This window comes from Balaenoptera acutorostrata, chromosome 6 (assembly GCF_949987535.1).
Source record: "Balaenoptera acutorostrata chromosome 6, mBalAcu1.1, whole genome shotgun sequence".
Lineage (NCBI taxonomy): Eukaryota > Metazoa > Chordata > Mammalia > Artiodactyla > Balaenopteridae > Balaenoptera > Balaenoptera acutorostrata.
In genome coordinates, this window is record NC_080069.1 from 73,891,794 (window position 1) to 73,963,882 (window position 72,089).

The window sequence follows — 72,089 nt, forward strand, 5'->3', positions numbered from 1 at the left end:
CAGCCAGCCATTAGCTTTTAAGGCTAAAGGCGCACACAGAGACGGCGTCAGGTCTGGGCCCAGCAAGTCCGCCTCGCTCGGGTCCGGTTCAGAGAACACGCCCCAGGGACCTGCCCAGTTCCCCTGGGGGCGTGTCTAAGAGGGGAGGCGGCCCTTAGCCGGAGACCAGGTAATAACCGTGGGCGGCATCAGGAGGCGCCACGCGTCGCGGAGTGATGACGTCAAGCACGCGCCGCGCGCTTAGCGTGCGCAGCTGCGGGCCGGCGTCTTGATCCCAGGTGTTTGCTCTTAGGTGGAGGTGTGCTGTGCTGTTTGCCAGGATGTTTCGTGCTATTGGCTCTGCGGATGATGAAGAGGAGCAGGCGGAGGAGGCTTGTCCTGAATTGGTCCCCATTAAGACGAAGCAAAGAGAGGAGAAGGAGGAAACGTCTGGCCCCGGCGCTAAGATCCCAGTCACAATTATCACCGGGTATTTAGGTAACTAACAGTCCCGGTCAGAAAATGCAGTGAACGCTGTTGTCCTGTGAGTTTGAGGCTGATGGTGCCTGTTCTCCTTAGGCATCGGGGCCTTCTGGCCGACAGCAAATGTCTCTGAGGTAGGGGCTGGGTCACTTGCTCCCCGGCTGGGTTGCTTTTCATCTCAGAGGTTATGCTCAGACCCCTCTAAGTTAGGGTCACATTTATCAAGTGAGATTGAAAATTAGCCTCGCATTTTTGAAACTAGTTCTGGCTTTGCAGTGTGAAGCACGGACCCGCCCCTCATTATGCATGTGACCTCTAACAAGTTACTTTGTATTTCTAAAGTTCACCTGCCTCACTTGAAAACGGAAATAGTTCCAGTCACCTGTCTGCCTTTGCTTTTCTCTTCTGCTTGGTGGGGTAAGAAATACCTACCGTATAACTCTGTTCCAATTAGAGTGTGACCTTTCTGAAAATGCCCGACACCCGAGGACCATTACTCAGTATATTCCTCTTCCTCACGAGCCAGTCTCTAACAGACTTTCGTGTAAAGTACTAATATCTCAAACATTTTTTTTTGAGGTCTGTTTGTAAAGTACTGTAGGAGAAAGAGTAAGAATAAAATTACTGTGCCCTCAAAGGCTATATTTCTCAAACTGAGGACTTTCAGGAGTTCATGGGATCACTTGAATTCATAGCTTTATAAACAGTACAATTTCCTGAAGGACAGTTTACACGCTTACACTCGAGGTACTTTACTGGAAAAGTTTGAGAAGTATTATTTTAAAACTTTACAGTTAACTAGAAGGGCTAGAATAAATACCATATTAAAAGTGTGGAAAAAGTTAAGAAATGTAGATAAAGTGAAACGATCTGGGAAAATAATACCACTCCTAGATGCTGCAGGAGACAAGTACAAACTTGGTGCACCTGAGGGCCTTTTACATAAAAATAGGAATTAAATCACTGGCATTTCTCTTTTGTTGCTTTGTAGACTAAGTTTATTTTCATTTTTACTCAGGATTAATTTTATAAAGGAGTTTATTTATTATTAAAGGAATTTCCCACTGTTATTCAGAGGCTGCTCTACTGCGAAGTTGAGCACATTTCTTGTCTGAAACAGTATAGTTTAGACTTGCCCTCCTGTCTTTCCCCATTTTGCTCACTGTTAGATCAGAAGAGCATTGGAGATAATGGTCTGAAGCTTAGGAGTGAGGACTAATGCCAGCAACTTTGTTGCTGAATCTAGGGGATAGTTTCCTTACTTATTCTTGACCATTTTCTCTTTCTTGAACTCTTGTTCCCTTGGTTTCCATCACATTTTTCATCAGATTTTCCACTTGCTTTTCTGGCTTCTTTAAAATTTATTTTTTTCCCTCTCTGTCCATCCTTTTAACTTCATACCCAGCTGGTTTCTATTTTGATGTCCGGCAGACATGTCAAACTCAGCATGTATAAAACTTCATCTTACCATCCCATCATGAATGATGGTTGCTTCTGTGAGCCCAACCATCTGGAATATTCTAAAAGCTTCCTAACTGGTCTTGAGTCATGGTGCCCTTTAATATAGTCTCTGTATTTGAGCCTTAATGATCTTTATGAATGTCAATCTGATTTTGCCACACCCTTCAGTGGTTTCTATTTGGGTTAAAGTTCAGATTCCTTAACATGAATTACAAGAGCTTTACAATCTGGCTCTTGGCAACCTCTTCAGCCTGCGAAACTGTGGCCCAGCCACACTGAACGACTTTTACTTCTACAATGTGCCAAGTGTTTTGGCCCCAGGAATACTTTCTTCTGTTAGTCCTCTGGCTAGATGTCCCTCTTAGGTGCTCCCTGACATCTTGTACATCTATTGAATGTGTCATCCCGTGACATAATTGCCTCTTTATTGCTCTGAATTCCCCTCCTTCTCCCACTTCCTTTAATGTTTCTAAGCTTCCTGAAGGTAGAGAGAGTTTGTCTGTGTTTTGTGCATTTTTCACCAAGGCTCAGTATAAAATCTGGTCCATAGGAGACTTTTGACTGACTGAACTGTGTCTCAACGTCTTTTGCTTCATAATATGGTTAATTATGAAGCCCTAGTAATTCTATTAGGTCTCCTACATCCACCCCTTCCTTTCCATTTTCACTGCCACTGCTTAGGGCAGCACTCATGCTCAGGGCACCTGTCTCACACTTGGACTGGTTTTAAGAATTTTCTCATTGCCATGTGTCCTTAAGTTCTGTCCCTTCCATTCTAAATGTCAACCTTTAGTGATATTGAGCTTCCTAAAGCCCGCTAAATACAAGCCTTCCATCCCTTTGATAGCTTTATACGAATGTGACCCCAAAAAGTTGAAGATATTAATACTCTATTACTCAGTAAATCCCTCCTAGTTATACCCTAGAAATCTTGTAAATGTCCTTCAGAAGATGTGTACAAGCTTACCTGTAAAAGTTCTTAGCAGCACTATTTGTAATAGCAAAACACTAGAAACAACCCAAATGCGCACCAGCAGAAAAATAGGTAAATAAATGACATATTTATACAGTTGAACTACACTAGTATGTGCATGCAGTTAGGGTTTGTTTGTTTTCTTGTTTGTTTGTTTGTTTTCCCCTCCATGGACTTTGGTATGTATGGTTCACAAGACAAAAGTTTTTCTTCTGCTTGAGCTGAATCTATTAGGTGTAATATGCCACCTACTGGATAGAGTTAGCGTAGCTTTATGAACTTTTCTTTCCTAATACTGATTATTGTGTCTTTTGTTAACATTTCCTAGGTCCATTCTCCATTGTATGTGTGTGTGTGTAATCAATTTTATAGATTGCTTTAAGCATACTAAAAGTAGCCATATAGACATTCTGAATTTGTGTCTGGTTAATGATGAATGTTAAAATAAAAGAAAGGTCTTTATGTGTAAATTCTGGGGAAGTAAACCATATATTCTTTTTTTTTTTTTTTTTTTTTTTTTTAATGAGGATCTTGAATCAGATGCGTATGTTTGATTGATTGATTGATTGATTGATTTTGGCTGTGTTGGGTCTTCGTTTCTGTGCGAGGGCTTTCTCCAGTTGTGGCAAGCGGGGACCACTCTTCATCGCGATGCGCGGGCCTCTCTCGTTGCGGAGCACAGGCTCCAGACGCGCAGGCTCAGCAGTTGTGGCTCACGGGCCCAGCCGCTCTGCGGCATGTGGGATCTTCCCAGGCCAGGGCTCGAACCCGTGTCCCCCGCACTAGCAGGCAGACTCCCAACCACTGCGCCACCAGGGAAGCCCCAAAACCATATATTCTTGACTAAGAAACATTGTCATCATGTGAAGGGATTTAAATATTTTATGTTTTATAAACTACACAAGTACTTTATTCCTTAGGAGCCATTACTTCAATAATTCCTTATTTAATAGAAAATTTAGATGCCCTTACATTAATTGTGTAAGTTATATAAAAGGCATATTTTTTTTGTCATATGAGGTCAAAGAAATCTATGTGACCCACCTTGTTGGAGTATTTGTAAATATTTATAAAATTTTATGTTAGCATAAAGCATTTTTAATAGTTTTCAAAGGATACTTTAATCTTTTCCTCTAGAATCTTCTCTTACCATTGTTAAATAATATTTGAATAGCATGCAGATTTTAAAGAGTGTTGGGACTCTTTATATCTTTTTTTTAAGACTTTAATTTATTAATTTATTTTGGCTGCATCGGGTCTTAGTTGTGGCATGTGGGATCTTTGTTGAGGCACGCGGCATCTTTAGTTGCGGTGCGTGGGCTCTTCATTGCGGCGCTCGGGCTTCTCTCTAGTTGTGGTGTGCAGGTTTCCTCTCTCTAGTTGTGGCGCGCGGCCTCCAGGGCGCGTGGGCTCTGTAGTTTGCAGCACGCAGGCTCTTTAGTTGAGGCCCGCAAGCTCAGTAGTTGTGGCACTCGGGCTTAGTTGCCCCGCGGCATGTGGGTCAGTTCCCTGACCAGGGATCAAACCTGCGTCCCCTGCATTGTAAGGCGGATTCTTTACCACTGGACCACCAGGGAAGTCCCTTTATATCTTTTTTTGTGTCTTTAAAAGTAGTCTTTGAATTTTGTTATTAAAACCAACATATTTTATAGGTGCTGGGAAGACAACACTTCTGAACTATATTTTGACAGAGCAACACAGTAAAAGAATAGCAGTGATTTTAAATGAATTTGGGGAAGGTAAGTAAAGTTCAGTAAATGCCATGCTGCAAGAATTTATTGGACAGTTAATTCAACTGGTGAATTGATATTCCATGTTTTAAAATGAAAATGCAAGATATTATAATGTGAACACATTGCTGTAGATAGTTTTGGAAAAATTAGATTCATTTATGTCAAGCTTTATTTTGTATAGATTCGAGATATTGAAATCAGATAATTTCTATAAAATTTTATTTTGTTTAACTTTAGAATTCATACCAACAGAATTAAATTAGATTTTTGCATAAAATAAATATCTCCAGAAATAAAAATCTAAGGATATGAAAGAAAATCTTTCAGGAAGATTTTTGTACCAACTAGGAAGTTCCTTTTGTACTGACTGTATTGTATAATTGCAACTTTCGAAAAATATTTGAAAATGCTTCAGGCTTATAAGTTTATCTTGTTGAACGTTTATTATTCTGCAACGCAGTTAAAACAGAAGATTTAAAAAATAAGTTAAACATGTGGTCTCCATCCTCAAGCAACTTCATTTATCTGTGAAAATATGTACATTTAACATTCCAGTTTTTTTGTCTTTAATATTGAACTGTGTTTAAAAAAATGTATACAGCAGTGTTAGACACAATTCTCTGATTTCTTTTGTAAGCTTTTCTTCTCAAGTGTGAATTTTAATAAAACTCATGTTTAGCCAAAAACTATAACTTCAGTTGGGGTATTTCTTAAATTATACTTTTTTTTCAGTTACAAATTGGTAAAGGAGCTAGGTTTATTAACAGGATGGGAGGCCTGTTAGTTGAACTTCATTTCTGGTTTTAGTAAACTGAAGGTAGTTTCAATAAACTAAAGAGTCCTGTTAGACAAAAATAAAAATCCTAAGATTTTTTAATCATAGTTTTAAATTCTAACTTCTTATTAACTGATCTTCTGTCGGACACTGATTACATTTATTATTATTTCTTACTATCTTCATTCTTTCTGGACCTTTTTTACAACTTTGTCCTTTACAACATTTGTTATACTTTCCTTTTCATTTTATTAATGTTCTCTACACCCTGAATTCTGTAGCAGCCCCTTTCAAAACTCTTTTATCATTGTCTAACTGAAGTATAAACAAAAAATATATGTAAGTGAAAAATTATTCAGGTTTTTTTTGTTGTTGTTGTTGGTCATTTGCTTTACTGGACATTTAGAACTCTTTCCTGGCTTGGGTATGTTTCTTTACTGGAGGAAAAGTAAGACTTTTAAATCATTCTTATTTGATAACAAGCATCTCAGGCTCTCAAATATACTTTATCCTTTCTCAAGTAAGCATTGCTAGGAAATGTATGTGTATTTGATTAAAATTTAATTTTTAAGTGAGCACATTGGTACCCTGGCCAAGCAAAGCTTCCTCAAAATGAACTAAGGGTATAACTCATACGGGGAATACTGAACAGTCTGTCTAGTAGACACAGAAACAATTTAGAGGAAGAATGAAAACATAGGTAAGAGATTGAAGGGCATATAAAAACCAATATATAAACATATTGGTCTATCTAGAGAGTTGGCCATGGACAAGAAAGAACGCCTTTAAAATAGCTACTTTATTAGGAAATGGGAGCAGGCTAGTAAGAGGCCTAAAGAGGAAGTAGATTTTACATTTGCCTCTTAAGGGGCTTAAATTCTCTTAAAGAAAGGAAAGCTAAAATAATCTAGAGTAGTATAGTTTAAAATATTGAGGCAGCCTGAATAGAATGAAAGAATAAAAGTTACGAAATGTATTGTCTGCTTTGAAATCTGCTCCATTATTGAGTATACTCATCTTTGTTTTTGGCTGACTAGTGGACATAATCTAAAGAGTGCTTCTTGTTAATCATTCTAGGAAGTGCATTGGAGAAATCCTTAGCTGTCAGCCAAGGTGGAGAACTCTACGAAGAATGGCTGGAACTTAGAAACGGTTGCCTCTGCTGTTCCGTAAAGTGAGGAATGTTTTTACTGTGTGCTTGTTGGCTTCTGGAAATGTTTATTGGTTATATTTCTAGCTTTGATTTCCTTATGTAAATTAACTGAATCTACATAATCTTCTTCACTGTATTTTCAAGTAAATGACTTATTAGGATGCATTTTCTTAAAGCATTTCTTGATGCCTTGTTTTTCTGTCTGCTCTAATGCTGTGGTCCTTTTATTGAGTTTTTTGTTGTTATTTTTGATGTCAGGGTTTAATTAATAATCCCTGTGGTGCATGAAAGTCTCATTTAATGTATAAAAAATGATTATTCTGAATTTAATAAGTCATTGGTCTTATTTCCAAGAATTCAACCTCTAAAAACAAAAATAAATGACCATGAAAAAAGAGAAAAACCTCACATCCTGTTCCACCAGTTATAGTTGTTTCCAAGGACAGTGTTTTATTCACCAATATAACAGCTCTTTGAAAAGGAGTGACACATAGTAGTCACTCAAGTGTTTGTTGAGCAAATTAGGAAAATTAATACCCATACGGTTGATTTTGTATATTCTAGTGAATTAAATTTCTTCTACATCATTTACTATCTTAGGTGTTTGAGTCAAGTGTATTAACAAGGCTAAAACATAACAGATTTTCTTAGACAATTAAAATTAAGTATTTTCTTGCACTTTTGATATTATTAAGAAAAAAAGGAAATTAAAGCCTGCTACCCTAATTCAGAACAGAATTGAAAGGTATTTAATTGTAGTGTCCCTTTAGCTGTTATATTAAGCTACTGTAATTCCTAAATTTTGTCATTTTCTATATTGATTTTTTTCTTTCATAAAGCTATAAAAATAACAGGTTCTGACTTACTTTAGTCAGGTATATTAAAATTCCCTCTGCTTTTAATTTTTTTTTTTTTTTTTTGCTTTTAATTTTAATAAAATTAAAGTATTAACTCATCAAGTATCTGATTTCTTGTTACCTGTCAGCATATATGCATCCATTTCCCTCCCCTCCCCTAAACTGGTAAATACTGGATGGACATGTTAGAAGCTTGGGACTGAGGTAAATTTCCACATGCCTAAAGATATCTTTATCCCTGGTTGCTAAATATATTTTTAAATGTTTGTGATGATCACTTTAAAATATTCAGGCAATCAACGTATATCATGTTTTGGCATTCTCCAGGGACAGTGGCCTTAGAGCTATTGAAAATTTGATGCAGAAGAAAGGGAAATTTGATTACATACTGTTAGAGACCACTGGATTAGCAGATCCTGGTAAGAAATGTTATTATTAATAACCAGAATATAGTTCTTAAACATTTAAAAATAAATGGACTAGAGAAATATCTAAAATGAGTATTAAAGCTTTACTCTAAATTAAAAATTTTTTATTTTGCTTTAAAGGAGAAAAAATACTGAGTCGCATGTTTCTTTGGCAGATGAATGATGATCAAAGTGTTTGGTACTTTTAACATGCTAATAAAATTTGAAGTTCTATCGATTAGGGTTATTGGCATGAACAAAAGTTGTTAAAAATATTAGAAAAATCTAATAAAATGTAGGGAAAAAGGAGACATTCTACTTCTAGTATATATTTGGTTGGTTCTGCTCTACAGAGATCTTAATTCTGATTGCTTTTTAATCCAGTTTTCGTAGAGGGTCATTTAGAGATATCTAAGGACTTTTGGAGTTAAATCCGAGAAATACTTATTCCCTTTAAATTAATTGTTAGCATTTTGTTTTTCTACTATTAAACTTGAAATAATTTTATTTGTAAATATTGTCATAAGGTAGAGAGTTACATCAAGGCTTTTTTTCTGGTGTGCAATTAATAATGATTATCTATGAAATTTTTACCTCTGAATGGAATTACATCCAAACTTCCCTGTTGAAAGCTACACAAAGTCTACCTGTTTCTAACAATGGGTTTCTGTGCCTTAACATCTTTATTCCAAGTATGCAGAACATTTAGTTTTGTAAGGCTGACCCATACCATTATTTCTTTTTTGATCTGGGTCTATGACATTGCGCCATAAAACCGTATTAAAGAACTGTTTGGGAATAATTTATTGAAGGGGTCATAATTGTTTAAAAGAAATATTGGAGTGTACTGAAGGTTCAAATGTAATCAATTGTTACTTTATTTTGAAGTATTATGTAATAACATTGTCCCTATGTTTTCAAATTAGGATTGAGTTAGGCTCTTTTGGTCCTTATAGTAGGCATGGATTTTTCATACATTTTCATACATTTCCAAGAGGTCTGACTGATGATAGGACTTGGACCATTACATTGATGTTAAATATTAATTTAAATCTGGTAAGATGGGAAAGTATATTGTGTGCCTCTTTTTGAAATAGAAAATATCAGTTTCTTTCATTGTAGCCACTGCATAGAGAAAAATTCTTGTAATTTTGAGAGTAGGTGAATTTACTAAAACACAGTTTAGCTTTTCAGAGGAAGTAAAAATTAAATAAAAATCTCAGAGAAAGCTTTTGTACAAATTGTAGGTATAAACAGTTTGATGTTTCTTCTTTCTTTAGAATAATGATTTTTATTGTTTGGGTGAAAATGAAACATTGATCATTAAAAAAAAATTTAAACAGTAACTAAGAAAATACAAAGAAGAAAGTTAAAAAAAATATTGCCCTATATCTCACTACTGTAAAATACAAGTAGGTAAATTTTATTCCAAGGATTTCTCCGTGCCAGGGCTACTTGCTGTGGTATGTTGAATGACAGCATCAGCCTCAGCTGGTAGCTTGGGAAAAATACAGATTCTTGGGCCTCATCTGAGCTCTATGGAATCAGAATCTCTAAGGGTGGGACCCAGCAATCTGGTTTTTTTTGTTTTTTGTTTTAGAAAGAAATAAAATATGTCAACTTTTAGTTCAGAGATAACCACTATACAGTTAGAGGTTGTATACTTTACAACAATACTATATGTGCTGTATTGTAAGCCAGCAATCTGTTTTAATAAGCCCCCCAGGTGATTCTTACACATGCATAAGTTTGGGAAACCCCGCTCCATGTGTAAATATGCAGAAGTAATTTTATAAAATAGGATCACATTCTTTGTGCTATTCTAAATAATTATTAATGCAGTTCTACTTGAACCTAAAAGAAGAGAACTTGAAAGAAGTGAAAGAATTGCTGAATGTCAGATAAATGCTTCTTCACTGTAAGAGATATGAGATAAGAGATAAGAAAAAAAGGAAAAAATTATAAAGAACATAAATTGGACAAGTTATTTTTTAAACTACATGTTTAAATTTTCAGGGTTGTACCTATTGACTCTCTGGCATAAAGGATGAGGGAATTAAAACACTTCCACCTTCTGCCATTTGGTTTTGGTTCATTGTATTCTTTGCTATGTTGTCAAGGTTTCTAACATTTATATTCTGTCATACTTTGTTTAGTCCTGTGTTTAAACTGTTTTACCAGCACTATGGCTCCTCCATTCCTGAGTTGATCAATCTCTTGATTGACTGAATTTCATGGTCAGGTAATCTTTTCAAGTTTCAGTGCTGTATTCCTTTAGATCTTGCATACTTCATTGCTTGAGAATGCTCGTCTTTTTTTTTTTTTTATACTTGAAGGATTACTTGGCTAGGTATAAAATTTTCGTATCACAATTTCTTTCCTTCAGAACTTTGAAAATGTTGCATCATGATCTCTTAGTATTTTTGATTGGCTGGATTTCCTCGTGCAGTATTTTTCTCTTTTCATCGGGAAGGATTTGTGAGTGCTGTATTCTTTGAGTTTCAGTGCTGTTGTTTCCTTTAATGTTTGAGAATGTCTGCCTGTGGTTTTCAGTCTTGAAAAACAAGTTGGCAGGAGGTAATATCCTCAGAACACTTTTGTTAGAACTTTGTGGTTATTATTTTATTATATTGGAGCAATGAATTTTACTGTAGAAAAATCTGATTTTTTTCCTGCCTCCTTGAAAGTGACTCGCTTTTTCATCTAAAATGCCTGAAAAAAATTTTCTTTATTTTTAAAGTTCAGTAATATAACCAAGATACATCTAGGTGTCATTCATAATCATATTTTCCTGGATTACAATATACTCTTTAGTCTGTAGGGTTAGTGCTTCATTTAGGGATATTTTCCTTATTTATTACCATGAAGAATTTTTCTGTCAAATTATTGTGTTCTCTTCTTTATGACACGAATTTTTCGTATGTTGAATTTTCTTTTGTTCTCCATGTTTATTATCTTCTAATTGTTTTGATATGTCTTTTGCCTCTGCATTTACTGTAATCATCTCAAATCTTCATTTTTGTCCGTAATTGTTTCCACCAATGTCTGTTGATGTTTTAAATGAATTAATTGATTAAGTAATGGTACATTGGCCCTAAGTTTTATTTCTTTAGCATTATAAACTACCTTTTCATATTATTCTGTTTTATTTTGCTTTAGAGCCTTTTTTTTCTTTTTTTTTAAGCTCTTCTCTTTTTTTAAAAAAATAGTTTTACTTGTTTCTTTTTGATCTTTTAAAAAAATTATTTATTTATTTATTGGCCATGTCGTGCGGGATCTTAGTTCCCCAGCCAGGGATTGAACCTGGGCCACGGCAGTGAAAGCGCCAAGTCCTAACCACTGGACTGCCAGGGAATTACCTAGAGCTTGTTTTTAATTAAGATTATATTGTTTTTATCTTTCTTATTATAAAGAAGCCCTTAGGAATTTTCTTTGGTTTCTTCAGTTATGTTTCCTTCCAGAGCAGGTTCTTTGCCATCTATATTCCCCATTCATTTGTTCATTTTTTTCTTTCCCTCCTTTTATCTGCTTTTTGCTTCTTTTAATCTGTAGTAACATGTGCATAGTTTTTTCACCGTGTTTATGCTTGATATAGGAGGCTCAGAGAACTGTCTACTTAGATGTGGTGTTCATGAATTTTTTAAATACCCTACCCATGTTACCTAAACTTGTTTTTCTCTTGAGCCATAGTTTGAAAGCTGGGTATTGCTGGGAGCGGGGATGGGGAAGCAGAGAGAAAAGAAGTGATTGAGAGAGCCAGATGGGCAATATGATTTTTAGGCTCTGTTCTCCTACAATACCAAGTGTTCCCCTCCTGTATTAGTTCAAACTACTCATGAATAGATTTCCCGTATCTTTTGCAGGGACATCCTTGAGCTTCAGACGTCTCGCTTCATTTTGCTCTGAGCCCTAGAAAGTGACTCCTGCCACTAAAAGTGTGGAGACGGTTAGAAAATTTTACCCTTGAAGTTTCTTTGTTGGCTTTTTCCTGTATTGCTTATTTCTCCCTCAGTTCTACTTCTCACCATTTTGAAAGCTATTTCTGATAAATATTAGGATTTTGTAAACTACTTATCTATAACCTCTTGTTGAGTATTGGGGTAGAATTAACGACTATCATACATCACATAGAACTTTCTGTTTTTTATTTTTACTATCACCCAAAAATTATGGCAGGAAGTTGTATATTTGGTTGCTGCTGATAAAATTTGGCTCTCAAAATTTTATTTTGTTTATTTTTATTTTTTGTTTTGTTAGGTTTTGAAGAAGGGAGATTCTATAATTTAGCTGAGGGTTTTTTAACCTTGGTACAAATGACATTTTGGGTTGAATAATTCTTTATTTTAGGAGGCTGTCTTGTGTGTTGTAGGATGTTTAACAGAATCCCTGGCTTCTACCTACTACATGCCAGTAGCATTCGTGTAGTTGAGATGACCAAAAATTTCTCCAGGCATTGCCAAATATTCCCTGGGGAGAAAAACTACCCTGGGTTTAGAATCACTAATTAACTTCATTCTCTCATCTTTACTCCCCCTGTTAAACACCTGCATCCAAATTTTAAGTAGTTCTTTCTTTTGTAGTCTGGTAAGTATTAAGCCAAAGATACACATCAGATTTAGAATAAAAGCTCTAATACACTCTTACAGTTCAACTTAATACTAGGCAAATGTTAACTATCGGACTTATAAGCTCTCTGAATAGAAATCAATGAATTTAAAAAAAGATTTATGTACAATGCTGGGAATTTTACTGAGTGAAAAAAATTAATACTTTTAAAAAAATAACTTATTGTTTGGAGTAATTGTACTCACAATAGATTTACTTTTCTCCTTCATTAATTAAAATCATGTTGTTAGCCAAGTAAGTGAAGAAAATTCTTATTGACAATTCAGTTGTTTCCTGTTTAAAAGACTGACACTCTCCAGTTCTAAGCTAAATAATTGTCATGGTAAAGTAATTTCCTTGAAAAGGACAGGCATTGATTCAGCCCCTGTTACTCACAAATCCTATTTCAGTCAAATTGGAAAACTATTAAGTTTTTGGGAAAAAATCAATAGATATCAGGAAACCATTAGATCTTGTGGCCCTTGCTATATCCTGCATGAGTAATCACTGTAAACTGCTGACAGGTATTTCATTGTTGACACAGAGTGATGCTTGGGAGACCACATCTCGTCAGGGTAGGTGGACGGCTTTAGACATTGGAATGAGTTCAGTTATCCTTGTTTTTCCCCAGGACTCATCCTTTTAGACAGCTCTGTCACTAACTGGACCTGTGATGCTTTGAAAAATCAAATTCTTTCTTTACTGTCAGTTTTCTTTTTTCTTGTGTTGTGGCATACTAATCAGGGTGTGTGGTTTGGTATTGAACCAGTTTCTGTCAAAAACAAGTTTTAATTTCTTATTTAGAAATTATTTTTTCTCAATTAAAAAAAATTTCTAAATTTTATATCAGTACTAATAAATAGTGTAAGGATTTATTAGTAAGGCCATAGAGTGTATAATTTTACTTTTATTCTTCTGTAAAACTTACAAGTAAATTTTAAAAAATTAAAAAAAAATTTTAGACAAGTGATTTTGGATTTATCTATGTTTTGCTTTGCTTTCCTTTAGGGAGATAATTATTTGTGAACTGTATGATTATTATATTCAGGAGAGAGAAAATAAAAATAAGACCTGTGTGCACATAGCCATTCTGCCCAAATTATTTGATATTATTTATTGGTAAATTATTATGGCATTGGTAAAAGCTTGATATTGGGTTTGTATGTAATAAGAGTTGGGTTTTTTTTGTTTATTGAAGTAGAGAGAGGGGAAGAAATGGGTATAAAATAGTAAATGGTTCTATCACTGTGATTTCCTTAAGAAGATTGAAAACCCATATTTAATTCATATATGTGTTTGTCTGCTAATTCCATTGGGGCAAATTAAAAAATTATGGATAGAATTTTGTTTCCTAGTTTGAAGAAATATTTTTATTTGATGAATATTATATATTTTCAGGTGCTGTAGCTTCTATGTTTTGGGTTGATGCTGAATTAGGGGTTGATATTTATCTTGATGGTAAGTTTAGAAATGAATTTTTTTAAAAATTTTCAAGTAAAATGTTAATGTTATGGTTAAGATCATTTTTGTGTATTCATATTATACTTTAAATTCCTTGTATTGGTACTCTTTTTAAGCTTGTTTAGTTTGATGATGAAATAAGTCTTTGTTCATACTGATTCTAAAGCCCCAGACAGTAGTAGAACTAGATATCAATCATAATCTCAACTACCAGTTTAGTGCTTCCATTAAGGTTTTCCTTTTTAATACTATGTAGATTTTCTATATTCCCTGTTGTTTAATTTATGCACTTAGTATATATTAGAGCTTTTTATTTTAAATAACATATATAGTATGAGGATCAAATTTCTGCTTTCATTTTCCCTTAAAGATAAGAATGAAACAAAGCCCCCTACCCCTTGCTCTCTTTACCATAACACTTTTGGGCAATCTTATTCATAGACTTCATTTAAGACATATTAGAAACTTTCTGGATTAGGCAAATATGTTCCCTGCAACACCCCACACCTGATTCTTCACCTTTCTGTAGACCATATTTTTCATAGACTAAGGGGTGAACTTTAAGAATTTTTGAAGCTGGGCCTCATCATTTGGCCCTAATATATATGGAATGTAGCTGGTTAAATTCCTTAGGCGTCATCAAACTCATTCTGCTGTTGTCCTTCGAAAAAATTATTTAGCATATAAATTCAGAGACTGCCAAACTAATTGATCATTTGGAAACTTAGGTACATCTTAGATAAAACAGTTGTGAGTTAGATTGGTGAGAGATATTCTAAGATGCCTCAGATTTGTTAAGCAATAATTTAAATAAGAAAAGTCTCGATTTTGATTATGTGAAAATAAAGATAAGCTGTCTTGTGTAATTTATCACATTCCACTTTATATTATGAAATTTGTCTCATGTTTTGGATTGTAAGCTTTTTAAAGGCCAGAGAAATCTTATCTTCCTTTTTATTTGTTTGTTTAATTTTAAATATTTGTTTTTATTATGTCCCATCTAGTGCCTTAAAATAGTGCTAGGTTCATGTTTGAAATGCATCTGCTTACTAATGGAATTGAATTAAATTGCTGTGCTGGCAAGAGAAAAAACAGTATTTTATTGAGTGACATTTGTGAACTGAAATAGACTAGTTTTAATTTTAATTCTTAAGTTAAAGATGATTAAAAGATTTATTCCTTTGTAGGTATCATAACTGTTGTGGATTCAAAATATGGATTAAATGTAAGTTGAAAGATTGCTGTGAGTTACTAATTATTTGTTAAGAGCTGATTATATGGGGATTGATTATATTATTTTTTCTATGTTTGTGTCTGTTTGAAATATCCTTAACAAAAATATTTTTCTACTGTAAATATAAAAGATGGTACTTTTTAAAATGGCAGTAATATTATCAGAAACTGTGTGTGTTAAGCCAGTGAGTTACATTTTTAATTTAATATATCATATTTTGGAAGTTTAAAAAGCATGAAGAATAATAAAGCAAATACTTATGGTAAAAAAAAAAATAGTATTTTTTAAAGTATCCTGAACAGTAGATGAAATTTGTGTGTGTCTTTTAATTATTATTTTGTGTTTCTAGGTTAAATGTTTATTTTCTGCTTCTCTGGCTTGATGTGATAAAAGTTTGAAGTGTAATATTTTGTAATAAGGATAATACAGGATAAAGTTTGGGTATGTGTAACCCCTCACTAGGATTCAGCCCCAATGTTGATGAGTTTTTCTGTTTGATAGAGGAAATTGAGCTTGATAAAGCATATGAGAGCTTATTTTTCTTGTTAAACTGCTGTCAGACACAAGCTGCAGATGATTGAGTTTTTAAAAAATATATTGCTTTCCCATATTTTGAGGAAATCAGGATTTATGCCTAGGTTTAGGGAGGAGAAACTCTCCTTTAAAAGGCATCTTGCTGTGAATGTTTTGCGACTGGCAAGGTCTGGAAATGCATTTAAATGAATTTCAGTTCACAAAATGCACTTAGTAAGATTTTAAAATGCATTTTGCCGCATAAAGTAAAGTGGTGTTTCTCAACTTTCCAAGTGAAAAATTACTAGAGGCAGAAGAGAGTGAAATTATCCTCCATCTCCTGACCCAGTCTGGCGATATGAATAGTGCCCAAAGTAATCATTTCTTAGAAGTTTAAATTTAATGTTTAAAAATTCATGTCCATTTTGTATTCTACCCGACAATATATCTGAATTTCTTAATTTGAACAAGTTTGTTTTTCTTCCAAACCTTTAATTAGGATGGCAGGCTTGTCAAATGGTTACCAATACCCCTTCCTTGGCCCTTCAGTTCCCTCAGGGATAGAGCACCCTAATTTGAGAAGTTTGGGAGATGAATCCTTTTTAGATTTTTAAGTCAAAATTTATTAATAGTCTTAAGAACCAAAGAAAGACCCCAGATATTACAGTTTTTACTCAGAAATATTCCAGCTGTTCTGAAATCATGATATTTCTAGCAAAATGTTTACAGAGGAAGCAAAAAAAAAAAAAGTCAAATTCTTCACTCTGAATGTTTATTAAAGGGCATGTTTGAATCCATCTCCTATATAGATTTATTGCCAAATTTGGGATATCTTCAGGATGGATAGTAGGATTTATTTTTTTTGATAGACTTACAGTACCAGACCCAAAATCAAACTCTTTATGTATTTATGATTATGGGAATAATTTTATATGTATATTTGGATGTGGAAAGGAGTTAAATAGAATCTACCATGAGTGTGATAGAGACCAAAAAAAAAACAAAGCAACATTCTGAATAATGCAGACACAGCAAACGTTTAACCCCCTCCCACCTTGATAAAACATCTTAAATTATTAAATCAATATACCTACACAAAACTGACATACTGTCAGGATAATGGAAACTTTAGATTTTCTACATCAGGTGCCAAATAAATAACTTTTCCTTTATATAAAGGATTTGCCAACTTGTCTAATTCCTCTGGTTGCAAAGCTTGACCTCAGTAGCTGCTTGTGATTCAGAGAATTCTGAGGCAGTACAAGTAATGACACTTGGATAATGGGCAGCAATTTAAGGGTGTCATGCTTCACAGAGCCAGCCCATCAGAAGTAAAGCTGAGAAATGGTACCTTGTGGCCAGCCAGCCAAATTGAAACTGAAGTGGTAATTGATATCATGGGCTATCACTCTAATGGGATTGTCACCCATTGATCTGAAATATTCATTTTTTAATCATGGGCAAAGAATTGGACAACTTCAAATGACAGCTCTCTATTCTCAGGACTTGACACCCAGGCTACTGACATTGTCCTTTTCAGTTCTGCAAAAGTGACAGCATTTAATGCAATAGAATCAGTGAATGAAGTTACACAGAAAAGGTCAAGTCAGAGGTTTCTTTTTGGTTCTTCTGTTATATTGCACAAGCTGTTGAAACAATTCAGTCAGAAAACAGTTTGGCTTGGAAAAGACCAGAAAAATAAATAGACTGACATTATGCAATAATCTTCTCTTAAAAGCTAAAATAGTGTTAGATCTATAACCAATCCATTGGAAAGAAATAGCTGCTGCTTCTTTTTTTTAAAATGTCACTGACATCTTTGACACTAGATTTCTTTCCACTTTGGTCAACAACAGTGTTTTTTTTTCTTTCTTTCTTTCTTTTTATCGGTCCAGCTTGTTTCTATTTCTACATAAAAGCCCTTAATGAAGTTGTGTCATACGATGGTGTTATTTCAAAGGATTCCTTTCTTTCTTATGCTGTGCTAAGTTAGAGGGTGGAACCTTAACCTTTTTGATATGTTGGATTAATTAGTAGCAAAATTTTTCTGGTCTTTTTCTTGATATATAAGCAAAAGCCACAGTCTCTAAGCAGAGATGAGGAATCTGTTGGGGATACACACACACACACACACACACACACACACACACACACACACAATATTTTGAAAAAAATTTTGCAAAAATTTTTCCTTCCTTGCCTGTACAGGTAAAATAGAATGTCACAATTTCCATTTTTTCACTTTGTAAATGGGAGTCATCTGACTTAATGACTAATGGTGTATTATGTGCTACTGGAGAATGTCCTTTGGAATAGCAGACATTGGTTTTAGTCTTTTTGCAAAGTTTGACTTGGGAAGGTAAGAAGTTGCATAAGGGAAATGGGCTGATAGCCAGAGAAAATAAATGTTAGTGTGCATTTATTATTTGTTTATGTTTGTATAGCCTTCATATGTGCATAGAACAGGGACATTTATCTCTTCTGCTTTTTTATATGTTTTATTACATATCATATTCTTAATAGAGTTGTACCTATTGGCAGGTTTTTATTTTGGGGAATTTTAACATGTTTTTATATTTGATACTTCTTGACTTCCTAGAGGTCATGAAATGTTAGTCCATCCCCGTTAGCTTTGAGTGAAAATTTCTAATCTTCTGGAGATTAGATTAGATGCATTAAAAACATGAGTTACTTTGTGAAAATATTAATACTATTTTATTAGTTACATTTAGGTATGGATAGTCAAAAAAAAATCTCTGATTTTCTTACCATATCTTTTTTATACACCTCCAGCTCACAGCCAGAAAGCCCCAAATTCATATATAAATAAATCTTCCAAAAGGTCAAAAATACAATATTTTGCTAATATTTCAAAAATTTAAAAGAACTTATTATAGGATCATTCAGAGACAGATACCTTGCTAAAAATACATCTTTACTAAACAGATTTACTGCTGAAAAGAAAGGGAGTTGTTGCTTCACGTTATGTAGAATTTTTCAGATAACAACATCCATGTATCTGTGTCAACAAATAGGAGGTGTTAACTAGAATTCATTCAATAAGTATTTGTTGAACCTGGGTGCCAGGTACTATTCCCGGGATGGTAATAGCCCTTATTCTCTAGAGGACGTAATGAAAGGATTTGTTATAGCCTCAGGCCAACAATAATTAGCAAAAATAGTAAACTTGGTCTTTTGACAGGAAACAATTTTTGATACAATATTCTTCAAGTTCTGTGATTTCCATAATTTCAGAGTGGGTCTGCAGTTGAATTTATAAGATTGTACCTAAAGTGGAGATCAGTACATCATTACTCTAGTTTTAGTTTAGGCTAGCTTCCCTAAAAATAGAATTTGGCAAACTTTTAGAAGAAAAAAAGTTTTTCTCTATGGATTTTACCAAGACTATTAAATAAAATGATTACCAACTTGTTCTTAGGTCCCAAACTATCCAAATACCTTAATGATCTACCTCTTCATGAATTGTAAAACTGATTTGATGAAATAATTTTGAATATAATTTTTAGGTAATCTTATGCATATACTTTTATGCAGTTATTAACATTTGTGTAACGCTGTTTGCAAGACTGATTTTATATGACATAAAAAGCTTTCACAAAGATTTAAAAATTATATTCATTTTCCTTCTATTGAGCCCATTTTCATTTTTGAAAAATCGCCCTATGGTAAGGTATCCCGTGATGGTGACAGTGTTAGATTTAGCTTCTTTTTTATAAATTGAGAATAGCCATTTCCCATAATCGTTATGAAGGCTAAATGAGATAGTGTTTGTAAAAGGATTTAATAATTTGTGGAGTTCAATTCAAATGCAAAAAGTATTATATAATCGAATTGCCTCTGACATCAGTAGGCAGCTTTTTATTGTGACAGGAAACATCTATTGAGGGTTAAGGTAATGGAGGTGGAACATTTTTCAGAGAAGAAGCTTATGACATTGGTGACTTTTGGGATATAAATAGGATTATAGAAAAATAATAACTACTTCCAGAGAGATCAGAATGACCTTGTGGGCTTCTAAGTCAACGTCAAAGTATTTTTTGGCACTAGCTTGACTCTGGCAGGGTGCAAACTAAACAGTTGCCCAGAGAGGCCAAATCATTCAAGTGTGGGTTTCAAAATGATAACCTGCTTTATGCTGGGTATAGGGCTGTGTCCTTCACACAGCTAATTTGTTTCTAGGGAATTGGAAGGGCCCAGTATGAGTTCATAGAGTGTATGGTTCTGGGGTGGGGGCTGGGGGGTGGGGTAGGATGGAGGAAAGTCTAGTAGACTTTTTAAAAGTACAATTTCAGTGGTTATGTCTTTTTTTTAAATAAGTAATAATGAATATTTAAAACAAAGACAGTTTTATAAAAAGGAAATTGCCTAAAATCTGAACTATAATGTTCTGTGTTTTTATGACATTATTTAAATCTGGAGGGTTTTACATTTATGAAAAAGAAGAGGTCGGGGGACAAAGTTTAAGCCCTCACACCTCACAGGTTCACTGTAGGGAAAAAATTACAGGTGAGGAAGAAAATGCGTTCCGATAGAAAAGTTAGTCCTGAATTTGGGTATTCAGTAATAGAATTTGTTGAAGTTTTTATTAGAGGCAAGAAAGGAGTCCCTAAAGTAAAATCCTTTGTGTTGACATTAGGTTGTGTGTTACACCACAGTAACTTTTGTTCAAACTTTGTTTTTATTTAGCATTTAGCAGAAGAAAAACCTGATGGCCTTATCAATGAAGCTTCTAGGTATTCATTTATTTAAAGTATATATTGATTACTGGCTAAATGGAAAAAGAAAATTATTGATATGAAAAACAAAACAAACTGAGAAACATAAAAACATAGTCAAGGAAGATCTTTTCTCTATTTAAAACTATATTATAGCATAAAGTGAGTGCTGAGTGCAGGAGTTTTTTGTGAGGAACTTGGAAGATGTTCACATTTAAAAATATTTTCTTGTTCTCATACAATTTCTTTGGGATTGAAGAAATTGATTCAACTGTTCACTGTTACTTAGAGCAACAGAGGAATAAATATGGAAATAGTTGCAATTTGGCATTTAGAACTTTTTTGTTTGAATACCTGTATGTTCCTAATTGGGTTCTCTTTAGACTTATGCATATTTAAATTGGTTTGCCTACCCTAAGCATATTCTCGCTAATGGGAAAAGAGTTTTGGGATAGACAACAGTCACTAAATATGCTCTTGGGTTTAAAAGGGAGGTCTCCTTCCACCCCAAGATTTGCTACAGATGATCTTGACATTAATAGACTGCAAGCAGGTGATTGATTCCCTATCATTTTAGAATATGGTACTCTGTTGTTTTGTAATCCTGCCTGAACACTTCATTTGGTATATAGCTATGATTCACATTAGACTGAACTTAAATATTTTTGTAACTTTTTCCTTATTAAAATATGTTTGTTACAGAAAATATAAGCCAAATAGAAAATAGCAAAATGTTATAAAAGCCAAAAAAAAGTTAAATATAGAAGCCCTCCAATTTGAAGATTGCAACTGTCTATATTTTGAGATGTGCACATTCAATCTTTATTCTTACGAAATTTACTTAAATAAAAATGGGGTTGTGATGTACATACTGTTGAAATCTGCTTTTCAGTGAACTGAAGTTGATTTATTTTTGAGAATTTGGTTGTTCTTTGAAATAATTAGCTATACCTTCAGGTAGCATAAAACCAGTATTGGGAACAAATAGTCTAGTGATTAAACTTTCCTGAAGAATTGAGGAAATTTTAAAGAATCCTCAGCTTTACTACTCTTGTTAATAGAAAATAGAGTTTCTAATTATAGTAAGCTGTTTTTTATCCAGCATCCTGTCAACTGGATTCTTTAACTTGAATTTCTGTAATAGTTTATCTGTTTTACAGAGAAAATAAATATTCGTAGTGATGAAGATAATTGTTCAAAATCCAAGTGTAATTTTTTAAATAAAAGTGTTCAATGTAGTATTAATGTTAAGTGAACTTGTTCTTTGTATTTCTTTGAAAATTATGGTAATTATTACGTGGAATATTTTAGTAAGTAGAGTGTCTTTGTTCCTTACCACATTGGATATCAGAATTTTATGCATTTCTTTACAAAGAAAATCATGAGTTGAAAATCATCCTAATTGTAAACTATCCTTGATTGTAAACTTTTTGAGGCTTATCTTTGTAGTTTCAGAGTAGCAAGTAAGAGCACTTAGTAAATATTTTTTGAATGAATAATGTGAAATCTGAGTTTATATAGTGATGAATACAATTCATCCTTACTATTTGAAGGATGATAAATAGTTTAGGAGTGAATTAAATCATTACATAGAGTACTATATCCTTCTTAACCGCTAATTGATCTTGAGGAAGTGTTTCTTATTTATTTTTAATTTCTTAACATTTCTCTTGACATCTGTTATTTGTTTGCTACTTTAGGCAAGTTGCTTTGGCGGATATCATCATCCTCAATAAAACAGACTTGGTTTCAGAAGAGGATTTAAGCAAATTAAGAACAACTATTAGGTACAAAATTAGAAATGTTTGTTAAGTACCTACAAATTCAAAATGTGCTGTATGGAATATTTTTACCATGACTATTGCCCTGTAGAAATTTAAGGTTCAAGGTTGACTTGCTTCAAGTATCATTAGGGAATCACATATTTTGTTGTTGCCTAATTGACTGTTATGTAAATAGTGATATATAAAATTGTTCCCCATTGCTTACAGAATATACAGTTGAACCTTGAACAACACAGGGTTTGAACTGCCCAGGTCCACTTATATGTGGATTTTTTTCCAATAAACATAGTATCTGTGTTTTCATTTTACAGATCTTTAAGTTAACTAAGTATGGGGAAAAGTTTGTGTTCAATTAGAGATCATAATATGTGGAATTAAAAGAACTAGGCTTTGAGTCCTGATTCTGTTCAAACCCTTTCAGCTTCTTGCCCTTGGGTGAGTCATTTATCAATTCCTTTGTTTTTGAGGCAGAGATAGCAGTATGAGGATTTTCGAGGGTGAGGGGGCTTGGTGCCTCTAACCCCTAAGTTGTTCCGTGGTCAACTACAGTTCAAAGTTCATGGACTGATATTCAGGGTCTTCTGACTCCCTCCTTATTTTCCTGTCTTCTCTTTGACTCTTCTTTCCCTACATGAAGTGCCCTAACTTTACCCAGGACGGTTTACTTATTTTCTCATGGAGGTATCTTACCAAATCCTTTCTTTACTCTTAATGTATTCTCAACTCTCACTCTGTCAATCCTTGAATTCCTTCTTTTTCTCTACTTTTCTAAGCTATTTTAGCCATTCTCTGGAACTCATCCCTTCCTCCCACCTCTTTCTCCCTCCCTCCCTCCTGCGAAGTCTTCCCTGTCTCAGGTAGTTTCACTTTTCCCTGAACCCTCATTGACTTTGGTCTTCCTTAACTGTCATCTAACCATGCCTGTTTTCCAGCTAGCTTTAATGTCTTCAGTGTCCGTGGCCAAGGCTGATCAACATAGGACAATATGAATGGTACTCAGATATGTGCTAAAAGATCCAACAGTCATTTGGACTTTTCAAATGAGGTTAGAGTTCAGGGACTTTTAATTATTTTGTAAGACCTAAACTAATAAAAGCCATCTACAGAGAAACGTTTGATAGGTTTTATTATTGGTCATCTTCAGTGTGTACAATATGCTGACATCAGATTTTGAGTTTGTCAGTGCCAGTTCATATAATATATATTATGAATTGAATCAGTAAAGGTAAGGCTCATTAGGATTTTGGCTGCAGTGGTTAATGATTGCAGAAGAAAGAATTCATATTTTTCTTCTTATTTGGCTTATTTTAGTAGTAATATCCTCTTAGACTTTACTATAAAAAGCTGTAAGAATGTCTCCATGTGGAGGGTAGGTAGTGCTGTGTAGTATTGAATAATGTTTAAAATCATGGACGTTGGAATCTGCGTTTGGTTTGAGGCGTTGTTGGTAAGCTTCACACAGTGCCTGATACATAGTAAGTGCTCTGTTAGCTATTATTATCATTATTAGATTGTAGATTTTTTTCTTAGTTTACATAGTAATTTCCAGTTACAGTGAATAAAAAAATGAAAGAAATAGAAAGATGGTTGATAATTTTGAAAAGTCTAGAAAGATGAAAGTGGTGAATGGAGATTATTTCTTTCACCCCTTTTGACACTGCTCTCCTAAATTTTGTTTCTCTTTTCAAAATCCTATGCATCATTGTGATTGTAGAACAGGGAACATAATCTATGTCACAAACATTTTTGGCATAAAAAGAGAAATTGTTACTACTGGGCATTTCTATCCCCATACTGACTATGTAAGCTGGATCTCTAACACGAGCAGTATTGACATTAGCCAGCTTGTTGCCAGCCTGTACTGTATAGCAATACCAGAAAAGAATTTGACAAAGCACTTTGATAAATTACAGACCCTTTGGGCTTTTTACCCTCCATTGTACCTCAGACTTGCGACTTACTCAGAATTAGATTTGAAGAGTTGGAAGAAGATAAACATGTTTGAGAGGAAATAGCCTTCAGGTTATAGAGTACATTCAAAAGAGAAGATTAAGAGTTTTGTGAATTAGTAGAGAGACTTGCCTCAGAATCATTGGGAAGCCTTACCCATGAGAACAAGCTTGAACAAATAGCACATATCTTCAGCAAGTAACCCTAAAGGCAATGGAACTGATGATATAAATAGATGAGGTGTACAGTTTACTGAAAAGGATTTAATAAGTATTTTTGGCACCATACAAAGGGAGCCATATTTCATTATCTTTGTATCAGAAAGGGGAGGCCTGGCAGAGTAGGTAGAGATCCTAGCTAGAGAACTGAAGAGGTTATTCTATTAAAAAACTGGATGTGTGGCTGAATACTGAGGACAGGCTGGGGTCAAAGCCACTCGTAACTAGGTTTTTATATCTAGTGTGTGTATAGCCATTTCCACAATGTGTGTTGAGGAAAATTAGGTGTCATTTAAAAGTTTATCTGCTCATTTTCAGAATATTAGAATTACTGGCTATTTATGAATCATTTTTTCTAAAGTGAAGGGTCTTTATATAAATCACAAAGTAGCCCCTAGTCTGTCAGTTGTGCAGTAGATTTTTGCATATCATGTTTTAATGCGTAAGTGGAATGTACCTGATTTATGACTAGAAGGAAAAACTAAACTATAGAAAATGTAAGTTTGTTTTTTATTGTTTATTGTTCTCTAGCTCTAGGATATATTTGTATATGCTTACTTCATGTTTTAGAAATAATGTGATGGAATGGTTTTTTAAAAAGTTAACATTTACTTTTTTACTTTCCTCATTTTTATATTTATTTCAGATCAACAAATGGACTGGGAAAAATTTTAGAAACACAAAGATCAAGGTACTTTTAAAAGCTGTTACTAATATTAACAATAAATAATTTTAGTTAATAAATATTAAGTAATCGATAACTATGTTTGATTCTAATATAAGGAAGATACATGTGCATTTAAAAAAAATCAGGCCCAAAAGGTTGTTTTGAATGCTCTTTATAAATTAGTTTGGCATATTTAGTTAATATATGGTAACTGAGGTCTTGTAACTAAGACCTCAGAGCCATGATTACACTGTGTAACTGTGCTTTTGCTTTAATGAGGAAGAAAACATAGGATTTTAAACCACTCAAGGAAGTAATTAATATAGAAATCTGAAAAAATATACTATTAGGAATCTTATCTTAATTTGAGACATTTAGATGGCTTTTTAATATTTTAAAAACTTTCTGAGCATTTAATAGTCGCAAAAATAATGTCATGTAAAAATACATGGAACCTTTACATTTAATTTCCTGATGCATTCTTTTTAAATATTTTGATTTTGATTTCCTATAGGTCCTTCTCTCTTTTTAATTTTGTTCATACAGATATGCCTTACTTTATAAAATAGATGTGTTCTCAAAACATCTGTAAAATGAATTTTTGTAGATTGAACTCTATTTTGCATTGAGTGCTATCATGATTTCAGAAAATTTCTGTACAGAGGTATTTTTGTTAAGCTTATTTTTTAGCAAGAATGGCTTAGCAGCTGATAGACCCAGCAACATGCAGCTAGAAGCTCTGAGGCTCACAGCTGGCAGTCTAGTGCCACCCAGTTCTCAATTCAGAGATTCTGTCCTCGGAAGTACAGCAAAGGCCTTAGTTGAGTGGCTTGTCTGCCATGGTAGAGATTAGAGGTGCTGACAGACTACCATAAGTGTTAGGCAGTAACAGCAGCAGCTGCTGATATGCATGTGAACAGCTGGGGAATTAATTTGGCATGCATTCTCAGAAGCCACTCTGCTGGTAGAGGTAGCAGAAGAATGCCCTTAGTGTTAAGTCCTCTATAAGCATATACCACATGTGCTCCCTTCATTTCAAATTCCAGTGTAGAAGGTCTGTGATAACCTAACTCATACCATGAGCCATTCCTCAGTATATGTCTTCTTCCTGTTGCGTTACCATTTTCTTTCTTCTTAAATTTTCAGCTTTTTACAAAATGACACACAGACAACCACATAATGCTTAATTAAGTTTTTAAAAATCATACCCATAAATAGCTGTGGTTTTGTTGTAATAGCATTTCTTCAGTTTGTATTTACAAATATTGTAAATCAGTTTTTTTTGCCAGTACCTCTGAGAATCTAGGAGCTTTCTGAAATAAAGAAAAAATTTTAATTTTCTTTCTTTCTTAAAAAAATTTTAATCTCTTAAGCATCTTGTGGTTGGCAAACGCTTACAAATGACAGTCAAGTGACAGTCATAAAACTGCTATAAACGTGTAGAAAAGGCTTACCTTGAGTATTTAAGTTAAGGAATAAGAATGGCATAGTACGGTCTCATTGGTGAGACTTAAGTTGATTTTGAGGCAAATGGAAGTTCTGATGGACTTCAGGAGTGGAAGAGTAGAAGAAGTGCCATTCTTTTCCAGACTTTTTTTTTAAATCTTGGAGATTAAGTGGACTGAATAGAGGAAAACCAAAGTCCAGTTGATCAATAATAAGTTAATCAATTCAGCAGTTTACTGATCATTCTACTAGTTGCTAGGCATTTCATGGCATGTTGAGGATTTAAGCAATGTATAAGGTAAAAACTCTGCCTTTAAGATTAGTCATTTGGGGGAGACAAGAAAACAAGCAAAAATCAATATATTAAATATTATCAATATAACAGTAATGTTAAATGCACAGGATCCTATAAGATCAGGAAGATAGAAGAACAACTATTCAACTCTTCTTGATGAAGAGTCAGAAAATTTTGACTGAGAAGGTTATCATTGACTTGAATCTTGAAGAATGAATAGGAGTTTTCCAGATGGACAAGAGTAGCAGTGGCTTTATTGACATAAGGAGGATTTTGTATTCTAGATTTTTTCTGTGTTAATGTTTTGGAAAAGATCCGATGTTTTTATCTCTGAAGGCGGAAGTTAAATAAAATTTGATGCCATGGAAATTAGTTTTCTAGTTATATGCCTTGGATGAGTGAAGGAATTTATTTTTGATGGTGGTACTAAAGTCCATGGCAACTTTCATCTGGAACCTTAGACTTTTTCCTCTTTTATTCTCCATTGAGAATCTGGTGAGATACAGTGAGAGACTTTGATATTTTATTATTCTCTGTAGAATTTAACCTGTATAGGTCTTTTGCTGATCCTATCTGTTTTGAAAATATCAAAAGAATCTGGGTACAAAGCAGAATTATTTCTAAATCTATGATATGTATTCTCAAGGACACTGTTGCAGTGAAAACTGTAGTGTATTTAGAAACTTGTGTTTCAAACTGACTTGGTATTCACACAGTTGACCTGAATTTTGATATTCACACAATTAGCATGTGTAAACTTTTTAAACTTTAAGCTATTCCCTAAGTTAAAGGTGATAAACTTGGTGGAAAACTTCATCCACTTGTCACCTGTCAGTATAAATATTTGCTCAACTGTGATGGTGTGAAAGGAAATAGGTTTAATGTTAAGGCTTTGGTCTCTTATGTAAATTGATATTCAAAAATTTCTTCATGGAACATTTACTTCTTTGCTTGATTATTTTCCTAATTCTGTTCATCTAGAATGTCCAGAATTTGAAATGTTACAGTCTGTTAACATAGAACTCTGGAGTATTCTTCTTTTAATAAGATGGGAATTTGTCTGCCTTGTGCAGGGAGAAGTGTTCACAATCTAACAGTATTGTTGCCACAAGTATGAATATATGTCAGACTGTTGAGAATGAACAAAGCAGACACAAATGGTCAGCCCTCAGTTAAAGGGGATGGCTTTTACATGTTTTTGTATTTGAAAAAGTTTTGAATTTGCAAAGTTTTGTTTTCCTTGTGAGAAAATTTAATAAATGTTTGGCAAATCCCTGGAGTCTGATTTTGAGACTTAATTATAGTTGTCATTTTCTTCAAACATTCCTTCATTATAGCTTTGATTATGGAGAAGTCACTGTCCTTTACTGTTTCATAGGCTGATGTAAAATTTGGAACTCAATCACTAGTCTTTATAAATTTACTTTTATGTATTTAAACCAAACCTAATGCTAATTGTGATATAATCTCTTCTGATTTTAATTGCTGCTTTCCTAATAAATTAGGCTTAATTACCACCAAATAATTATAATAGGAATAATGTTTATTCAGACAGAGCACTAACTTGGAAGTCTCAGTCTATATGCAACCCCATCTGAAGGAAATGAAATCAAACCACATTCTTTAGATGTAGGTAAAGGGTCCTAGAGTGAATATTTATACATTGATTGTTTGACTCCTCATATTCTTATGATACTACCTGTTGTATCATGAAAGCAGGGAGGTGGAGTAAAAGAAATACAGAAATTCCAAAGATAATGTACATGTACTACTGTGTTATTTCCATTTATTCAATTTCCCTCATTTCATCTTTTGAGTAATAAACTGCTACTTTTGAAAAGTTTCAGTTCTTTAACTGATTTTTTTTTTTGTTATAAAAATATAGTTTGAAAAGCTCAAATTTTCAGGATTGAAAAGATAATTGAAGGTAAAAACAAACCAAAAAAACCACTACAATTTATTGAAGCAATAACCAAGTAATTTTCTGCCTTGGTCTTAAACCATTTATTTAATTTTTAAAATTTTATGTATAAATTCCATAAAAATTTTTTTACAACAGCTTTTTGTTCCTTGCTTGTCATTTTATTTTTCCCAAAATAGTGTATACTGATTAACATTTATGTCTACATTTCTAGCAGAATAGAGATTTTTTTTTCTTGATTAATTGAATATATTTTACAGAAATTAACGCTTCACAATGGTTTTCTTCCTTTTAGAGTTGATCTCTCAAGTATATTAGATCTTCATGCCTTTGACAGTCTCTCTGGAATAAGGTATGTTTCCTGTATTTTGGTCACTTTTATTATAATGTACTTTTTATTCCACAGTTATAGGAGTTACAGGAATGATTTACACAGATGCACATTTGATTTATGCTTCCTGTCATTTCTTTGGCATACAAGACCATTCCTAATGATTACATTCTTGAAAGTTTTGCTAAATGTATGTTTGGAAATCACGTGTATTCTCCTACAGAAATTATAGTGTAAATGGTAGTTAACTTTAGAAACTTATTGTTAACATTTCTTTACCAACCACTATGTGTAATTCTTTCCATGAGAAAATGCATGAAATACATAGAAAATTTTAGTTTGGCGTGTTCCCACAGATACTCCTTTTCCCGTAGTGATGGATCAGTTTCCTGCCTCTTTCCCCAGAGAGAATCCTTTTGATAGGGAAAGAAGAACAAATAGTTTTTCCCTGGACATTGATATCTTTTTTTTTTTTTTAATCATCCTTACCCATTTTTAAGTGTACAGTTCAGTAGTGTTAAGTATATTCACATTGTTTGCAGTGGATCTACAGAACTTTCTCATCTTTCAAAACTGAAACTCTATACTAATCAGATGACAGCTCCTGGTGTTCCTCTCCCTGCAGCCCCTGGTAACCACCATTCTGTTATCTGTTTCTAAGAATTTGATTACTTTAGATACCTCAAATAAGTGAAATCATACAGTATTTGTCTTATTGTGACTGGCTTATTTCACATAATTCTCAAGTTTCATCCATTTTGTAGCATGTGACAACATTGTCTTCCTTTTTAAAGGCTAAATAATATTCCATTTTATGTATATACCATTTTTTCTTTATCCATTTATTCACTGATGGACATTTAGGTTGCTTCTTCCTCTTGGCTATTGTGAATAATTCTGCTATGAACATGGGTTGGGTGTGCAAATCTCTCTTCAAGAGCCTGCTTTAAATTCTTTTGGATATATGCCCAGAAGTGAGATTGCTGGATCATATGGTAATTCTGTTTTTAATATTTTGAGGAATCACCATATTGTTTTCCATAGCAGCTGCACCATTTTACATTCCCACAAACAGTGCACAAGTGTTTCGGTTTTTCCACATCCTTGCCAACACTTGTTATTTTCTGTTGTTTTTGGTAGTAGCTGTCCCAATGGATGTGAGGTGATAGCTCACTGTGGTTTTGATTTGCATTTCTCTAACAATTAGATATTGTGCATCTTTTCATTTACTTGTTGGCCATTTGTATATTATCTTTGGAGAATGTCTTTTCAAGTACTTTCCCCATATTTTAGTTGGATTATTTGTTTTTTGTTGTTGTGGCTGAATTGTAGGTGTTCTTAAATAATCTAGGTATTAACCCCTCATCAGATACATGATTTGCAAATATTTTCTCCCATTTCCTCTGAAGTAAGATGAGTCATAACACCCTTATGTGAAAGGTAACCTCTCTACACCCAGAGGAAAAGAGCATCCTATCTCTGAAGACAAAGGGAGACACAAGAGGAATCTGAAGGCATAGGCCTCTCTGAGTTTCCCCTAGTTTACTACACTTGGCTCATCCTCTGTCCTATCATATCTTTCTGTGGCTTTTCACTCTTCATCAAACCTAGCACAAAAACACTCAGGTTTAACCATTTATTCAGGTCTTCATTTCCCTATGAAGGTTCCTTTGTCAAATAAAACCTGTATTAAATAAATGTATATGCTTTTCTCTTGTTAATCTTCGTCAGTCTAATTTTCAGACCCAGCCAGGGACTTAAGAGTAGAGGAAAACTTTTTCCTTCCCTGCGGAAGTTGTAGGCAGTCATTGTCCAACATTAAATATTGAACACAGGGAAAGAACATAGAAATTTTCAAACATTTTCTAAGGTAATTTCATTCCACACTTACTGCGTTAGTGACACTTAAAGAAGCAGCTGTTTAAGGTGAAGCCTTGTTCTGGATACGCCTCTGCATAACTTTTCTTTGTGCTTAGATGCTCAACAAGAGAATCCTTTCCTGAGCAACCAGCTGGGAAGGATTTAATTTGACACTTTCCCTATTAAGACCCCCCAAGGAGACTCATTCCCTCCAACAGTTCCTACAAGCCTTTTCTCTTTCCTAAACTTGCTGTTACTAATTTACCCCTCACTGTTCTTCAAGGCAAAACATCTGCAAGGTTTTAAGTCCTTTTCCTCCTCCCGACCTACCCCCATCAGTCTCTAAAGGTATGCTGCAGTTGTTATGGTTATAATTTATGGCATATTGATCTTTTGCTCTTTCCATATCAGAACAATGCATTTTTAGGATTCTGACCTTTTGTTTTCTCTCAACTACTGGTAACTGACTGTATAGAAGGCTTACATTTATTGATACTGTTTTTTTTTTTTTTAAGCAGATATATTCAAGGGAAAACATTGATAAAGGAAAAATTTACCCTTCTAATTTTCTTTAGGTTCCAGCATTATTTTCATCTGAGGAAGCATGTGGAGAGTTGATGAAATTTTGAGCAATTGTAAAATGCTTATGTGTATTTTCCTAGGCCTGTATTAGATCTTTTGGAAATAAAAAAGAAATTTATTTAACATATTTAACCGCACCAAATAGTGTTGCTAAAGGTTAGTTTTTATCCCTGTTATGTGTATATGTATGTATGTAAATGTATATACATTTTTAAGAAAAGTTTTTAAACAGTCTGCCAGTGTTTGTCTATTAGAATATGTAAACAGCATGTAAAATTGGAGCTGTGTAATAGATTCAGTTGTGGAAAGTCTCTCCCTTGTTTAGCTTTGTATCTCTCAGTAATATATAAGGTTAAATCAGAAGTGTATTGACCTCTGAATTTATAATCAGTTATTCTTAGTTTGCAGAGAAAACTTCAAAATGTGCCAACAACACAACCTCACCTTGATCAGGTAAAAAAATCTTTAAAAAATGTTTTTAAAGTATCTCTTTAACTAAATTGTTCTGTTTAGGATTGTTTTATTAGAATTCTTTTTTATAAAGCATTTTTGAACTATTTTGATAGTTTTCAGAATTTAAATGCTTTTGAGGTCATCTAATCTAGTTTCTTAATACGTAATAGGAGTTCATCAAACCAGAGTTATTTAGAATCTTAGAAAATCATGCTTTTTAGCTTCTCCATTCCACAGGTAGGTCAGTCAACATATTTTGATTAGTTCTTCTGAAGGGAATTACTATATAAAAGCAGCCTGGGGGTTCTTTATGCAGCCTATTTTTAACTATATTTAACTAACTGATTAAGGAAAAGTCTAGTACAGGCATCCATGGCTAATTTAAATAAAAATTGACTTTGGTTTCACCTTCAGATAGCACTGTAAATTTGAACTCCTTAAGGTGTTTTTCATGCTCTAAAACCATAATTCCTGAGGTAAATATTGAAGATGCTAGGAACAAAGAAAGTATATTTTCACTGTAACCATCTTTCTTTTAAGCAAGTTGTGGATGGTGGAGCTTAAGGGTAACTTCTTAAAACACGGTGAAAAAGGGGCATATGAGTGAGCAGTGTGCCTGGCATTCTCTCCTTTATCTTGAGACTGTTACTTATTTTTTGAGTCATTAATTGTAATAGGGCCAAGATAATAGCATACTTGTTCATTTGTCTTCATTTTGGCTCATATTTATGGAAACTATGCTACCATGTTTGTGGCATTTTTCTCTGAGAAACTTTTAATAGAATATGCATCTTCATTTATCTATTTTATTGAAGTGTAATTGACCTACAGTGTTATTACAGAATAAGATATTACTAGTTTCAGGTGTACAATGTAATGATTCAGTATTTTTATACATTACGAAATGATCACCATGGTAAGTCTAGTTACCATCTGTCACCATACAAAGTTGCTTCACTATTATTGACTATATTCCCTCTGCTGTACATTACATCCCCGTGACTTATTTATTTTACAATTTGGAAGTTTGTATCTCTTAGTCTCCTTCACCTGTTTTGCCTATCCCCCTGCCCCTTCCCTTTGGCAGCTACCAGTTTGTTCTCTGTTATCTATCAGTCTGTTTCTGTTTTGCTATGTATGCTTGTTTGTTTTGCTTTTTAGTTTCTACATATAAGTGAAATCATAAGATATTTGTCTTTCTCTGTGTGATTTATTTTACTTAGCATAATACTTCTAGGCCCATCCATACTGTCACAAATGGCAAGATTTCAGTCTTTTTACGGCTGCGTAATAGTCCATTGTGTGTATACATACACACACACACACACACACACACAACACATACCACATCTTCTTTATGCATTCATCAATTGGTGAACACTTAGGTTGTTTCCATATCTTGGCTATTGTAAATACATAATGCTTCAATGAACATTGGGGGGGCATATATATTTTCAAATTAGTGTTTTCATTTTCTTTGGATAAATACCCAGAAGTGGAATTGTTGGATGGTATGGTAGTCCTATTTTTAATTTTTTGAGGAAGCTTCATTATTGTTTTCCATAGTGGCTATACCAATTTTCATTCCTACCAACAGTGCATGAGAGTTCCCTTTTCTCTACATCTCCACCAACACTTATTATTTGTTGTCTTTTTGAGAATAGCCATTTTGACAGGTGTGAGGTCATATCTCATTGTAGTTGATTTGCTTTTCCCTGATGCTTTGTGATATTGAGCATCTTTTCATGTGTCTGTTGGCCATCTGTATGTCTTGGAAAAATGTCTGTTCATATCTTCTGCCCATTTTTTAATCAGATTGTTTGGGTTTTTTGTGATACTGAATTGTGTGATTTCATTGTATATTTTGGATATTAATCATGTATTAGACAAATCAGTTGCAAATATCTTCTCCCATTCAGTAGGTTGCCTTTTCATTTTACTGATGGTTTCGTTTGCTGTGCAAAAACTTTTTGGTTTGATGTAGTCACAGTAGTTTATTTTTGCTTTAGTTGCTCTTATCTGAGGAAACAGATCCAAGAAAATATTGCTAAGACCTATGTCAGAGTGTAGTGCTTCTGTTTTCTTCTAGGAGTTTTTTGGTTTCAGTTCTTACATTTAAGTCTTTAATCCATTCAAGTGTATTTTTTATACGGTTTAAGAAAGTGGTCTAGTTTCATTCTTTTCCATGTAGCTGTCCTGTTTTCCTAGTACCATTTACTGAAGAGACTGTCTTCCTCATTGTATATTCTTGCCTCCTTTGTCGTAGATTAATTGACCACATGAGTGTGGGTTTATTTCTGGTCTCTGTATCCTATTTCAATGATCTGTGTGTCTGTTTATGTGCCAGTACCATACGGTTTAGATTACTATAGCTTTATAGTGTAGTTTGAAATCAAGGAGTGTGATACCTCCATCTTTATTCTTTCTCAAGATTGCTTTGGCTTTTTGGGTCTTTTCTGGTTCTATACAAATTTTAGGATCATTTGTTCTAGTTTTGTAAAAAAATGCCAAGGGTATTTTGATAGGGATTGCATTGAATCTGTAGATTGCTTTGGGTGGTATGGACATTTTAACAATATTAATTCTTGTAATCTGTGAGCACAGTATATCTTACTTATCTTTCAAATGAGTGAATGAGAGAAGTTACAAGTCCCTAGAGGTAGAATTTTTAGAAAAATTCTTTATGATACTCAGTATTAGTCATAAAGAAGAAGTTGAAGCACATCACATTCTTCTAGGTGAAGGACATCATACTAGGAGTCATAAGGAGTAGAAGATGAAGAATATATAGTATTTACTTTCAAGAACCTTTATCATGGCCATTATCTATACCCACAGTATCTTGAATGTACCCCTGTCGTGGCATTTATAATGTCTTGTAGTTTGGGTTGAAGTGCTTTTCCCTTACGGTAGTCTATAAATTCCTAAATATACATTCCTCATTGCTTAGCACAGGATGTGGTATATGGTGGGTGCTCAGTGAAGAATGAAAAGCTGTGATTCTCAAATGGAGATGTAGGTCAGAATCACTTGTGGGCTTTTAAAAAATATTGGACATTCAGTGGTCCCCATCTCTCACATCTCCAGGAGTAGACCTTGGGTATGTGCAAATTAATGTGTATGTATATTTTTAACATTTTATTATGGAAATTTTCAAAGATATACAAAAGTAGAGAGAATATTAAAATGAATCAATCCCCTGTGCAGATGACCCAGTTGCAATGGCTTTTACCATTTTGCCAATTTTATTTTATCCATCTTCCTAACATTTCTTTTGCTGGAGTGTTTTAAAAAAATTTTTAATAGAAAATTTCAAGCATAAATAAAAGTGGAATAGTATAATGAACCTGCAAATACCCATCACCTTTGCTGGTATGTATTAAAGCAAATCCCAGACATTACGTTATTTCACCAGTAAATAGGGCATGTCTATTTTTTTTAAAAAAGCTCTGCAGGAGATTCTGATGCACTTTCCTGCTTTAGATATATAAACATAGGGCAGAGTATAATATAATATTGCAGACCAAGGACTATGGGTTTCAGAAGCATGAACAGTCTCATTTGGTTTAGTGGATCTGAAGCTTCATGAAAGATAGTTTTTTCTTTTTTCTTTTTTTTTTAACATACAGTAAAGCATACAAGTTTTTAGAGTACAAGTCAATGTATCTTTACTTACATTTGTGCCTATATAGCTGTCCATATGTACACATGAACACATATCTCTGTAATTCTCACTCAGATCAAGATATAGATTTCCAAAACTGTTAAGAGAGTTCCCTTGTGTCCCTTCCCAGTTGGTAACCCTTCTTCTTCCAAAGATGTAACTGCTATTCTGATTTATATGCCAAAAAGTAGCCTTAAACTAGGAGGTTTTTTGTTTTTTGTATTTTTTTAGACTGGAAGAAATAAGGGAAGGAGCAATCCAGATCTTTAAAAGTGGGAAAGTGACAGTGCTCTAGAAGAGCAGTATTCTAGTGCAGAAGTCCTGATGAATGCTTGGTATTGGAATCCTGACCTAAGGCATTAGGCTTTGATTTGCCAGACAAAGAGAACTCATGCTCTGCTATTGGACAGTGTCCGGTGAGCTGGATTGGAGTGTGGAGTCAGGAGACCAAGCAGGAAGACATTGCAGAAGTCCAGGTACCCTGTGATGAGGGCCTGATCCATGCTGGTTACAGTGAGAATGGAAATGGTATAAAACGAGCACAGGTAGGCTTGCATGAATAGCCTTAGTAACTGATGGTGAGCAGTAAGGAGAGAGAGAAGTGATGGGAAACAAGCCTAGATTGACAAGAGGAACCTAGAAATAGGGAAATTTAGAAGGCAAACTGATTTGGATGAAAACACCAAATATTTAGCTATGTACCTGATGGCAGGAGATCACAGCAGAGGTGATACAAGGAAAGAGGAGCAGAGGAGTGGAGTGTGGAGACAGAGGTTTCGTGTTTAAGCATGATAGTGGGCTTAGTTTTCCAGATGAAAAAAATATATAGAAATTATTGCATATTAGTTATTGTTTGCAAAAGAGTAGAAAACTGAGGGAAATAACCTGGTAGGTTAAAGAAAAAACAGACCAAACTACAAAAATTTGGGAGTTACTCCTAAATTTTATTTTAGGGGCAGTACCTTATTTTGCTTCAGTTTTCTGAATTATTGCCTCAGGTTTCTGCTTCTTTCTGTGTCTGGGGAAAGGAGAGTTAATTTTAGGTTCAAAATAAAAATTTTAGGTTCAAAAAGAAGTCTGAAATGGGTATTACCTAGGACATATTATGTATGTCATTACAGTTTTATCACTGAGTGATGTTTAATGCACTTCTCTATTTTTCATGGATTTCTTGGTCATCCTGATAAAGAGGACCTGGGTTTGGAAGGTGGTAAGGTAGATGAGAAAACCCAGGTGGCATTCTATGTATACTTATTAGTAGAGCCAGTTGTGAACTATGCGTTGTGACCCTTATCTTCTGCACTGGGCATTTATGGGTTTCATCTTCTTTAGGGTTTGTCTAATATGAGAAGAGTTTATTGGTACAGAAAAACATGTAGTTCTAAAAGTATCTCTCCCTCCTTGAGCCCCATGATGCATTGTCTTAATTTTTTAAACCATTTTAAAAATTTCACATTGGAGTTAATTGTACCCCTTAGAGATATTGTCATATCTCTAACTTGGCAAAAGCAAAAATCATTCCTGATACAAAATTCTTTAAGCTAAGAATAAGACAATATTGAGTCCTATACTGAGACATTCCCAACATTAAAAGCCAAGTTATCCAACTTGAATAAAATACATTTTAAGCATTTTTGAAAGTTGAATTACTACTGTCTTTTGAAACTGACAAATTATGTTTCATTTGGCAACCTTTTGCTGTATATTTTGATATGCTATATGACTTGCTATACATTTTGTATGGATTTTTAAGTATTATTTGTTAAGATATGTGGTTCTAGACAGTTATGCAAAGCTGTGCATTAGTGTGTTCGTCCTGCCTGTTTTAAAGCTTGGTTTCAGCATGTTGTTATCCAAGGTGGTGTTTGTGCTTTTATTGTGTTATGCTTAGCCCTTGTGTATTTTTATCATTAATTTTGAAATTTTGGGTTACTGTGGCAAACGGAGGTTTGGATTTTAATTATGTGCTCAGCTAGAGGAAATCTTAAGCTTCTGATTCCTTAGAGTGGACAGTGAGAGGTTTATCAAGATCAGGAGGAAAATAAATCTCAGAGTTAACATTCTATAAATGTTGATGTCAACCTTCTAAAACCAAAGATGACATTATATTATCATTCTCATCTCTAGGAACTCTTCTTCCCTTGGTACATGTTTGGTCAGAGATAAACTGAATCTTTTAATTTATATTTATTTTTCCCAGAAAATGTTTGCATTTGAGTTTTATTCCTTGCACTGGGTAGTTTATTTTTTCTGAGCCTCATCTTCCCCAATTTATAAAATGGAAATAATTCTCTTAATCCACAGGATTGTTGTCATGGGTAAATGAAAAGATGAAATAAAGTGACCCAGGCAAAAGTACCTCGTTCATTACATAGTTGATACGCTCTCTATATTACCCTCCCTCTTAGTGCTGAGAATCTTGTAAAGAATGAATTAAACAATGAGTATCCTTTCATAAGAGTTTCTCTGTGTAAATACTAAGCCATTGACTAACTCTGCAGAATATAGAACATGAAGTTGCTGATACCAAAAATCAGCAAATATAGTGAAAAAGATATACCTAATATAGTTGTTAAGGCAACACAAATGTCCATGAATGTTTCCTTACTTTTCTTCTTAAAACTTGTGATTTAAAAAAATATTTTGACATTACTATAAAAAAATCATTATTGACTATCTCTTGATTTACAGAGTATTGTTACAGTCACATTCGAAGTACCAGGAAATGCAAAGGAAGAAAGTCTAAATGTCTATATTCAGGTGAATGCAATTTTAACTGATTAATGATTTATCAGTTGTTTTGCTATGTAGTTGTTCCTATGAGCAGTGGTTGATCTTATTAAAATATGTCACTTGATACAGAATCTTCTGTGGGAAAAGAATGTGAGAAACAGGGATGACGACTGCATGGAGGTCATACGACTAAAGGTGCAGTACATAGCTTACAGTTTTATACTTTTGGACAAAGTCCCTTTCTTTGCTGTTACACAAAACCATATTTAGTCTTAAACGCAAGGACTAGTTTTAGTCCAAATAACCTTTGTCTGTTTTCATTTTTCCTTATTTCCATTTCTGAAAAGAAGCTTTGGAAGTCATTGCATAAAGCATGATTTATTTGCACAGCTTCATTGAGTGTTGCAGCTGAAACAACCTGTGTGCTTTGAAACGTTACCCCCTGCTCTCTACTGCCAGGTGCTCTGAGCAGTTATCTGGCTAATGAGCTTGACTTGTTAAAACTCTCCTCCCCCTGGCACACAGCTTGGTCAGTCAGAGAAAACTGAAAGTTTTCTTGTGTTGATTTTTCTAAGAGAGCTTCTTTAACAGAGGAGTAATATTAGAAATCTTGCTGCAGCTGAACCTTATGTTTCTTGATGAATTTAGCAGACACTAAACATTTGTTATACTGTGAGACAGAGTTACAAAGGACTAGAAGAATTCTTGCTGTGTTTGGAAATCCATTCATATTACTTGATATTTGGGTATTATGTCACAAAAGGTGTTTTTTCCAGGGAGCAGTGGGTTCTAGGCTGTGTGCTTAACCAATCAACAGTCATTTGAGTGTCTACTCCTGTGTTTCCAGAAGCGTGCATAAGGTTTTATTATTACTGTTTATTATCATTACTGTTAGTAGCTAGATTCTCTGGCTAGCAGCCGACTTCCTAGGGTCACTAGAATGACCGGGAAACTATTTTGGTTTAGATTTCTTCACTCCCTGTGCTGGTTCCACCTGGGATTGGCGCTGCAGAGCAGCACAGCTGAATCCTAGTCTATTCCCCAGTCGTTCCCCCGCAGAGGAACTAAGCCAGATCCTGCTGCTTCTTTATGACTGTGTCCCCATCTACATTCTGTGATCCTAATTGGAAGATCATATTTCATTCTGTAACTGCTTTTATCCCCTAGTACTGAATGGGGGGTGGTTACCTAGAAAAGCAACCATTTGGGCGTTTATACTAATGCAGCAACGAGACCTCTGTATAGAGTTCAGTGGCTCATCTCGCACCATCCCAGTCTGGATTTTGTCCTTCGTGTATGACAGTTGTTCTGCAGCTGTCCTCCTTGATTCTTCTTTTGGCCTTCCTCTCATCACAGCAACGCTGGGACATCTGAGGCACCACAGCCTTTCCCTTCATAGACTTCCTTCTCTTTGCTGTTACCAAGTATTATACTAGTCTGAAAATAATCAACATGTTTAAACTGTTAACTCTAATAACAGCTGACACTTCAAAGTCTTTATACAAGTATAAAATGGATGCTTAGGTAATTCTCTCCATGAAGTTTGTTGTTACATATTAAAACTCAGATTTGAAAAGCAGAAAACAAAACTCTGCCCAAGAAAAGAAAGCTGGAAGAACATGTACCCCAAATACATGAATACATCAAAAATTATGTGGTGGGAATGACAGTGGTTTGTCTCTTACTATTTTTCAATATATATATTATTTTTATAATAAATATGTATAACAAACATTATTTCAGAGAAATTATTTCATCCCCATAGGCCAGTTCATCAGATAACTTGTTCCTCATTTCTGCAAATCAATTTTAAATGAATTTTATTCAGATAAATATAATAGTTTTTCTTTTCCTTTATTTCATCATTATCTACTCCATTTATTACAACCCATTCAAAAACAGATTATCACCAAAATCCTTTAACTTCTCAAATTTTCCCACTCAAACTGTAAAACAAGTATAAAATCCTTAAAAGTAGAATAACTGGTAGAATTTGAGATATAACATGTTTTATCATTTGGTTGTTTCAGTTTTCATTGTGGTAATACTGAATAAACATCCTAATTACGTATATTAATTTTATCATTAGAAATAGGGATTGTTTTAAAAAAATGTGTGCAGAAGCCTTTTTTAAAAATTGGAGGATTTAGGAAACTCTTTAATGCACAAATAACTGGAATTAAGTAATTTTAACAGCATCTCCTTTATGAGTTTGTATTTTAAAAAGAAATGGGAATGATTAATCCATTAACATTGATGCTCGATTTCTGCTTTTAAATTCAAACTGTGGCTGATTGCTCTTTCTCCTCTGAGCAGGGGCTGGTGTCGCTCAAAGACAAACCACAACAAGTGATTGTCCAGGGTGTCCATGAGCTGTATGATCTGGAGGAGACATCAGTGAGCTGGGAAGACGACAGTAAGAGAACAAATCGATTGGTCCTTATTGGTAAGTGACAAACAGTTAACTTTTTTTAAAATTGAAGTATAGTTGATTTACAATGTTGTGTTATTTTCAGGTGTACAGCAAAGTGATTTAATTATACATACATACATATCTGTTTTTTTCAGATTCTTTTCCCTTATAGACAGTTAAATTTCTAAAGAAAAAAAGAGAGAGAGAGAGAGAGAAAGGGATATAATATGCTACGTAAGTAGTACTAACCAGTCTGTAAATCTGATTGGTTAATATGAATAAGCTTGTGGTTAATGTATTTGTCTTAATTATGAGATAACATCATAAGAACTTGTTAAGCCTTTTACTCTTCTTCAAATAATTTTAGAAAAGTGATTAATCCAAATGCCAACTTAGTTCTAAGGGACTTAATTAGAAAGTTAAGGAAAGAATCACTAATTACTATTGTTTTTATAAATTTCTGAAGATCATGAAGCATTTAATGATCTGGACTTAATAGGTAAACTGTGTCATTTTAATAAGCATCATATACTCATACCATATTTTGTTCTGTTTGCAGGCAGGAATTTAGATAAGGATATTCTTAAACAACTATTTATAGCTACTGTGACTGAGACAGAAAAGCAATGGACAACACGTTTCAAAGAAGATCAAGTTTGTCCATAACACTAGAAGCATCACCAAAAGGATTGGATGATAAAATTGGGACTAAGTTTCCTATTGGATGTATTTCAAGCATCTATTCTTTGCATTACTTCTCTTATGAATTCCAATGTAAACTTTAAAATAGTATTTATTTTATAGAATACATACAATATAGTAAATCAGTATTATAAAACATTTGATATTCATACAATAAAATACACTGTCCTCTGACTTTTTTTTGTGGACAGATGATTCATAAACATATCTTTCAGAATTGGCTTTGGAGTTTACATATGCTGAATTTCTCACCCATGGAAGTTATAATAATAATAATGGGAAGACTTACTTCAACATTGTCATTTTCCCTTAGAACTTCAGCTGATTGCGTGGATGTAATTTTATTGTTAATAACAAACATTTTTAAAAACAATGTCACCATTTTTATTAAAGGAAATAAAGGGTTTACAGTGGTAGAGACTTAAGAGTGGAAGAAACCTAAATCAAAGAAATTAATTGAAACTTTCTCTTATTCTTAGATTCTAAGCCTTACTGGTAGTCAGTGTAATGGAACTTCAGCCATTCACTTTGTAATATATTTCAAAGATTTCAATTGTAGAGCTTTTAATTTTAGAGTAGATTTTAGTTTTAAAGTAGATTTTACTACTGGTATTAAATTCATCTTGTTTTTTTTTAACTTCTTTATTTTTCAATATAAACTAAAAAGTGACAAGGTATAAAACTTCAGATGTAACTGCATTTAACTTTTGATAATTTAACAATCTTTATATAAATGGTAGGTGTGTAAGTATACAATGGATTACTTTTCTCTTCTTCCTGCCTAAGGCCAGGTCAGCTTAACTATATTCAAATTGTAAGAGAAAGGCATTAAACGGAATTTAAAGAAGAGTTAATGGTTGTTAAATATCAGAAGGCTGTCAGAATGGCTTTTGGAGTATTTTTTCAGAATTTTAAGTCAAAATTACATCTCTGTATCTTGAATGGTTCCAGTAGTTGGAGGCAGGCTAATTGATTAGATTATCTATCTCCCTTCCCCTGTGTTCTGTACCTTTTTAATATAACTTCTCTATGTTCATCCATTTGCCTCCTGAATCTATTCTCTGAATTTGTGGCTGAGAGAATACGCTTATTTTGTGGCAGCCAATTGCCTGATAAAAGTCAGCTGATTTTTGAGTCAGATCTTTAATTCCAGGGCTTTAATTCCAGCTCTGCTGCTTCTTGGCTGTATAATCTTGGGCAAAGTATTTTCTCTGAGATTAGTTTTCTTACTTTTAAAGTGGACAGTGATAATATCAAACGTTCAAGCTTGTTGTGAGGGTTAAATAGGTTTGTATGGGGCTTCCCTGGTGGCGCAGTGGTTGAGGGTCCGCCTGCCAATGCAGGGGGCGCGGGTTCGGGCCCTGGCCTGGGGGGATCCCGCATGCCGTGGAGCGGCTGGGCCCGTGGGCCACAATTGCTGAGCCTGCGCGTCTGGAGCCTGTGCTCCGCGGCGGGAGAGGCCGCGGTGGTGAGAGGCCCGCGCACCGCGATGAGGAGTGGCCCCCGCTTGCCACAACTGGGGAGGGCCCTTGCACAGAAGCGGGGACCCAACACAGCCATAAATAAATAAATAAATAAATATTAAATAGGTTTGTAATGCACCCAGCTGAGCTCCTGGCCCACAACAGAGCATAGATAAATGTTTTCTCCTTCCTAACAATTTCAGTTTGTTTTATAATTAATGTAGTCACGATAATACTTCCTAATGTTCATTGGCAAATAATAAGTATTTAGATTCATCTGTTCCAGGCCATGAGAAAGGGCTTATAATTAATGGTACTGTTGTGGGAGAAATGTTTGAAGTAATATTAATCTAAACCCTTAAAAATCTGTTTTAAACTGATAAATATTTGGTTTTTTCTTTATAACGTATTAATCTTTAAATATTTTTCTTTACAAAAGTATTGCATGACTACATTTGTGTTGTAAAACGCAAGCATTACAGATGAAGTCAGTCTCTCCTGACCTTTCTCTTTCAGTCACTGTCACTTCTGGGTAAGCAGTGTTGTCAGTTTAATGTCTATCCTTTTAGATGTTTCTTTTCACTTATGCACACATTATGGTTTACATTGTTTCCCAAAGTGAATTATTTTCCAATAATAAAGCTATAATTTAAGGAATTTCTTCGGAAGACTTACAAACTTGCCATAAATATCCTTAAGGAAAGATTCTTATAATGTGTGTTTTAAATAAAAAATCATTCTTTACATATTATAATACAGTTTGCTCTTTTTAAAAAACTATTAATCTTAGATCTTTCTGTGACAATGCATATAAATATGTCTTTAACTGCTGGACAGAAATTCATAGTATAGCATAGAATACATTTCTTTAAAAAAAGATTCATTGAGAGCTTCCAAGTTTGCCCAGTATTAGTGCTGGGGCTGAAACTGCACATGATGGTTAAAAGCCAGGTTTGTATTGCTTACATTCTAGTGGAGGGACATAAATAAGTGAGAAAATACAAGGTGCCTGAAGAAGGCTGATAAAAGTCAAAACTGACTTTAGAATGAGTGGGCATGAAAAGCCTCTCTGAGGAGAAGTGGCTTTTTTTTTTTTGGTGGGGTGGAGCTGTTTTAGAACTTTTTGATAATCCCAATGTCACAAAGATCTTTCCTATGTTTTCTTTTAGAAACCTAATAATTTTAGCTCTTAACATTTAGCATCATGATCCATTTCAAGTTAATTGTTCCATCGTTACGTCTTGAAAACTCTTTTGCCCTTTGAATAAGCTTTTTGTACCTTTGCTGAAAATCACGTGGCGTGTGTGTGTGTGTCTTCATGGACATTATTTTCATTCATCTGTCCTTATGGCACTACCACACTGTCCTGATAACTGTAGCCTTAGAGTAAGTTTTGAAATTAGGTAGTGTAAATATTCCAATCTTGTTTATCTTTTTCAGAGTTGTTACAGCTATTTTAGGTATTTTTGTTTTCAATATAAATTTTATCATTAACTTGTCAGTTTCTTCAAAAAGCCTGCTAGGATTTTAACTGAATTGAATTCAATCTATAGTACAATTTGGTGAAAACTGTCATTTTTTAAAAAAACTTTATTTCTTATTGAGGTGACATTAGCTTTTAACATTATATAAGTTTCATGTATACAACATTATATTTTTACTTCTGTATACACTACAGTGTGCTCACCACCAAAAATTTTGTTTCCATCCTTCTCCATACAGTTTAGTTTCCTTCCCCTTCCCCTCTGGTAACCATTGCTCTACTCTCTGTATCCACGTGTTTTTGTTTGGTTTGTTTTGCTCATTTATTTATTTTGTTAGTTTGTTTTTTATATTCCACATATGAGTGAAGTCCTACAGTATTTGTCTTTCTCTAACTTATTTCACTTAGCATAATGAACCTCAAGTTTCATCCAGGTTGCCAGAGGTGGCTTTTAAGTTGAGAACAGAGTTAAAAGGAGTCATTGATGCAAAGTCAGGGAGAAGATTCTACACAAAGGGAGCAAGTATTGGAGAGGGCCTTTAGGTGGGAACCAGTATAGTGTGCTGGAAGACCAGGAAGAAGGCAAGCGTGGTGGAAGGTTCGAAAGCCAGGGTAGGAGGTGGGATTGGAGTTGTGAGCCAGGGCTGGGCTTTTTGCTTACAGGACAGAGCGAAATATTTGGATTATTCTGAAAGCCCTGGGAAGTGGCTGAAGGGTTTTGAGCTGGACAAGTGATGTGGTTGTGATCACCGTGGCAGATGAACTAGTTGTTTCCTGTTTTTGAAATTGCAGACAGTGCTGCAGTGAACATCATTATGTGTGCCTCTTTGTTTTTATGTGAGAATGTTTCTCTGGAAGAGATATGTAAGGGTGGAATCACTGGCTTCCAGGATATGCACATTTAAAGTTCTTAATAGATACTGATAAATTGCCTTCCCAAATGGCTGTACCTTCCTTGCCGTAAAACAGGAGTGTATGAAAGTACCCTTTTTTCCAAACCTAGCTAACACATTTTAACCTTTGCCATTCTGGATGGAATGGCATCTCACTGTTTTAATTTAGATTTTTTCTTTTTACTGTATTTTTATGTTATTTATAAGCTCTTTTGACTATGCATTGCCCCGTTCTTTGTTCTTATTTTTCCCAAAATGAAGTATTTTTCAGTGATCAGAGACCTTACTGGTTTAATCTGTACTTCAGAAGGGTTTGGAACCTCCAATAGATATCCTCGAGAGAAGATTTTATTTTTATAATGGAAATCACTAACAAATAAATAACATGGGCCATTATTCTGCTAACCATAGAAAATTTTCAGGGTATTATGATTATGGTAATGATGATAATCAAGGTTTAGGCATAGTTCATCTGTAACTTTATAGTTTACTGAGTAATATAGGATAAATTACTAAATCTCTCTAAACCTTTGCTTCCTTATTCATAATATTCAGATAAAATGCAAATCTCTTTGAATTGTTCCAGGGATTAAACTTAAAGTACTCTGACTATAGAGTTTCAGTAAATGTAAATTCTCCTTTTCCAGCAAGACTTGATAATATATTCAAGCTTCTGCACAGCTTCTTAAATGATTCTTTCCTAGGCTTTTCCAGCTTTTAGTGAAAGGGGCAAGAACATTAGCACTGAGTTTAAGATAGCTGTAGGAAGGGTCAGCCCAGGGGGTGAGGGAAGACCAGGGATTGAAAGGGTCTCTAATTCCTAATAGATTATGAAGTTTGAAGGGAATTATCAACAAAATAAAGCTAAAAGTCTTTTAAACATTTGTGGGCTTGGTTGCTTGCTACAAATTGAATAAATGTCTCCTTTGGATTAGTAATGTAGGTGGAAAATTATATTTTTAGATTTCTTTGAAAGGACTTTCCCAGTTCTAGAAATGCCATACATTGTGGAGGTGATACTGAAAGAAGTGAATTCTGTCTTTGAATGTCTAGCAACTTGCCCTACTTTGATGAGAAAGAAGAACTAGACTTTTTTCTCAGAATTAGTCTTAATATTAGAATCAACTTATTTAAAATTAGAATCAACTTGTTTGATAACTGAGTTGCCTTTAATTTTCAGAGCGAAATGGAGAGAAATCAGACATCCTCTTTTCTGTCCAGTAGTTTAGAGAGGTTGGTTTTTCAAAGTGGGATGGATGGCGTTTATGACCCCCTGATAGATTTGTTCAGGAAAAAAAACCCTATTCAGTGTTAGGAAAGAAGTAATCTCCAAATATTATTGAGTGCCCACTATGCACTGGACCCCATGTTAAATGTTTCAGTGTTTCATGAGCACAAAGTAACACAACACTAAAGAATTAATCAGGTGGGACAGAAAGAGTCCCCCCACCCTTTTTTTTTCCTTAAGGAATTACTTGCCATAATTTGGAGTATCTCCAAAGAACTCAACTTAGTTTTTCTTGATACAGCTATTTATTTTTACATTGATATATTTTGTACATTAATTTTATTTAGATATAATTAGCAAAAAAATTTACCCTTTAAAGTATACAATTCATGGCTTTAGTATATCCACAGGTAGTGGCAACCAGTACCACTATCTATCAGTAATTCTGGAACATTTTCATAGCTCCTAAACTCTGTATCCATTAGCAGTTAATCCTCATTTCCTCCTGCCCCTGTTCCCCAGAAGCCACTTGTCTACTTTCTGTCTCTAGATTTGCCTATTTGGACTCCTTTCACCTACCATGATGTTTTCAAGGCTCATCCATGTTGTTGCATGTATCAGCATTTTGTTTCTTTTTATTGCTGAATAAAATTCTATTTATATACCACATTTTGTTCATCTACTCATCAGTTGATGGACATTTGAGTTTCTACTTTTTGGCTACTAGGCCTTTTTTCTCCTGTTTAATTTTTTAATAAAATATAATTTTCAGAACAGTTTTACATTTACAGAAAAATGGAGCAGAGCAGACAGTAGAAGGGAATTCCCATATCCATCCACTCTCCTCCACCACCCCCGCCCATGACTACATGGGTAGTCATGTCTTCCATTTTTATCACCTCATATCAAGGGTACATACTATCAACCTGATTTATGACTGTTGATGTTGCCATTGATTACCTGACACCTGGCTGAAACCTTTGTCAGGTTTCTCTCCACGGTTAACTTATTCCCCCTCCCCCCACTTCATATGGTTCTCTTTGGAAGGAAGTCATTGTGCATTGCCCACAGTAAGAGACTGGGGGGTTATGCTCTACCTCCTAGAGGGTGGAATATCTACATAATTTATTTGGAAGTTTTCTGCAAGGGAGATTTGCCTCTTTCCCCCATGTATTAATTTACAGTCATCTATTTTTTATCAGTATAGATACATGAATATACTTTGGTTAATAATCTAATACTATATTTTGATGCTCTAATTGCCCCAGCTTTGGCCATTGGCAGCTCTTTCTTGTCTCCCAGTGCCCTCTTTGACATACTTCCATCATTGGGGGTTGTTTTGCATTTTTTTTTTTTTAGTGCCCTTACTTTTCTCCTTTCATTTTTAAATAACCCAAATCCCCATAGAAGTTGACTGTAGGAAAACTAACAATGCTCCCTTTCCCAGGTAATCGGATTCCTATGCTGTTGGAAGAAATGTGCCTTACCTACAGGGGGTTGAGGGGGAGGCATCTGGGAATCTAAGGCTGAATAAGACACCTGTCCCAGCCCTCCTGAAGCTTAGTTTAATAGGTCACACAAGTAGTAATTGGTTAATTTGGGATTCAAACACAAATCTGTTAGGCTCGAAAACTTCTGTTATTTGTTCTACTTCAAACTACATACAACTGAGAAGCCTTAGAGGGTAAACACCTCAGAAATAGAGGATAAGACTTTAAAAAGACTTGTAAGAAAGCTGTTTTCAAAATTTTATCCTGAAGAAAACTAACTCCTTTAAGCTATTTTTTGTTATATTAGCCGGCTTCTGATTTCTCACTGAAAATTTGTTGTCATTTTACAAACTCTAATAGAAGATTTACTATGTAACAATCAATGGCATAATATTTTTATGCTGAATTTTTATTAGATGCCACCTCAAATTCTTTTCACAAGTAGGTAGGTATTAAATTATGAGTATATACTGTTAGTATTTTATCATAGGATACCTAGTGATATAACACATTAAATTATATTGCACTGCACTGCTGCTTTATTCTCTGAACTAATTTAACTGAAGCCAATCTAAAAATCATGTTACTTCCAAGGATGTCCAGTGACTTAAACAGAGCGTCTCTGTCATCTTGTTCTTCTCCAGTGTGAGAAAGGAATGATGACCTGGTGAATTAGTTTAAGACACTGAAACTGCAGCCCTTTTTTGCCTCCTATAAGTTTCAAGATTAGAATTTATTATTATAGTAAAAAGTGCTTCATGTTGGCTTTTTTTTAAAGAAGGAAGAAGGGAGAGAGAGGAGACGGAGTCTCAGACTGGGTGTATACTTTGGAGTTGTTGGGCCATTTTTGTGAAAAGGATATTTCAAACTGGGTTTGTACTGGTTAGTATGCAGCAAAATCAATTTAGTTGGTCATGGCCATTAAAAAAATGAAAGAATATCAGTGATCACTTATTTTATGAAACTCATTTTAGTTATATAAGTCTGTGCAAGATCGTGGTATAAAATTTACTTCATACTGAGGTTAAATGTTCAAAGAAGTTGAGAATCACTGCTGGAAGGGGACTTCTCTGTAGCCCTCCTTCTTTCCCTCCACCTTGAACTTCCACAACCTCATGATAGGACATTTCAGTCTTTTCTGAAAACTTGAGTCAGGGGGAAAACATTTTGGGAAGCTGAGGTAGGGGGTAGTAGGGACAAGGCCACACCCTCTCACGCTCCACTCTGAGCTCGGGAATGTAGTAAGAACATTAAAAATATTTCAGCTCCTCATTCTGGGTGGAGGACACAATCCACCAGTGAAAGTGGGTAACTAACCAGCTATGAAACACAAAAACATATTTACTGTTACACATTCTTTTACAGTCAAACACCGTACATATTTCAATGCCTTCTCCCAGCTTCTATTTTTATCCTTCAGGAGAGAGGCCTGAATGTGGAGGTGGCCTTAGATTGTCAGGTACACATTTTCCTACCCCCTTTTGCATTTGCGCGGTTTTCAAAGTGCATTAACAGAGCCTATGCAACTCCTGGCGCAATTGGCTGGCTGAGCCTGAGGAGTGAAGCACCTTCCTTGCTGGCTGGTGCGTGTAAGGAGGGGGCAGCTGAAGGCTCTTGCCGCGTCGGGTAATGCTCAAAGGACCCCTCATCACTGGACTGCGTCGGGAGGAAGGAAGAGCGCTCTGAGGTAGGGCAAGAAAGGGTATAAAGGGGGACGGGGGAGTCCACCACACAAGGACTCAGAAGCTTCAATAAAAGGCAAAGTGCATCTTCGCCGGATGGTGTAGGAAAGGAGGAGAAATCGGCAGCAGAAGAACACCACCTAAAAGGGTAACCTCGAGCGTCTCTGCTTCTTGGAACACTCTTAACACAGGCTTCCAGCCCAGCCCACCCAGAGCCGCCACCTCCCCGGCCTCTGCAGGACCTGCTCCTTCATGAACTTGCCAAGAGCTGAGCGACTTCGCTCCACACCTCCGCGCAGCCTCCAGGGCTCCGATAGGGAAGACGGTGCGATCGATATCCTGGGAGAGGAGGAAGATGAAGGAGAGGAGGAGGAAGAGGAAGACGAGGAACCGGAGGGAAGCCAGCGCCTTCTAGAGCAGCTGCACCAGCCGGAGCCGCAGAGGGCGCGGCGCGGCGCGGGCGCGGGTGCGCTTCCCGGAGAGCGCACCGAGAGCGGCGGCGGCGGCCCAAGCGACTCCTCCGAGTTTGGCCCCAAGTTCGGGGCACCGACGGGGTCTACGGCGGCCTCTGCGGGCGCCCCGCAGCCGGCGAAGCCCCCCTACTCATACATCGCGCTCATCACCATGGCCATTCTGCAGAGCCCACACAAGCGCCTCACGCTCAGCGGCATCTGCGCCTTCATCAGTGGCCGCTTCCCTTACTACCGCCGCAAGTTCCCCGCCTGGCAGAACAGCATCCGCCACAACCTCTCGCTCAACGACTGCTTCGTCAAAATCCCCCGGGAGCCGGGACACCCTGGCAAGGGCAACTACTGGAGCCTGGACCCCGCCTCCCAGGACATGTTCGACAACGGCAGCTTCCTTCGGCGCAGGAAGCGCTTCAAGCGCCACCACCCGCCTCCGGGAGCCCACCTGCACCACCCCTTCCCCCTGCCCGCTGCGCCCGCCGCCCTGCATGCCCCCTACCCGGGTATGCTGCTCGGGCCCCCGGCCCCGCCGCAGCCTGTCCCGGGGGCCTATCCCGCCTCCACTCCCGGGAGCCGCCCGTGCGCGCTGCTGCATCCTCATCCCCTCCGCTACCTGCTGCTCTCTGCCCCGGCCGTAGGCAGCGTAGCTGAGGCGCCCAGGAAAGCGCAAGGCGCGGATCTGGGGACCCCCGGCGCCCTTCCGGCGCTGCTGCCCACGCTAGGCTCCCAGCCTTGGGAGGAGGGCAAGGGGCCGGCGTCGCGGCCGGCAGGCGGATGCACCTCCTTCAGCATCGAGAGTATCCTGCAAGGGGTCCGGGGAGCTGGTACAGGCGCCGCGCAGAGTCTGCCCCCGACCCCGTGGGGTTACTGCCACCTGGTGCAGCGCCCGTCGTGCCTGTTGCATCCGCAGGCCGCTGCCCCCTTGCTCCACGTCTCCGCCGCCGCCGCCGCATCCGCTGCCCGGACGATTTTGCAGCAGCAGCAGCAGCAGCAGCAGCAGCAGCAGCAGCAGCAGCAGCAGCAGCAGCAGGACTCTGCCAGCGGCTGCGCTCCCAGCAAGGGCGCTCTGCTGGGCCGGCACCTGTCCGCCACCGCGGCGCTCCTGGGGTGTCAGCCTGGAGTAGAGGGCTCCAGGCTGACGTCGCTGGTCGCCCTTTCGGGCGGAGAGGGGACCTCACCGGCCTTTTGAATAGCACCCACACCTGCCCGACTCCTTGGGGCGGACAGGGAGCCAACCTGGAGGGCGGAGCCGCCCGGGGTCACGCTCTCCTCGCCGCCTGCCCTGGCGCACTCCACCGTCCACAGCCGGGACCAAGAGTGTGTATCTGCATCGTACAGCGGAGCAACCACCAATTTCGGTTCGCTGCGAAATACTTACAAAGGAAAAGTTGGTTATTGTTCCCTTAAGACAACCTGAACGTAAATGTTCGATGGCGTCAGCGTCGAACATTTCTTTTCCAGCCTCCAGTCGTGACTTCCAAGGCTTTTCCGATTTGCACATTTCCAGGGGAACGATGAACGTGAGTGGGGCATTTTGTTCTGTTATTAAAAGAAAAGCAAAGAAAATAAATCGTCCAATGCACAGCGTTTCCCCCGTCTTCACGCCCTAGGAACTGCAAGTAGTATTCCCAAAGCCAGCGCAGAATCCTTGTGCCCTTTTTGTCTTCCCGAAATCGATGTGTAATATGAGTAGAATTTTAATTTCAGAGGATTTACTTCTGATCTGTACGTCTGATGTGCCATCCTCCGTGGAGAGGTGTTAAAAGTAAACCGGACTATGGGGACTAAATAAAGTGCTAAATCACTACGCAACATTGTTTCTTTTAGATTACTGCACCTTCTAAATGGAACTTATTTTAAAACTTAGTTTTTTCCTCCCAGCTAAACAATTTAGTTTTACAATTCATATATTTTTTTTAAAGTATTTTTTTTAAATATTTTAAATATTTATTTATTTATTTTTGGCTGTGTTGGGTCTTCGTTTCTGTGCGAGGGCTTTCTCCAGTTGCGGCAAGCGGGGGCCACTCTTCATCGCGGTGCGCGGGCCTCTCACTATCGCGGCCTCTCTTGTTGCGGAGCACAGGCTCCAGACGCGCAGGCTCAGTAGTTGTGGCTCACGGGCCCAGCTGCTCTGCGGCATGTGGGATCTTCCCAGATGAGGGCTCGAACCCGTGTCCCCTGCATTGGCAGGCAGATTCTCAACCACTGCGCTACCAGGGAAGCCCTACAATTCATATTCATTATAGACGTCAGAAACAATCCATTTTCAAAATGGTTTTTAAAACTTCCGAATATTTGAAGTTGAAAAAATTCTGTCTTTTAAAATATGGGATTTAGTATGTATGAAATCTATAAGTGAAAAATAATTAGAGGTCATCTAAATATAGTCTCCATTTATTTTCCATCTTTCTAAAGCGTTGATTTTTCTCCTGAATAAGTTGAAGGGCGATTTGACATGAATCTTAGATGTAGTGGCCAAAGTTTATTCGGGAAAAATAAAAAGGCAATTAAAAAAATTAGAAATGTCAAAACTCTAGGGCCCAGAGAAAAAGGAAATATCAAATGAAGCACTCGGATCCCGGACATTTGCAATTTAAAAAACTCCCAGGTCAGGGACCTTCTAGGAACTTCTATTCCCTTTCTTTAGAACAGAAGGAACTTTCTCTCTCTTTCAAAAAAATTTCTGAAGGGACTTTGCGACCAGAAAGGTTTCACTGTATTCGGTTTCAGGTGACTGGGTGGGAGGCAAACAAGGCGAAGATGTCCATCAAGAAATACTCCCGCCAGAGAAAGCAAATTTCTAGAGACCCTGCAGCTCTCAAGGTCCTGACCAGGGCTCACGTTTCAAAAGAACTGTATTCCGCACGGGTTAGGAGGAAGTCCCCCCCGTGAGTGTAAGAAGCTCGTTCCCCCTCATCTACTCTTCAGCCCCAGTTTTGAATTTCTCATTCCAGGAGGGAGGGAACATATAGAGACACACATTTTTACAGCCGTTTAATTGGCCCATTTTTACTCCAGCTTCTCATCTCCATCTCATCACTCGGAAGTTCTGCCTACGACCCCCACTGACTCCTGGCTTGCAGTAGTTCGTTCCGAGGGTGTTCTGGAAAGTTCCCAAGCCCAACCCTTGGTAGCCGCCATTCTCGAGCTTCCGATTCAATTGCCCTACGCTGCACCTGCAGCCTTCGCCCGCAGGGCAAGCACCACCGGTTGACTACGTCGGCCCCTATCCTCGGCTTGCAGGAGATCCTCCAAACCCCCTCCATCCCCTTCATCCCCCTCTCCCTCCTTAGGCTTTGCCAAATCGTGAACTCAGTCTGTCTCGCCCTCATCACCTCAGCTTTAAGATCCTTTTAGCAAATTCTGCGGGGTGGGGCTCACCTAAGAGTTTGGAAACAAGGGAGAATATAAAGGGAGCCTATTTCATGCCAACAACACACCCGTTCACATTCCAATTTCCTCTTGCCCTTTGTGTGGAAACGCTCCAGGCCTACATTCGTTCATTTATTCGATCAACAAACGTCCGAGCGCCGGGTGCAGCCGCGGATGAGCCCAGAGCCGACCCTGAGGCTCTCCCGCGCGCCCTGCAGGAGACGCCGTTTACTTCCTTCCCTTGGCCCCAGGCCAGACCAGCGGAGCCACGAACGTGGGTGACTGCGGGCCGGATCCCGCCCAAGCCGGCCCCTAAGCTCCTAATTATTACCGAATGAAACCATACCGAACGATCAATCTTCAAGAAAAATATCGAATCCGTCGAAGAGTAAATTAAACGTTCTTCTCCTAGCGCACGTGGCGCTCGGGTCCACCTGCACGAAGCGCCGCGACCGCGCGGAGAGCTCCGGCCTTCACTGGGGCTCGCCGACCGGACCGGCGCCTTGTGCAGCTGCTACTACTACGGGGCCGGGCTAGCGCGTTCCGGCCGGCCTTGTGGCGGCGCAGCCCCCGGGGCAGGGGCGGCGCGCGGCGGGAATGGGCCGAGGGCGCGTGGTGCTCGGCACGGTGAGCAGGCCGGGCCGCGTCCTGTACCGCGCCGAGCTCGAGGCCGCAGCTCTGGTTCCCAGGCCTGGCCCCGGGGGTTCGGAGTAGGGGCGTCAGGGCGCCTTCCAGTCCGGGGCTTCTGTCCGCCCCGCGGCTGGCCTCGGCCCAAGGCTTGGACAAGAACGCGTGTCCATTTTAAACCCCCGCGTGCGCGGCGCTTCCGAGTTACGCAAAGGACTAGAGGATCAGGGGTCGTCTCCTACCCTCGGGATCGTCTTCCTGAGGCCGGGTTGACTGGAAGCGTCCAGAGCTGCCTGAGTAGTGGAGCCTAAGGGCTGGAGCGGAGTGCGAAGGAGCTGGGAGGCACAGACAGGCCGGGCGAGGGCAGAAGGAGAAACAAGGAAAAGTGACTCTCCCTCAGGTCCAGCCCGCTAATAATAACACTAATAATAGTAACAGTAGCGGCTAATCCTTATCTCCTGCTCCCTGTCAGCGGGGCAATGGATTCCCCTTTAACCCTCCCAGCACCCAATGAAGAAGACACTATGGAATCTCCATTACACAGATAAGAAATTTGCGCTTTAGAGAAATTAAGAAACTCGCCCGAGGACCTTGGGCGGTGGCACCGGGCTCTGTCGGGTTTCCCAACCACTAGCCCCGTGGGCGTCAGCAACCTTCTTAGGCCTGGGCTTCCAGTGGGTCGCCGAGGCTCAGGCAGGAAGAGGGCCGCGATGCCAGATCGTACATCCGGGATCCCGGATCCCGGATCCCGGATCCGGCCCCGCGCGCCAGGAAGCGCGTTTCTCTCCGCAAAACCCGGACGCCCCAAGGCCGCGCACGGTCATATCCGCAGTCCAGCGCCCCGGCTCCGCTCTGCGTTTCCCTAGGAAGCGCCTGAGCGGAGCGACGGGAAGGTCACGGCCGGCCCGGCCCTGGCAAGTGCCCCGGCCCTCGCCAAACTCGAGGACTTCGCTTAACCCAAGGTCGCCCGTGAGGAGTCAGCGGAGTCCTGAGAGTGAGTTTTTCCTCCCCAGCAGGACTTTCGCTCTTTCCCCTCATGGTCGCCACCAGCCCAGGCACCCCTGCGCGTAGGCGTCGGCGGTACCACGAACCCCGACCGCCTGCAGGCCCAGCGCCGCTGCCTCCTCCCTGCCGCTCGCCCTTGGCGGTGGAGGTGGGCTCCCTCCTGCCCCGCGCAGCCCCGCCCAGCCACAGTTCCTCTCTGGAATATGGACCCTGCGCTCCGCTTCGCGCCCCGTGAGGGCACTGGATCCAGGCAGCGCGAAAGGGGCCCTGATGTGCCCAGGTTGTTGGGCGCCACCGGCCTGGGGAGAGGCGAGGGAGGAGTGGGGGACGCCGGACTGAGGAAGGACCAGCCCTCAGTCACCCTCTGGTCGGAAGGTCCCGGCCGGCAGGAATTGGAGTGCAGGTGGGGACCCTGGCAGAGAAGGAGGGAGGGCGTCTGTGGGTCGGGCGGACTGGAGTCCGCCGAGGTGGTCGAAGGCTGCAAGCCTGGGTGCTTGTCAGTGGCCTGCACGCCCCGCGCAGGTGCGATCTGGCACCGCGGTAACATGACTTTCGCCCCGTTCCTGCGTACGTCGGCTGTATGGTCCTTGCGTATTCAGCGGAGTGTAGCGAATGATTCGGGAACCTCTCTCATCTCCTGTCTGCCTAAACCAGACACCGCCTCTCTTTCATTTTGACTTGGCTGCAATAACAGACAGCAGAAAATCTAGAGAAACAGCAGACGCTAGGATGAATAGAATCAAAACGATGATAAGATTTAACTAAGGCTGAGGGAGGGAGGTAGAGCGAATTTTGTTTTCTAAGAATTTGCACCCGTCCTTCACATTTTATCGTGTGGGGAACTCCTAGCTCTCATTCCCCCCAGCACTTAGGAAGAATGTTCAGAAATGTCTTCCCACGTTAACATACTATTCCAGTCTAAACTGTAATCCTACTCTAATTGCTAATGTCACCTTCTTGTAATTTCTACAAAAATTGGTTAGTCTTAATGGCCTAATTTTCATATCAGCACTGAAATTATTCTCTGGTTTAAACATTCATTGATGTCATATACATCACTAGGTGCAAAGAACTTAAAGAGGTTTTCTCTATTAATACCAAAATTTGCCCCCCCCAAATAAAAACCCAGGAAAATTAGGTGAAGGAAAAGAAAAAGGCTTTGAAGACCCAGTCTGAAAATCAGTTTAACACCGGTTTCTTGCTGCTCAGCTACCTTAACATAATCAAGATTTATATGTTAAAATGAATGCTTATAAAAGAAGTACTTGGTTATAAACTTCCTTTACTTGTTTGTCCTTAGAATGCAGGGGTATGCTTATTGAAATCAGTAATTAAGACTATTTGGGGATAGTTATGATTTATTCAGCCAGTGAAGCAGTTTCTATTCCCAATTCCAGGCAAAGAGAACAATGAGATTAAATTAAGCATGAGAGAATTCCTTTTCTTCAGATACTGTCATTTTGCTACCTATAGCTATGTTTGTATTCAAAACCATGCTTATGACCATTAGTTCTTAGAATTAAGGTGACTATATTATTGTTATTCAAGGTATCTGTTGTATAAGAGACATTGTGCTATATTTCAAGCAGTGATTATTTTTTCCTTTATTAAAAAGTTTACTATAATGGAAACTTCCAAACATATATACAGGTAAAGAGATTAATATAATTAACCTCTGTGTACCCCTTGGTTAGGCCAATCTTGTTTCATCTTTACCCTCTGACAGTCCTCTCCCACTGGATTATTTTGAATCAAATCCCAGATATCTTATCATTCCATCCACAAATATTTTTGAACATTTCTCTAAAAGATAAGAATTCCATTGATGTAACCACAATATCACCACACCTAAGTAATCACCACACCTAAGTAATTCATTAATAGGATCAGTTTATCCAGGCTATACTTAAATATTCTCAGTTCTCTCAAAACTGTTTTTGATTAGTTGGCTTGTTTGAATTAAGATGAAAATAAGGGGTACACATTATATTTGGTTGATATAGTCTCTTATAGTCTCTTCCTTTTAGGTTTCATCAATCCTTTTTTTTAAATTGTATTTTTGTTTTTGTTGAAGAAACTGGACTATCTTCAAGAATTTGACTTTTTTTTTTAACATCTTTATTGAAGTATAATTGCTTTACAATGGTGTGTTAGCTTCTGCTCTATAACAACGTGAATCAGCCATACATATACCTACATCCCCATATCTCCTCCCTCTTGTGTCTCCCTCCCACCCTCTGTATCCCACCCCTCTAGGTGGAAGAATTTGACTTTCTTGATCTTGTGGTTACAGGCAATATTTTTATGATATTTAAAGATACTATCAGGGATAAGATAATTTATTTAGACTTTTGAATACTAACAAATATTGATAATAATATTGTTTGTAGAGGGGCAGGGCTTAGTTAAGATACCTTTAAGAGTCAACTGTTGAGAAAATATTATATTATTAGGGTAAGCATGGATCTGGGAAAGCTTTTTAATTTTTCCTAAATGTAAAGATCACATTTTCTTACAACTTTAAAAATGAGATTATTTCCCATGTATCTATAGAAATATAAAATTACCAATCAAATACTTCATCTAAAAGTTTAAATCTAGTCTTATTTTGGCATGAATGAAGCTCTTTATACCTTTAAAATTTTAGTTGAAGTTCCAAAGACATTTTATGTTTCAAAATTTTATGTTTTAGGAACTTCCCTGGTGGTCCAGTGGTTAAGACTCTGTGGTCCCAATGCAGGGGGCATGGGTTTGATGCCTGGTCAAACCCTGGTCAGGGAACTAAAATCCTGCATACCGCATGGCCAAAAAAAAAATAATAATTTATGTTTTATATTGTTACGTATTTTAGAATGAAAAGTGGTAACATTAAATCTCATAAATGTGCTCATGAGAAGAAAATTCATTTTAGGATAATGCTAAATTGAACAGACTTAGGATATGAAAGAAATTATACTGAACAGAAAAAATTTCACTTTAATATAAGAAATATGTTTAATAAAAATTAAAAGTAGCCAACTTTGGGGGCTCCTTATTTTTTTAATGAGTATGCATACTAAATTCAATTTCCATTTACATTCTTCCATTGTACATTGGGCTTTTATTACCATTTGTCTCATTCTGCAGTTCTTTGCAGAAGTTTCTGTGTCCTCCAATCTCTGGAATCCTATGTAGGTAGAGACCAAATTTTAGTCGTCTTTGTATCTCAAACAATTCCCAGCACGTTTTCAAAACTACACGTGAAATTAATTTGAATCTATTGTATCTATAATATTGATGTGTGTAAAAGGGTGGTACATATATTGGGCTCTGCTTTAAGTTTAGATGGATGTAAATATTATTCAAATTATAGTTGTTCAAAAAGTATTATTTACCTAGAACAAATAGAGATTTTAGGTAAAACTAGATTTGGATATTCTAATACCTTAATTAATAGGTCACATTCTTAACCATTCAATACCTGTTTGGTAAGCAACTGGTGTTTTATATAATGCTGTTAGGTATTTCTTGTTTGTCTGAATTTCCAGATTCATAGCATTCAGCACTTCATTAATATGATATCACATATCATATCTGTATATGATGTATACAAATATATGTATATATTTAATATTCAATAGTTTTGAAACTTTAATCCTGGAGTAGATTTCCAATGTTTACTAAAACCATTTAAATACCTACTGTAGGGAGAGAATGGACATGTGGACACAGGCGGTGGCAGGTGGGATGAATTGGGGGATTGGTATTGACATATATACACCATCATGTATGAAATAGATAGCTAGTGGGAACCTGCCGTATAGCACAGGGAGCTCAGCTCCGTGCTCTATGGTGACCTAGATGGGTGGGATGAGGGTGGAGTGGGAGGGAGGTCCAAGAGGGAGGGGATATAGGTATACATATAGCTGATTCACTTCATTGTACAGCAGAACCTACACAACATTGTAAAGCAACTATACCCTAATTTTAAAAAAATACCTACTGTAGGGAAACAGCTTCTGTTTGTTAAAATAAAACTTAGACTCAAGTTTCCTCAGGGACTAGCCCAGTTTCCAAGGATAGATGGTAGTGAGGAATTGGGTCTCTGGATGAAAAGTGTGTTGGTTTGCATTCCAGTTCTGTCTCTTACTAACGCTGCAATCTTGGACAGACAACCTCTCAAAGTCTCGATTTCCCCATCTATCCAATGGTGATAATTATAGATTTCATTATAAAGATTACATGAAATAATGCATGTGAATGGTTAGCCTGGCATGGGCTAAATGCTCTATAAATGTCAGCTGTTATTTAGTGGTGATAATAACTGATGTGTCCCTAAGTATTGGTGGAACCTTCCCTGATACCCTCTTTCTTGAGTCCTGGTCAGTCTTTACATGGTGGGCGTCCTTTAGTTCCTGCCTCATATGGGTGATGTACAAGGCATGCTGTTTCTTTCCTGCTAGAAGGTTCCCAGCGTAGGTCTCCTGCTAGCTTAGCTCAGCCTTCTGGTGTGAGGGACAAGCATGTACACCATTGCTTCCCAAGGACCAGCATAGTGAAGTACATAGCCTTTGGGCAAACTCTCCTTGTTTACAACGAGAATTGCTCTTGTCTGTCAATGAAGCCCCGCATAATGACACAAAGTCACCACAACACCTTAAAAATTAGAATTAGCACATGTTGAATAACAGGAGCATCCTTCCCTTGAATGAATCACCTGCTTCATTTCTGCCCAGCTTAATTTTCACTTGATATGTTGATTTATTTTTCATTTGTTCATCCAGGAAGTATTGCTTGAGCAATTATGCTGTGTTAAGTACTGTGCTAGGAGCAAGGGATCATACAATAATGAACAAGACAGATGCAGCCCTCACCACAAGGGCTTGGAGTCCAGCTGAGGACACAGACAAGGAAGCAGGCAACTATAGGACTGTGTGATGGGGGCAGTGCTGGGTTAACCCAGGGTGTTGTGAGAGCATGTAGAGGGCGGCGCATGTGCAGCTCTGTGGCAGAGGGCATCAGCTTCTTCAGGTCACGCTCATCAATGAGATTGGAGCTGGAGAGAGACAGACGCAGGCTCTAGTTTGTCTTCATCGGTTGCAGTTGGCTCTGGTGGGTTCCCGTTTGTCCTTGCTTTCCCCAACGTCGCGTGTAGCTTTTCTTCCAGATGGATGCATTGTCCACCTGCAGTGACCTCCGGCCCACACCAGGCACGAAGGCATCAGCCTGCTGTGGACTTCTTCACCAGCTCCCACAGTTGCACAAAGTCTGATCCTTGTACTAAATCCCTTATTGCATATTGCTTATCATGGTTCTGCTTCTCGGATTGAATCCTAACAGATGCATTCCCCATTAGGTTATAAACGCCTTGCAGGCATGGGCCATGTGATCTCCTTTTCCCTCTGGAGTCTAGACCAGGGGTCAGCAAAATCTTATTTTTGGCTTCTTGGACCACTTATAATCTGTCTCTTTCCCTTTATTTCATCTCTTCCTCCTTCTACTATTATTTGTACTTCTCCTCCTCCTCTTCACAATCTTCAGAAAATGTGAAATCATTCTTAGCTCACAGGCCATACAAATGAAGCCCATAGTTTGCTGGTCCTTGTCTACTGTAGCCCAATGGCCCCCAGAGAAGTGGCACCTCACTCTAGGGAGGGATTCTTGTGTTTTGGGTGCAGTGATTGGGAGGCATTACTGACATTTTTTCCGGTGAGGTTTAGGGTTGATGAACATCCTGAAATATACCATAGGGTCCCACCCAAGGCAAAAAACCATTCATGGTATTTGAGTTTGAATCACCTTCTGCAATGGTCTGCATTTGTAGCTGTTGCTGTCATGGTAATCTACGTGTTTAAACGAAAGCGTGTAACTAGTTCATGGTCTTACCTGAGCATCTGGACAATTATTATTATTATTATTTTTTTCAAACTAAGTGGGAATATGTTTTGTTTTTTTTTAAACTTATTTGTACTGTTTTTTAAAAAAATTATTTATTATTTATTTATATTTATTTTTAGCTGTGTTGGGTCTTCGCTTCTGTGCGAGGGCTTTCTCTAGTTGCGGTGAGCGGGGGCCACTCTTCATCGCGGTGCGCGGGCCTCTCACTATTGTGGCCTCTCTTGTTGCGGAGCACAGGCTCCAGATGCGCAGGCTCAGTAGTTGTGGCTCATGGGCCCAGTTGCTCCGTGGCATGTGGGATCTTCCCAGACCAGGGCTCGAACCCGCGTCCCCTGCATTGGCAGGCAGACTCTCAACCACTGCGCCACCGGGAAGCCCTGGACAATTATTAACCTTTATTTCTGTAACTATTCTTTCTGTCCCTTCTCCCCCCAGAGATTCCAGATACACATATATGAGGCTGTTTAAAGTTGTCCGCAGCTCACTGCTGCTCTGTTAATTTATTTTAGTATTTTTTTGTCTCTGTTTCATTTTGGGTAATTTCTGTTGCTGTGTTTTAAAATTTACCTGTCTTTTGTTCTGCAATGTCTAATCTGCAATTAATCCCATCCAGTGTATTTTTTAAAATCTCACACATTATAGTCTTCATCTTTAGAAGTCAATTTGAGTCTTTTCCTATATCTTCCATTTCTCTGGTTAAAATGCTAAATCTTTACGTTCTGGAACATATAGAATCCAGTTACAGTAACTGTTCAAATATATTTGTATACTAATTCTATCATTTGTGTCATTTCTGGATTGGTTTTTAAAAAAAAAAATTAATTAATTTATTTTATGGCTGTGCTGGGTCTTCGTTTCTGTGCGAGGGCTTTCGCTAGTTGTGGCAAGTGGGGGCCACTCTTCATTGCAGTGCGCAGGCCTCTCATTATCGCGGCCTCTCTTGTTGCGGAGCACAGGCTCCAGACGCGCAGGCTCAGCAATTGTGGCTCACGGGGCCTAGTTGCTCCGCGGCATGTGGGATCTTCCCAGACCAGGGCTCGAACCCGTGTCCCCCGCATTAGCAGGCAGATTCTCAACCACTGTGCCACCAGGGAAGCCCTCTGGATTGGTTTTGATTGATCTTTTTGTGTCATATTTTCTTGCCTCTTCACAGCCCTGAGAAATTTTGATTGGATAACAGACATTGTGAATTTTACCTTGTTGGGTATGTGATAAATGTGTATTCCTATAAATATTCTTAAGCTTTGTTCTGTCACACCATTAAGCTACTTGGAAAGAGTCTGATCCTTTCAGATCTGGCTTTATTAGGTGGTAAGAACAGCATTTAATCTAGGGCTTGTTTGCCCCCTACTGAGGCAAAACCCATCTGCATCCTCTACTCCTGCCTCATGAATTGAGGTTTTCTACTCTAACTGATGGCAGCAGGCACTATTCATGGCCCCATGTGGGCACCGGTGCTTTTCCCTCATGGGTCGTTCTTTCTCCAGGTTCAGGTAGTTTTCTCACATGGATGCTCTAGTCAGTACTCTGCTAGATACACAGGGGGATGAGTGTTCCCTGCAGTTCTATACAGTGCTCTTCTCCACAGTACCCTGCTCTGTGAACTCTAGCCACCTCGGCCTTCCCAGATCCCCAGTTCTGTCCTCCGCCCTCAGGGAGACCCCTGGGCTCTGTCTGCATCCCCTTCTGTGTGCTGTGGCCAGGGAGCCCCACAAGGCAGTAAACCAGGGCAGTTGAAGAGCTCACCTCATTGGTTTACCGAATCTGGGGGGTTACTGTCCTTTGTTGCTTAATTTCAGTGTCTTGAAGACCATTGTTTCATGCCTTTTGTCCAGTTTTTTAGTTTTTTGAGGTAGGAGGGTAATTTTGGTCTCTGTTACTATATTGGTCAGAAGCAAGTCATTTACCCAAATATGTATAAATAAAATACATATTTATATGTATAAAATACATATTTATTTATGTATTTTATAAATACATATTTGTATGTATTTTATAGATATAAAATTATATGTATTTATACATCAAAATACATATAATTTTATTTTAAGCTACTTTCATTTTAAGTCTTCTTTACCTGCTATCTAGGGCATTGCATCAATTATTTGGAAATTCTATTCAGATTCTATTATCTGTCAATTTTATTTAAGGATAGTTCGTGGGGCATTCCAGAATAGTCGTTAGACAAAGGGAGTATTGGGTCAGATAGAGAATCTCAGCTCTAATACCTAGAGTGACTTTATAATCTATTATGCATGTGGAGACACTGTTAAGAGTTAAAGGGGGTGCTTTAATAATTATGTCAGGACCATTGCCTAAATTGGACCATCCCAGGTGGCCTAGGACATATGTGTACCCCACCTCTACTCCGCCTTGTACTACTCAATACTTAATTCTACAGCTTTTATCGAGCTGCTTTATGCCAGGTGCTGGCATTGCCAAGATCAATAAGGCACAGGCCTTGCCTGAGGAGTTAACCGAGAGGCAGGAGACAGTTTGTTATGATTGAGTATGATCTGTGCTCTGACAGAGGAACACATGAGGAACTGATGAGGGCCTGGTGAGGAGTACGACTGACCCCAGCAGAGGGGCAGCTCCACAGAGGAGATCTTGAAGCATGTTCACTGAGTTCTTGGGCTGAGAGGGGAGAGGGAAAAGGTATTCCAGGCAGTGTGTGTGGAGGCTGGGAACCAGGGGAACACAGAGCATGATGAGAGAGTGATTCTGATTGGCTGGAGAACAAGGTACATGCGGAGCTGGGAGGAAAGGAGGAAGAATGCAGTTTCCATAGCAACTGGCAGTTAACGTTCAGTGCTCACTTCCCATGTGCTGGACACAGTTCTGGCACTTTAAACATAACTCATTTAATCTTTACGACAACCCAATGAGGTAGGTACTATTATTATACCCATTTTACAGATGAGAAATCTAATCTGAGGCACAAAGAGGTTAAATACCTTGCCCAAGGCCACACAGCAAGCACATGGTGCATTTTGGAATTGAATCTAGAGTCCTTCACTCTCAACTTCTGAGAGCCAGGTGCTAAGAAGCCTGATTTTTCCAAGCCGAGGTGTGCTGAAGGCATTGTCCTGCAGGTAACCAAGAGCCTCTGAAGCATTTGACCAGGGAAGTGACTTACTTCAAGGTGGTATAAGAAAGCAGTTCCGGTGAGCAGCCTTAAAGTGGGATTTGGTCCTAGTCACAGAGATGGTGAGAGTCCGAGCTAGAGCCGAAGCAGCGGCAGGGATGGACAGAGGGCATGGCGTCCCCAAACCTTCATGGGCAACATCCTTTGGCCTTGTTGACCACAGTAAAGGGTGCAGTAGGGGTCCAGGAAGACGTCTAATGTCCGACCTGTGCCCCTGCGTGGACACATTGGAGGAGGAGAAACAGGCTTGTTTGAGAAGGGAGTTCTAGACGATGACTTCCATCTCAGCTGTGTAGTATTTGAGGTGCTTGTACAAATGCCAGGTGGAAATGTCCAGGAGGCAGTCGGAAATTAAAAACTAGAACTCAGGAGAGTGGTTTGGCAGGCGGGGGACACTGTGCGGCGTCCTCAGCTTGTAGGCGGTAGGAGAGCTGGCGTTTGGATGAGATCACAACAGGGGGTGAGTAGAAGAGAGAGGGGGTGAACCCAGGGACGCCACTCCTCAGCGAGTCGGAGGCAGCGAGGGGCTGAGAAGGATGCGGAGGAGAACCAAGGGCCAGCGATGTTACAGATGCGGAAGAGCAACAACAGGGAATAAATGAGTAGCCTGAGTCCAGGAAGGTCAAATAAAATAAAGACTGGATTTGGCTCTAGCAGGTCACGTGCAGAAGAATCCTGAAGCCAGAAGGAAAACCATGGTGACTTAAGGGGTGTATTAGTTTCCTAGGACTGCCATAACAAAGTGCCTCAAACTCAGTGGCTTAAATCAACAGACTTTTATTCTCTCACAGTTCTGGAGGCTAGAAGTCTGAAGTCAAGGTGTCAGAAGGGCCGTGCTCTCTCTGAGGGCTCTAAGAAAGGATGTGTTCCATGCCTTTCTCTTAGCTTTTAGTGCTGCCCGCAACCCTTGGCCTTCCTTGGCTTGTGGGCACATTGCCCCAATCTGTGCCTCCACTGTCGTGCAGCTTTCTCCCTGTGTGCTGTCTGTGACTCTTCTTCTCATAAAGACACTGGTCACACTGGATCCTTTACTTAACTAATTAAATCTGTAACAACCCTATTTCCAACTAAGATCACATTCTGAGGTTCCTGGGAAGGACATGAATTTTGTGGGGAACACTGATCAACTCAGTACAGGGGTAAATGAGTAGCAAAGACTATTACAGACTATGCTTTCAGAAGCTAGAGAGGGAACTGTTTCACTGATGTTTAGCATGAACGTAGACAAAGTCCTTCGGGACTTTTGTATTCCATGGAAGTAATGAAGAAGTGAATTTTATGGGTTTTCCCTATAAAAATCATGCAGTATAGCTAGGAACAGCATGTTGAAGCATTCTTAATGAAAGTTTTTTCTTTCATTTTGAGAAATGAAAAAATTCTATTACTACTTTGTTGATAGTTTACACTTTGCTATGATTGCTTCAATATTTTTAATAAAATGAATGAAATAAAACAATTTTAAAAAAAGCTGGAGAGAGAGACGGCGATAAAGGGAGGATGGTTTTTATTTCCAAGATGAGAGAGGCTTAAACATGTTACTGTGTTGAATAAATGAAGGCGCCCCGGGGATGGGAAGGTTAGATTCCGGACTGAGAGCAAGGAGTTGATGGTGCAAGCCCCTGAGGGGCTGGGGGCATTGAAGCACAGGTGGATGGGTCAGTGGTGTGCAGCCCTGGGGTGGGAGCGAGTGGGGCGGGTGTGTGCAGGCGCAGATGTGTTCGAGGATGGAGGGGGCAAAAAGCTGAGCGGGATGCAGCGTGTCGCTGCCGCTCCGTGCGTGTAGGAGGTGTTCAGTAAGCAGATCGGGAGCAGATGTCGAAGTAAGCAGCTGAAACAACAGCTTGTGAAACTAGCCCTACTTTGTGGGTAGAGGATTAGTTAAGGATTCTGGCCCTGGGAACCAAGAAGAGGAGGGTAATCTGTTCATGCCTATTAGACAGCTTTGGGGGAGCAGTTTCAGTGTCAACCTGGAGAATGTCCTTGAGGGCCGGAGAGAGAAGCCCTGCCATCAAGGGTGCCCACCCCTGACTCTGACATGAAGTCTTCGCCCGGCACTGAGGTTGCCCTCTATGTCATGGCTCTAGACTGTAGCAATGTGGGGGGAGTCATTATGGAAAAGGATGGAGGGGTAAGAATGAAGCCCCAATGTTGAGATACAGAGAGGATACTCCGAGGTAGTCAGGCAGGGTGGAGGCAGTGCAGGTGGATGTAAGTAGCCCTCTGCTGCTTCAATGTCAGATGGAATTCAGTTCACGGAGAGCAGAGCCAATCACCATTTGGACCCCTGTGTTGGCCTTAATTTAGTCTCAGACATGAGGACTACTGTTCAAGGTGAACTCAAGAAGGGAAACCCATGAGCACTTCCAAATGACAGTTACACACCTGCTGGGGAGTCCCTCCAGTCTCCCCATTCTTTTGCTTCAATGTCCCTTTGCCCTTTAACCTTAGAGTCTGCGTGAGGAACCAGTAGGTTTTAGGAAGAATTAGTCCAAATAAAATCCTTAGGATTTATCAAACGGAGGGGAAAGCTTAAAACAGTGTAAGAGTTTTAACAGGGCTTATTTCTGTCACATCAGTTTTGGGTCTATAGGGAGGAGCCTTTGCTGGATCAACCTATTTAATTGTTGTGGAGATCCTGGCTGAAAATCAGAGCAGATAAAAACCGTTTGAGGAGAGCTGAAATTACACCCTTTATGGTGTAAAACCGAGCCGAGCCCTAGCCCTGCGTTTTCACACATACATTTCAACGAGGTGCCCCTACAGCTAGAACAGTGGTTCTCAACCAGGGGTGATTTTGCCCTCGAGGGGACATGTGGCAATATCTGGAGACAGTTTTTCCCTCCATTTTAAAAAAATTGTGGCAAAACACACATAAAATGTACCATTTTTAAGTGTACAGTTTAGTGGCTTTAAGTACATTCACACTGTTGTGCTTAAAGCCACACCATCCAGCTCCAGAACCCTTTTCATCTTGTAAAACTGGAACTCTGTACCCAGTAAACAACGACTCCCCATTCCTTCCTCCCTCCAGCCCCTGACAACCACCATTCTACTGTCTGTCTCCATGAATCTGACTAGGTAGCTCACGTAAGTGGAATCATGCTGTCTGGGGGCGTTTTGGATTGTCACAGCTGGGGAAGGGGTGCCAGGGATGCTGCTCAACATCCCCCAGTGCACAGAATAAGCCCCACAATACATGATCCGACCCCAAGTATCAACTGTGCTGAGGCTGAGAAACCCTGAGCTAGAAGAGCTGCGTTCATAAACCCAAACTGTAGCATATTAATCAATAGATACAGGTTATACCACAGTAATAACCAACCTCCAGATCTCTGTGATTTAATATAAAAAAGTTTAATTTTAGCTCTAACGCGAGGTACCCTTAGTCACTGACTGAGGCATGGTAAAGTGTGTGATGGCTTTGGAAGCTTCCATTGGAAGAGCCCACTCACTTTCATTTACATCTTATTGGCCGGATCAAATCACATGCCCATGCCTCACTTCAAAGGGAGTGAGGAAGTACCTTTGTCCTCTATGCCTGTTAGAAAGGCAACCAACACATAGCAATTAAAAATAACCCTCATGAAGGGAACCCTCTTGCACTGTTGGTGGGAATGTAAATTGATATAGCCACTATGGAGAACAGTATGGAGGTTCCTTAAAAAACTAAAAATAGAACTACCATACAACCCAGCAATCCCACTACTGGGCATATACCCTGAGAAAACCATAATTCAAAAAGAGTCATGTACCACAATGTTCATTGCAGCTCTATTTACGATAGCCAGGACATGGAAGCAACCTAAGTGTCCTTCGACAGATGAATGGATAAAGAAGATGTGGCACATATATACAATGGAATATTACTCAGCCATAAAAGGAAACGAAATTGAGTTATTTGTAGTGGGGTGGATGGACCTAGAGTCTGTCATACAGAGTGAAGTAAGTCAGAAAGAGAAAAACAAATACAGTATGCTAACACACATATATGGAATCTAAAAAAAAAAAAAAAATTGGTTCTGAAGAACCTAGGGGCAGGACAGGAATAAAGACACAGACATAGAGAATGGACTTGAGGACAATGGGGAGGGGGAAGGGTAAGCTGGGACGAAGTGAGAGAGTAGCATGGACTTATATATACTACCAAATGTAAAATAGATAGCTGGTGGGAAGCAGCTGCATAGCACAGGGAGATCAGCTCCATGCTTTGTGACCACCTAGAGGTGTGGGATAGGGAGGGTGGGAGGGAGGGAGATGCAAGAGGGAAGAGATATGGGGTTATATGTATATGTATAGCTGATTCACTTTGTTATACAGCAGAAACTAACACACCATTGTAAAGCAATTATACTTCAATAAAGATGTTAAAAAAGAAAATAACCCTCATGGTGTCAGCATCTGCTTGACGTACTGGTATCCAGAGCAAGCCTTCCAGCAGGAGGGCTCAGGCTGAAGGTCAAGGGAAGCTGTGGCTGCACGTGCACCCACTAGGGTCATTCGGTGATGACCTTGCTCTGCATCTTCAAGTCTTGCTGTCAAATTGGCTGCTGCTCCACTTCCAGATTTCCTGTTGCTTCTCCTCCCTCTCCTTTTTGGAGCTTTAGTCTACCTGCTTCTTCACCTGCAAACCCACTTCTTCTTTTGGGCTCAGGTAATGAGGCAACTATGCCTGGGGCATCCTCGTACTTCCTGGGATCTCAATCTTCATGACTTTGACCTAAAGGCTCTTGCATCGGACTGTTGGTTTCTTCTTTCTTTTTTTTTTTAATAGACTTTATTTTTTAAGAGCAGTTTTAGGGTCTCAGCAAAATTGAGTGGAAAGTACATATATTTCTCACATACCCCCTCCCCTCCCCATGTATAGCCTCCTCCATTATCAACATCCCCACCAGAGAGGTACCTATGTTACAACTGACAAACCTACATTGACACATTATTGTCTCCCGAAGTCCATAGTTTACATTAGGGGTCACTCTTGGTGTTGTATATTTTATGGTTTTGGACAACTGTATAATGACATGTATCCACCATTATATCAATAGTATAATGCAGAGTAGTTTCACTGCCCGAAAATCTCTGTGCTCTGCCTGTTCATCTCTCCCTCCCCCTAAACCCTGGCAACCACTAATCTTTTTACTGTCTCCATGGTTTTGCCTTTCCCAGAATGTCATATAGTTAGAATCATACAGTAAATAGCCTTTTCAGATTGGCTTCTTTCACTTAGTAATATGCATTCATGGCTTGATAGCTCATTTCTTTTCAGTGCCGAATAATATTCTATTGTCTGGATGTACCACAGTTTATTCCTCCATCCTACTGAAGTACATCTTGGTTGCTTCCAGGTTGTTGGCCACTTTTCAGAAAATGATTAACAGCAACTATGCTGAGACTCAGGTGGTTTGGAAAACATTTCAAATATTTACATGAGTAAACTCTTACCCTCCATCCAATAGGTCATTAAAAAAAAATCCTGGTGGTTTTTCATCCTGGCTATATACACTAGAGTCACTGGAGGGCTCTTAAAAATACGCTGACGCTGGGCTCCATTTCAGGCAATTCTAAATTAATTGTTTGGATTTTTTATGTGCAGCCAGGATTGAAAAAATAATCATTTTATCTTTTCTGTTGGAGCACATTTTGCATAAAACTCATCCTGGTTGGTCCCATGAAGACCTAGAAATCAGATTCTCTGATCTGATAAGGCATTGATTAGTAACTCCTGTTCTTAAAACTTTTTTGTCTTTTCTCTGTTATAACAGAGGACCTCGATTGAATCAAAATTTACTCAAGTGTATGGGAAGATTTTAAACTATTTATGAGGAAAATCTTGCCCTTAGCAGAGGTGCTCTTGAGACTCACATCCACGTGGAAATGAAATGGGCGTTTGTCCAACTGAGAATAAAAACAATACTCATCACTTACTGAAGGGCAACTGTGTAATGAGCAGCATATGAAACACTTTTATGTATATTATTTAAAATTCTTTCCTTTAAAGTTTCAGTTTGAACCCATTATCAGTGTGACAATTTACATGGAAGCCACATAAAGTAAGCGAAAGCTTTTTTTTACCTTGCTATTAAATGTGGAACATTTTTTTCCCCTAAGACCAATATATATTTTCTATTTTTAAGTTATTTAACATTTTTTATTGAGACGTAACATTGTATTAGTTTCAGGTGTACAACATAATGATTAGATATTTGTATATATTGCAAAATGATCACCACAGTAAGTCCAGTTAACATCCATCACCACACATAGTTACCAATTTTTTTTTTCTCCTGATGAGAACTTTCAGTTCTTGACATGAGCATGGGAGGCTGGTATTACCATCACCTCTCTTTTGCAGCTGAGGAGACTGAGGTCCAGAAAGACTAAGGAAGATCACACAAGTTGTAATTTGTAAACTTGGGCTTCAAACCCCTATCAAAAATTCACAGCTCTTGCTCTTTTTATTACATCACACAGCATAAACTCAGGGCAATCAGTACAACGTGGAGTCAAGACTTTCCTCCCCAAATATAAGCTCTGACGTATACGTATCTGAGCATAATGTTCATGGCTTCCTCTTTACTCTGCAGCACCTGCATTTAGGCTCTTTGATGGCATCAAGCCCTCAGCCACCACTCTCTTGAGAGAGACTCTCTCATGGGTATATTAACTTTCCAGGGCTCAAGCTTCCCTAAACCCTGTCTCTGCTAAACTGTAGCCTCAGAAGTTGTATCTCTGCTGAGGTTATCTCAGGTATTACTCCAGAAAAGCCTTCATAAGAATACCTATTATGGTTACGCCCTCCATGTTTTTGAGATCTAGCTCCGAAAGTGTATTACCAGGTAGTGGCAAGTAGCACAAAGGGCTGGGAGCTTGAGGAACAGCTTTTAACAAGGTCCAGGGACAAAAAAAAATGAATGAAAGCATAATTCCTCAGAGTGGGCATGAGAATTATTTTCAAAGGAGGGAAGAATGCAGTCTTGAGGCAGAATAATAAGGGGTAAGAATCAGTGGCTGAGGCCCCAGCAGTCAGGTCAAATTTGTACAGAAGGAAGAAATGTTTAGGATGGTGATTTGGGGTGAAGGGTTGGAGGGTTGGGAGTTGTCTTGGAGCAGTGCTTGCATAGCAAGCACACCATTTTCATTTCCATTGTGTGTTTATTTGGGATGACTTTGGCAGTGGGTCCCTGGAGTTTATAGGGGTTTAGAGCCCCTCAGGCACCCAAGGCACCATCATTGTGAGAAATGGAGTAAGAAGAAGAGTATAGAGTCATTGATGATGACATGGAGACATTTTGGTAGAACAAATGAAAAGGAAGTTGTTTTGATAACAAGTATCTGATCAAGGTTTTGGTGACTTTTTAGAACATAGAGTTGAAGACATTTTCCATAATGTTTATAAGTCCCCTGTTACAGGGCCCATGTAATAAAGCTTTATTTTAGCGGATATTCTCTGGCTGACTAAGACAGCTATTGTTCGTCCATTTTTAGCTTTTAAAATTTTGTTAATGTCTCTGCTGATGATTCTTCTCCAGTTTTCTTTGTCCTTATGGGTTTGTGTCATTAAAACACTTTCCTCAGTGGTTTTGGGAGGAAGTTGAGACAAAGAGGTGTGTTCAGCCTTCCACGTTTCTCCATGTGACTTTGGGGACCTTCATGGTCCTGCTCTGTATCTGGATATTTGAGTATTACTCTCCCTCAGCAGAAATGCCATCGTCATGGGCCTGCATGAGGTCAGCATGGATTGGGCTGGACTTGTCACCTGGAGTGGCTGAAAGATGACACATCCTGAGAGGCAAGTGCATACTGGAAGAAAGAGGAGCATCCAAATAAGATGAGAGGCAAGGAAACTTAGGGCACAGGAAGAGGGGTCAGGGACAGGTCAGGAATGGGTGCCTGAGAAGGAGGGATCAGGCCAAAGGTTTGGGACCCAGAAGATCACAACCAAATCAAGGTCCTCAGCAACTCCCTCTT

The 72,089-nt window shown here is 38.1% G+C and overlaps 2 protein-coding genes across 3 annotated transcripts; both read left to right on the top strand.

The window, feature by feature from the left end:
* Positions 1 to 212: 212 nt before the first annotated feature.
* Positions 213 to 47,123, top strand: ZNG1A (Zn regulated GTPase metalloprotein activator 1A). 2 transcript variants are annotated; one of them, XM_057548492.1, is made up of 16 exons: positions 213 to 477; positions 4,549 to 4,635; positions 6,482 to 6,578; positions 7,742 to 7,833; positions 13,825 to 13,884; positions 15,075 to 15,112; positions 20,342 to 20,388; positions 22,071 to 22,157; positions 24,969 to 25,013; positions 28,947 to 29,003; positions 31,826 to 31,877; positions 38,233 to 38,301; positions 38,404 to 38,469; positions 40,591 to 40,720; positions 41,247 to 42,676; positions 42,979 to 47,123. In XM_057548492.1, the coding sequence occupies exons 1-15, from the start codon at positions 321 to 323 to the stop codon at positions 41,351 to 41,353; spliced, it is 1,191 nt and encodes a 396-aa protein (XP_057404475.1). In that variant the 5' UTR covers positions 213 to 320; the 3' UTR covers positions 41,354 to 42,676; positions 42,979 to 47,123. The 2 variants fall into 2 exon arrangements, with proteins under 2 accessions (XP_057404475.1, XP_057404476.1); XM_057548493.1 differs by lacking the exon at positions 38,404 to 38,469.
* A 2,557-nt stretch (positions 47,124 to 49,680) lies between these two features.
* On the top strand, positions 49,681 to 53,805 carry FOXD4 (forkhead box D4). The gene is given in 5 exon segments (XM_007182306.2): positions 49,681 to 50,783; positions 50,785 to 50,993; positions 51,056 to 51,427; positions 53,114 to 53,291; positions 53,584 to 53,805. Coding segments are annotated over 5 exon segments (1,884 nt in total). The 5' UTR covers positions 49,681 to 49,880.
* Positions 53,806 to 72,089: the final 18,284 nt, after the last annotated feature.

Coding starts and splice junctions, on each gene's coding strand:
- ZNG1A (XM_057548492.1), top strand. CDS start 321: ATGTTTCGTGCTATTGGCTCTGCGGATGATGAAGAGGAGCAGGCGGAG. Junction 15,113..20,341: donor ATTCAAAATATGGATTAAAT/GTAAGTTGAAAG, acceptor GTTTTTATTTAG/CATTTAGCAGAAGAAAAACC. Junction 38,302..38,403: donor GTCTAAATGTCTATATTCAG/GTGAATGCAATT, acceptor CACTTGATACAG/AATCTTCTGTGGGAAAAGAA.